The sequence below is a fragment of the Mustela lutreola genome, chromosome 4 (assembly GCF_030435805.1).
Source record: "Mustela lutreola isolate mMusLut2 chromosome 4, mMusLut2.pri, whole genome shotgun sequence".
NCBI lineage: Eukaryota > Metazoa > Chordata > Mammalia > Carnivora > Mustelidae > Mustela > Mustela lutreola.
In genome coordinates, this window is record NC_081293.1 from 85,236,293 (window position 1) to 85,297,240 (window position 60,948).

Here is a 60,948-nt window from a genome sequence, read left to right on the forward strand (position 1 = left end):
AGAGGGATGGGGAAAGGAAGACATTTAGCCAAGTCTGGAATAGCCTAGGTTTTGATATCAAGAATTCTGGGGTCCAATTCTGCCTCCACAATGTCACTAACTGTGTCATCTTGGACATGCTCTCTTTTAAGCTTCTGTTCCCATGTGTGGACTGGGCATAAGAATAGCACCAGTCTCATAGGAAGTCTGTGCACATTGAATGAGATGATCTTTGCTGAGCGCTTGTTGGCACTGTGTCCTCTACCTATTAGGCACTCAGCGTGTGCTCCTTGGTCCCTGGTATCAGAGCGCCACTGTATGCAGGTTCCGTGGAATGCTAGGACTAAGCAGGGCTGCCTGTACCCTTCTCTGCTTCTCTCCCCTGGCCACCTGACTCAAATAACAGCCACTGAAACACTAAACCTCGTTAACAGGTCAAGTCACCTCTGAGTTAACCAAGTTAACCTCACTTGGTCACCCACTGTTTTGATCTCTGGCTCACTTTCTGGTTAATCCAACAATTTGAACCAAAGTGTTCTCTTCCACCTCATCTCCCCCACCTCAAAAATTGGGGAGATGGGACCATCACAGCCCAAGAGATAAATCCTGCCCAAAAAGCCCTATGGGGGAGCCCACAAAAGAAAGAGGCACTTTTGCCAAAGAAGACTTTTTACATTTTTATTTATTTACTTTTTTACTTACAGGCTCAGAATTCAAACAGAGGACGCTGAATGGCCAGAACCTTGGCCCACCCCCGAGTACCCAGGGCATGTGGCCAGCACCAGGAGTTCAAGTTTCTGCCCAGTAGGCTTGTAATCTGAACTTTCTATTTCTAAAATCCCAGTTCTTAGTAGCCAGCACACATTCTGAGCCACAGAGTTCTGAGAATTATTGCACTTGTCAGCTGCTAAGTCACATGTCCCTCAACCTGGTCCCTTCTACTGGCATAATAGTACTTGTGCTAGAGCCATGAACTTCACTCTCACATGAAAATTGGCATCCCTTATAATGCCACCCAAGGCTTGCCATAATCACTCAGAAATACATTCTCAGTTCTGTCACAATTAATCAATTTTCAGAATCCCTCAGGGTCTCCAAATACAATGACTGGTAGCAAATTAATGGATACTTTAGATCGTCCCATTTAACTTCATCAAAGCACTGACCCCATGGTGAAAATTGAGCTTAATTAGGATAATATCTCATATTTAAAGAGTGCCTCAAAGCATAGAAGCCCCCAGATTCTTTCTCTTAATTTTCAAAGCTGCAGCACATGTCACTTAGAGCCAAATTTCAATGAACAGCTATGTTTGTCCCCATTTTATGGATGAGAAGAGCTTCCTGCCCACTGACCAGTAAAAGAGAACTTTACAGAGCCAGGAGCTGGAGAGGTGAGCCCAGAAATCAGGTTTCCCCCTTTGGGGTTGACTTTATTTGTTTTAATTTATGTTTATGAACTATCAGCAGCACAAAAATATGTACGGAAAGATTTTTTTTTTTTTTTTTTTTTTTTTTTTTTTTTGTGAGTACCTATTTCATGAATAGGGTATCCTGTGTACTCCGCAAGGCTGTAAATAGATGTCAGTAGTGGAAGGCTGGAGTGGACAAATATAGAATGTAGCTTGTGCTCAGAAATGCCACACACCCCCACAGAGCCCCATGCTGGTATGGTAACTGGTCTGTTTGGAAGCTTTTTTTCTTTCTTCTTCTTCTTCTTCCTCTTCTTCTTTTTAAAGGTTTAGTTGCATGATAGTACAAAGAGTCTTGTGTTATGGTCTCAACACTACTATTTATACCCTGTGACCCATTAAGCACTGATTCCTTGGTTGGGGTTCTCCCAACATCTCGAGAAAAAAAAAAAAAAAAAAAAAAAAAAAGAAGGGAAAAAAAATAGCCTGACTGGGAAAGGGAAAAAAAAAAAAAAAAAAAAAGCGGTTCTCATTTACAATACTTGAGTCAAGAATTTGGAAACATGACCCCAGCCAAAGCCTTCAGAGGCCTCCTATCAAATGTTGTTATTTTTGGGTGGCTTGAAAATAAGGCCAGTTGAAGTGTGGGCACCCGAGTGGCTGTCTCAGGAAAGGAGGAGCCGGGGCGGGCTGGGGGCTCTCTCCAGCCCGGTCCCCGTGCGGGGCCAGGGACAGCCAGCTGCCGGGGGGAGAGGGGACTCGCCCCAGGCCTCACGAGAGGAACTGGTAGCTTGGCCAGAGGAGAACTTCACCTTCGCTGGGTCGACCTCCTTCCCCTGCAGAGCGGTGTCAGACATCAACCTTCCCCCTAGTCTCCCCAAAGGCAACCGGACATCTTTTCCTTCCAAAACACGCTAGGAAACGAACCCAGTTAAGTCCGACATTCTCTCCTGCCCGTCCTACAGGGGACTTCACTTTATTGAAATACGCACTATTTCTCCTAAAAGTTAATCCCCCTGACCTCGTTTGGGAAAAACGTCCGCTGGAGATATTTTTATGCTCTGACTGCAGTGGGTGAAAGGGAATCCTGGCCTTAGCCATTCCCGGGGAATGCACCCCACTGTGGTGTGTCACCCTCAGAAATGAGGCACAGTCCCTGTCTGGGAACACAGCTCACTGGGCCTGCCTCGCAGCATGTCCCTTCCAGCTCAGTCTGACCAGCGCACGTGCACGCATGCGCATCCATGCGCATGCGCAGGCATATGCGCACACGTGCACCCACGCGAGGGCGAACACCTCGGGCTTAGAGGCTGTGGATGTTTAGTGCGTGTCCGAAAATGACCCCTTAGGAGCCCGGTGGAGATGAGTGTGCGCGCGCCGGCCCTGCCTCCGGCACTCCTGCTTGTCCTGTCATCCGGCTGCAATCCCGCCGTCTCGGTACAACCTTCCACGGGCCCCACCGTAGAGACAGGCGCCTGCGCGAGGCAGGGGCCGCGCCCCACGCGAGAGCGCGTGAGGCTGTGGAAAGAAAACAAGAGGAGGTGGCGAGGACTGGGGCGGAGAAGCAACACACCTGAATTCCAGATGTTCTCCTCAGCCGCGCCTGAGGGGGTTTTGCTGGAACGGAGGGACAGCGAGAAGCTGCGATTTTAAGGAGACGGGTGAGTCGGTGCTGCTTATGTCCTAAGGACGTAACTGGTGATGCCCCCCCCCCCCCCGGTCGTGTTTGTGCGTAGACGCGTGCTGAGGGGAACCGTCGTGCAGCCCCCGCCCGAGAACCTCGGCGGCGGTGCTACTTCCTGGTCCCTCTTCGGCATTCGGATGATGCTGTGGTCTGCGCCCCCCACCCGCAGTTCGTATATTGACTCCCTGGCCCCCAGCATGACGGAGTTTGGAGCGGGAGGCCTTGCAGGGGATTAGGTGTAGATAATGTCCCGAGGGTAAGGCCCCCGGGGCGAGGTGGGCTTAGCGTCCTCACGAGAAGCGCGAGGGAGACCAGAGCTCGCTCGCGCTCACGCTCTCACCCTCTGTCGCTCTTCATGCCGCGTGAAGATGCCCTGAGAAGGCGGCCCTCTGCAAGCCAGGGAGCAGATCTTGCCGGGAGCCGAGTCTGCGGCACCTTGACCTTCCACTTCTGGCCTCCAGAACAGTGAGGAATAAGTTCGTCTTCTTCAAGCCGCACTGTAGAATTTTGTTAGAGCAGCTCGAGCCATCCCCAGTGTGTTCATGTAAATGAAAGTTATGTTTCGGTCAAGAACTCAGTTCCTCCTCAAAGCAGGCGTAGTATGCGCGGACACAGACCCGAAGACACGAGGGTTGCTGAGTCTCTTGAAGAGGATCGCGCTCGTGTCTCTAATGGATCGATCAGGCTCTCGGTCCGCCTCCCGAAACTCTCCGCAGAGGCGTGGGCCTGCAGTCTCCGGGGCAGAACGGTCAAACGTTCTTCAGTACATCCGAGAGAAGATATCATGGGGTTTAAAATGAATGAATGTGAATCAAATCCACAACCATTTTCAGCTAGTAATACGCTTTTCTGCCTTTGTGATACCAAGTATGGGTTTTGTCGGGTTTTGACTTAGCGTTGCTGGGGCTCGCGAGCTCAGTGTAGGTTGACTAATAGCCACATTCCTCCAGAGAACAGTGTCGTTTGTCTTCGTAGCGGTGCTGGGTGTACTGCAGTTATACGTCAGCACAGTTTTCCAGGGATTTTCTTTCTCAGGCCCAGATATTTTCTCTTCCATACCAGGTTGGTCAGTTTTCTAAGGAATTTTTTCTTGGACTTGGCACTTTACACTGATTCTTGATGGTGATGTTTTGTTTGGACTGTATAGCTCTGGTATATAAGAGATTGGCATTTTATAAATTGTTTCCTCAAAGACTATGGGAAGAAGAAACTCACTGTTTTTATTTCCATCTAGAACAGATGTACTTGAGTTCTTCCTGCACATGCCAAAAACATGTAGAGTATGTTCTATGAAATGTTCTATGAAATATATTGTCTGTATATATCATTTCCTATGGAAGGAAGACCTAAATCTTCATCTTTGCCTCTCACGCCTAATAATCTCCAATGCCAAGAGTTGGTTTCCACCCAAGGCAATAGAAAGTCAGAGGGCCAAGAGGAAGGGAAGATCACAGACATTCTTTATAACACCTGTGTGATGAGACATGCCCAGGACAGCGTCTGGGCATTCTGGAGACACAGGTGAGTCTCCTAACTTGGATACTTCTGCCACTTCTTGTCCCCAGCAAGAGCTGGAGGCACGCAAGAACTATGTAGGCTTGGTCAAAACTCCAACATCCTTTTTATTCCTGAAGCGTCCTTTCTGAAACATGTGTATTGTCTCAAGTTTAATTTATGTAGGTAGAGGGAAGGCTGACCTGAGCACAAATAAAACTTCTCTCTCTAAAAACAAAACAAACAACAATAACAAAACAACCTTACACAAAAAATGTAAGTCTCTGCCACCCCCAAGGACCCTTCTCTCAGCAGCACTAGAGGGGGGAGGTGGAGGTCCCTGGATTTCCTGCCCCTCATGCCTGGCAGGGTCCAGGGCCCTTGAAGGCCTTCCTCTGTTGAGAGGCCATCAGCAGGCTCAGGAGGCAAAGCATGGGAAGTGATTTGGTTTTCTCAGCCCAAAAGGGAATTCACATCCTGCTCAAATGAGGCCACCAGGAAGGCATCCCTTACAACTTGTTTGCTCAGGGCCAGGACCTCCACAGCTGTGTACATGTGCTTGGCCCCCACTCGGAGCCCCTGGCCACTCCTCCATGGCTCATGCCCACCTCCTCCTCTCTCCTCCATCTCCCTGTCTGTCTGTCCCCGCCACAAAGCCTCCCCAGAGAGACTTTGCTCTCACAGGTAATGGCTGTCCTCGTGACTGAGGACAGTGACACACCCTGCAACACTCACATGTGATTCTGGATGATGTGTGCAAAACCAGCTAAAATAGCGCACGGATGCTAAATAACACGGTGCACTCTTTTTTTTCCTAAAGATTTTATTTATTTATTTGACAGACAGAGATCACAAGTAGACAGAGAGGCAGGCAGAGAGAGAGCAGGAAGCAGGCTCCCTGCTGAGCAGAGAGCCCGACATGGGACTTGATCCCAGGACCCTGGGATCATGACCTGAGCCGAAGGCAGAGGCTTTGACCCACTGAGCCACCCAGGCGCCCCAACACGGTGCACTCTTAACCTTACTCAGAAAGACACTGGGCTTGCCTTCCCACAGCTCTGTTGGCCAGAGCTTCTCTACCTCCGTGTGCCTATCTGTCACCTGGGGAACCTTTTAAAAATCCAGACTCTGAATCAGTAAGTAGGTCTATGGTGGAGCTTGGGGTCAGGGGGTGGGGGTGGGGATGGGGAATCTGCATTTCCCACAAGCTTCCAGGCCATCTGAGGATCACACTCTCAGTGGGAAGGGGTGGACCTCAAGCTCCTCCAGGCCACCGCCATGTCAAATGTGACTCTGCATCCTCAGTGTTGAAGATGGTAGCTGGCACATGGAGGGTTTTCCGATGGAAGAAAGGAAAGAAAGGGGAATGAATGGGAAGAGACAGCACAGATTTTGAGTTTTCCATTGACTAAGTCTTTCCTGTTCTTGACACTCACCGTCAAGTGAGGGTTCTTGATCTTAAAGCTGGAGACAGGCCCAGGTGAATCGGATGGGTAACACAGGCTCGTGGCAGGGTTTTTTAAAGAGAGTTTCATCCCAGCTTCTTAGCAGTTCTTCCTAGCTACTCACAGATGCTTTTATGGCCCTCAAGACTAGCTTACAATCTGGCACATCCCTGTGAGGGGCCCAGAATTCCCTCAATGGCCTGGGAGATATGACGTGCCCAGAGGCACTGGTCACTACAGAGAGGAGGCGTTCTGATCACAAGTTGCTTTTATCTGGAGCTTGCTGACCAAGTGGGGCGGTTCCATGTCCCGGGGGAGCATTTGATGGACAGCATTGCCTTTAGAAAATGATAGAACTTTTCTGTTGTCGGAGTTTGTATTAAAACCTCAACACCCTTGGTTCTTTTCATCTCGGCTCCTTCTAATTTATAAGACAAAGCCTAAAGTGCTTGATCTGTAAAATGCATCTTGCCAACATCAGGCAGACTTATGGAGAGTCTCCTTGGCCAGGGTAGCTTTCATCCTAAAGAATGCACAGAGCCAGGGAGATAGGCATGTCATGCAAATGTTTAGGTGGTAGCACAGATCATACGAAATTGGGCCAAAATCTGTCATTATTATTTGCAGGGAAAAAAATGCACCCTAAACAAATAATATGTTTTCGGTATAAAACTAACCTAATCCCAAACCATTTTAAAAATAGGATAAAAGAAAAAAGAAAAAAAATCCCTCTGGTACATTAAAAACCTCTGTTAAATACCATCACTATTAGCATTTAATTGTAAGTTTCTGTCTTTTTTCTTTTCCTGTGTGTCTGTTTTTATCTGTATACTAGTTTTTACCTAATTCTGACATATGGTATGTGTAATTTTATATGCTTCTTTTTTTATATGGTACGTGTAATTTTATATGCTTACCATTGTATCTGTTATGTTTCCCTTGTTTTGGTAGCTTTCATCACCAATATTCTGACCTCCTGTATGATATTCTGTTGAATGGTTACACCAACATTTATTAATTCAGTTCTTCATGTAGTGAAACGTACTGAGTATTTAAGCGCTTTCAAAAAGTTTTACAAATACAAGTGTGGCAAAAGTGTAATTTATCAAGTGTCTGCACGTGGCATATGGCGTGTTGAGATTATTTAATGAGCCTGAAATCCCTAACAGATGTATCGATGCAGGTAGTTTTAAAGGGGTTTTAAACAGGTGTCACAATTCAAAGCTTTTATCAGAGGATCTCTAGGAAGTAAACAAGAAACAGACATAGGCTGTTAGCCTCCTCCATGGAGAGGGGGTGGGAGAGAGGGGAGGCAGGAAGTGATGGGGATGGTTGCAGAGAGATTTGGAGTCCCAGAGGCCTGGGTGAGGGACCGCTCATGTGGTCATCACACTGTGACCATGACCGAATAACTTCCCTCCCTGCATCCCAGCCTCCCCATCTCAGTAAGAACAGTGCCCACCTCAAAGGCCTGTGGCTGGGATGAAGGAAGTACATGAAGGCACTTAGTAGGGTACCCATCCAGGTATGACTGCTCAATAAAGTTAGAAAACACCCTTGGGTCAGCAGCCTTGAAAGTCGGAGAGCTGCCTACTCCTGTCCTTCCCAAGCCTAGTGGTCTTGTACCTTATGTCTCGTTATTTAAAAGTTATAAGTCAAGCCAATAAACCATTTAAGAAATGTTCTGTCCACCCCCTTGATGTTCCTTCACAACACAAAATAGAAAATGTTTGTAGAGCTATGTTTTTTTTATGACTAAAAATTAACAAAATAGCAGAGGTTGGAGGAAACCGATTTGTAAGCCTGTCTAGGATGTTGTTTGGCAAGCAATGTTTGGATGAGTAATAAGAATAAAGACATGAATTTACAAATTATTATATATTTATTTTTAAAAATTCATTTTCTTGCCTTCATTTCGGCAAAATCATTAATTATACTCTTATAATCAAGTTTTTCACAATCTGTGTTCCTTTGATAGCAATAATCTAACAGATTAAAAATAAATGTAATTATATTAAAATGTACAAAATTTGAATATATTTTAATCAATATGTAGATGAACATTAATGGGAGAAGCTAAAATTTAATTATTTTTGGTATGTTTTAAAAAAAAACCTTATTTTTCTTCCCAAATAGTCAAAATTATCCATAAACCAAAATGCAAAATACAAAGTGCTTAGTGAATATCAAAAGTTAAATAAAATTATTTAAATAGATCTGATGGTTTTCAAAAGGTATTTATTAGAGATTTAATTTTGTCTGTGTATTTTTATAAAAATAAAACTATTTGCAATTCTAGCAGAGTTCATTTAGCTGCTACTGTCAAGAAGTGCTTTTGCACATCAGATATGTTCTATCTAGAACAATATTTGTGTACAGAATTAAAAAAATATAGTTATGTGATATTGCAAAATGTTATCCAGCATGTGTACACAACTGTTGGACATACGTATAATATTTTCTTATACCCCCAGAACCCTGAATTGGAACGTGAAGAGAAGAAAGTGGACTTTTGGCACTATTGGGAAATAATTCTTCGTTATGCAAGACTATTACATCCTTGCTATAGGAGGGGAAGAATTAACAAGGTAAAGAATTTGTCTTTTTTCTTATCCTGGCATTTCTGCTGCTATAATCCTCTGCACACTCCAAAGTCGTAGTCATTTTCAGTCAGCAGTGCTGCAAACACACCTTCTCAGGACTTGGTACTCAGATGCAGTGCCTTTTACATCAAGGACAGAGATGGAAGAGGTGGCCTTGGGGCCTGAGCTGTGTTGATCACAAGAGTGAATGTTTGGGGTCGCAGGTTGTTGTGCCTACAGTGACCACTGGGCCTCCAGTGATGTGTGTGTGTGTGGCTGGGATCAGAGACTCTCTTGTAAAGACAACTCTGCAGTGAAGAAAGAAGGGATATTATGGACAAATATGTATTGGGATAAATTTTCCACAGTGTGCAAATCCTTCTTACAAATAGCATTGTCCACATTTGTTCCCTCATTGACTTTGAATCTGTTCTGGAACATTTCTCAATACGTTAACCATCCTGGATAGCTTGATGTTTAAACATCAGGCCTGTGTCAGTTTTAACAATTTGGTAGGAAAGACAGGGGAGAGAAGCTCCCCCCTTTCTAACCACCGGGGCCGATTCCAGAATTTGACAGCCAGTGGGAACAGAGCTGCCATTGGAGGGAAATGCTCACGACCTAGAGCAGAGGAGCCAAAGCTCAGAGGAGGAAGGATAGGTCAGCAGGTCCAAATGCAACTCAGAGTCACCACTGTGTTCATTAAGAAACTCTTTGTATCTCCCCCTTTTATCATTATCTCTGAAGCTCAATTAAGCTTCACTTCCTACCAGAAGCTTCCAGATATTTGTCATGGAAACAGGACTTCATGGGAAAAGGGGAAGTGTGTTTGAATGGGAGGCAGTTATGTTTGTAGCCTGGGCTGTGATAGAATGATATCACTATACGGGAGCTGGGACTCGGGAGCCGGGACAGGATAGGACAGCAACCTGAACTGGTGGGGAGATGTGGTCAGGGACCCCACAGCCAGACCCTGAGCCCAACCCCACAAGCCAGGGGGAGTGGCCCAATGTCCAGCTGTCTAGGAAAGGACAAAAGACGGTACACTAGGCTTCGAATTTCTTCAGAAAAATATTCACCTTTTTTTCCCTAGAAATTGTTAATACATTTACCACCCACTTATCTTTGATTTCTAGCCTACACTGTATTTTACAGGACCCTCCCTACCATTGGTTTAGTCCACTGTTTGAATATCATCATTTCAAAATTGTGAATTTTCTCCCATTAAGTTAAAGCAGTGACCTCCTTTCCCTTTGCGCTACCTTAGCGTTCAAATCATCCTTCTCCCAAGGCGTGTTTCAGGGCAACACCTCAATGCTGTGTGTTGCTTTATGTTGAATATCACTAATAATTACATCCTATAACGTTGATATAGATGGGATTCAGGAATATAAAGAGTGGCGGAAAGCAGGGAGAAGGGAAGGAGAATAAATGTTTCCCCTGGGAGACGATAAGTCACTTCAGCGAGTCTCTCTTGAGAGCCCACTGTGTGTCTGATACTGTTCTGGTGCTGAGACTGGCAGTATATCTTCTCCTGAGCCACTCATAACCTTGGAGGGAAGAGAAGCCAAGTGTACAAACGACTGTAAATTAAGGGAAACTGAGCCGAAGTTATTAGAGAAGTACAGTCCAGACCGTTGATTGCTCTCTGTATGGATCAGGTGGTTTCCTGAGGAGCATTTGAACAAAAGATAATGAGCAACACCACAAAGGGAATTGCTGGCTGCCGCAGGATCTCGCCACGTCGGATAGGGTTTGGGATGCTAGGATGACGTGCGTGGCTTCCTTCTGTAGGGAGTAGAGAGCACAAAGGTGGTTAAGCATGGAGGGGTATGGTGAGAGCTTCCTTCAGGAAGATAAAGCTGGCAGCAGAGTGCACAATGGAGTCAAGTGAAAGAAGTAGGAGATAAAGAGGCTTCTCAGAATGTACCATGGCATCTTGACATGGAAAAAAGGAGGGTCCAGGCTAAGAGAGAAGATGGGGCACTGGCCAAAGACTTCTGGGTTCACCTGTAGGAATACACTCCCATCTTCAAGACCCAACAATACTCCTACACCTGCCCATATCTATTTTATCTTTAATGCACATAAATTGCAGGCATGTCCCATCCCCACAGGTGCAGGTTGTGTTGACAGCATGGTCATCATGACTTGGGTCCCAGGTTGGGACAGTCCAGGAATTGTCAGGGATAGGAGAAATGCTCTAGGGAATGTTGTAGGAAGAGCACGGCCCTGTTGTTGGCTGCAGGTGTAGGTGAATCCCATAGACACAGTAACGAACACCAGAAAATTCTAATGAACTGAAAGAATATAAGAAAAAGAGCCAATGTGCACACAGCAGTGCCAAAGACCTGGTGGGCAGGAAAACTGGAACAGTGGGAGAGGTTTGAGACCTCTCTACCATCAGGAGATGGAAGTGTTGCGCAGAAACATTGGATTAACTTCTGCGTTTGGAGGGATTTCTGGGAATCTGGGTCTGAGGCTGCAATGTGCGTGCAGGACATTTATTAGGTAGTGCTTTTGGGACTAAAGCACTAAAGTGCTTGCTGGGGAGTGGAGAAGGTGATCTGGTGACAGGGAGAACTGGGACTCTAAAGTAGTTGCAATCGTTCTGGAGTCAGAATGGCCCTTTGGAGTTGGCCCCAGCTGAGGCTGGAAGGCTGGGCTTGCATGCTGCATCCACCAATCACTGGCTTCCTGCCCCCAGAAAGGAAGGTGCAGGGGGCAGGGGATCTTGGGGATTCCCATCAGGCAGGAGCGGTTCCTGGAAAGACTTGGTTGTGAGCCCTCCACAGCCAACCCTTCTAGCAGCTGGAGGACTGAGAGCCTCCGTTCTGCTTTCTGTGGGTAGGCCTCATCTGTTTTGGGACTCTTGGGGTGCAGGCTGCTAGAGGAAATGCAACCACCTAGAGCTCTGAGCTCATCAAAGTTGAAAGGGGGTGAAAGCCTGCAGTTGAAGGACATGGAGCATCCAAGCAAGGGGGTACAGCCTAAGGAGAGGTAGTTGAGGGTAGTGAGCATCCAAGAGGGACAAGCAAGGGGGTACAGCCTAAGGAGAGGTAGTTGAGGGTAGTGATAAGCGCGAGAGCTCTGGAATCAGGCAGCTTGGTCTTCAGTCTGCCATATGCTGGTAGCGTGATCTTGGGCACATGATTTCATCTCTTTGTCCCTTGATTTCTTCAGTTGTCTGATAGGGACAATAGTAGTGCTTACCTCATCAGTGACCATGAAGTATGTTGTGCCGGCCCATCATAAGCATGGCTTTGTGGATGGTGGCAGGTGGAGCCCTCATGGCTGCTAATCATTTTGCAAATTTGGAGAAATGAATGAGACAAATATTGGGAGCTGGAGTCCTCATCCATGAGGTCTAAGCATTAGGCAGTTCAGATCAAACACAGAAGTGAGAGGTGTGTTCGTGCAAGGTTAGACCTAGTCTGTAAACTGTGAAGGTGTTCTGCTGATTGCTTTTTTTTTGTGGGGGCGGGGGAGGATATAATGTTCATAACCAATAGAGCTGGGAGAAGACAGGCACAGTTAATGAACATGAAAGAGTAAAGAGTCCCTGGTCAAACTGAGCTAAGCAGTAACTTTCTTCTCTGAGTGAGGATGATGCTCTTTTGTCCCTCCATGTATGAAGAGACTTTCTTGTGCCAGACCCTGTCCAGGGCTCTTAAGATCCAGAATGAAGGATGTGCTCCATTCCCTCAAGGTGTTCCTGACACCCATTGGGTCATGTGTATAAATTCTTCTTCCATTTGGGGGAATGGCATTTCCCCAACTCCATCTCCAAGTCCCTAAATCATATAGCTAAAGTCCTGATGGGAACAGTAAGATCCTTCCAGGCCTGTGACATCCTAAATTATTGCCATCCTGAGTTGGTGACAACCTTTGGCTGAGCACCTCTTGTCAGGGGTGGTGATGCCCAAATGGGACCCATACCAACACATGTTTAATTTAATTAAATTGGAGTTGGAGAGTGGGAGCTACTGATGAACAGAAATTTCAAAGCTTAATGAATTTTAATTTATCAATCATTCTTTTATGACTCATGCCTTTTTTTTCCCCCGGTTGGTCTAGTTTAAAAAAAATTTTTCCTTGTTCCATGTTCAGAAAGTTTAAAAGGTATTTTTTGGTGGTTTTTTGTTTGTTTGGACATTTGGATCTGAAATGTGACTTGAATGAACTTCTATGATTAGGTGAAGTAGGATCTAATGTCTTTCTTCTCTGTAAGTATATATATTTTTTTTAAGTAGGGGACAATTCCAAGATAGTAGGAAATGTGAATGTGTTTCAAGAAAGAAAAAAAAAAAAATGCAGTAGGCATCCAGCTCTTGGTTTCTGCTCAGGTCATGATCTCAAGGTCGTGAGATCAAGCCCCACGTTGGGCTCTTTGCTCAGTAGGGAGTTTGCTTGAGATTCTCTCTTTCCCTTTACCTCTGCTCCTCCCCCTGTTTACAAGTTCTCTCTATTTCTCTCTAAAAGAAATAAACAAATCTTAAAAAAAAAAAAAAACCTTCAGGTTTTTTCCACAAAAAGATTCACATGTGTGTTTATTCACAATATGTTTATGACCACATTATGTATGTAATTGAGATTCACAGAAGCTCAAGGACTCACCCAAGTTAACACAGCTAGTGAGCACAGGACCAGATGTAAAATCTGGAATGTTTTCTTAGTCTGGTGTTTTTTCAACTACACCATCTCTTAGCTCAATCTCTATTTTTCCAATGATTTTTATCATACAATTAAATCTTCTGCTAACTCTGTTTCCATCTCTCCATCTGTTAGCCTCTATTTATCCATCTACCAATTAATCTGTCCATTTATCAACCCATGTCTATACCTTCATCTGTAACCCACTCATCTCTTATCCACCTGTCTAACTGGGAAGGTAGGGCAGGTGCCAAGAAGAGTCCTGAGTAAGTGGGAAGCCACCTGAATTCATCCAGATCCCGAGCTCACTGCCAGTTTGTTGCCTAACATCTTACATGTTACCTCATCCATTTGCAAATTAGTTTCCACATCTGTAAAATGAGGGATTTGCACAAAGTGCTTTTTCAAGTGTGTTCTGGTTCTAACATGATTTCCTTTTAACTCGACTTTTCAAAGTATCGTCTCTAATACTATTTTATTCACTAGTAAGTAATTTACTTCACCTCTGTGCACCTTTTGTCTACGGCTCCCACTCCTGTCCCTTCCCTGCTTCTTTGATTACAAGCAAAAAATGCAGAGCTCACAGTCACACAGACATGGGGCTATTGGTTTACACAGTTGAAGGACAGGGTTGATCACCAAGCTGAAGCAGTAACGAAGAGAACCAGGAACTAGAGATTCTGAGTAGCCCCCCATATTTTATTTCCAATTATCTGTTTCTGTTTATCTGTTGATCTTATTCTTTTCCAGCAAAGGAAGGCCCTGTCCAGACCATGGGAAATATGGCCCCTGACCACCCCAGATAAGCAACTTCAGTAGAAAAATTCTTTCTCATGTTGTGTATACAATAATTGAAGGGGAAGAGTGTTAGCCTCCCCCAGGCTCTATGGTTGGGGGACAGGATGATTATAGCCAAAGGTTCTTCAATCTATAGCTCTAATGGAACTTTATTGAATAGAAGGGCAGCTCTTCCTTCCCAAAATATGCTGAATAGGCCCCCAAAATATTCTTGACACCTACTGCTCAAATGATAAGGTCCTGGTGGGGGAAAAAAAAAAAAAAACTTGAAAAAGTTAAGGCAGAATAATGGATAGGATCATGGGCTCTGGAAACAGTTTTCCTGGATGAATTCCAGGAAACTCACATTTACAAGCTGTGGGACTTTGACCAAACTATATACACTCTTTAAGCCTCATTGTAAAATTAGGAGAATAATATTACCTATGTCAACAAGTTGTTGTGAGGATTAAGTTGGTATAAAATGCCAAGCATAAAGTAAGGTTGTCTGTTACTACTACTGCTACAAAGAGCATTCAACAGATACATGATAATAGATGCTGAATTAGAATGATGCCTTCTGAGGCTCTTCCCAGCATCCCATGGAGGAAGGGCAGCTAAATGTTGGGGGGTGGCAGAGGAAGCAGCTGGGAGGTGGCAGAAGTGACATTGGAATTTCTGGATCCTTGTCACAGGCGAGTGGCCAATATCCCCTCCTTTTTTAATCTATTCTTTAAAAAAGATTTATTTGTTTGAGAGAGCAGCAGAGGGAAAAGGAGAGAGAGAATCCTAAGCAGGCTCCCCTCTGGGCGCAGCTCGGGGCTCAATCAAGAGTTGGACGCTGGGGCACCTGGGTGGCTCAGTGGGTTAAGCCGCTGCCTTCGGCTCAGGTCATGATCTCAGGGTCCTGGGGTCGAGTCCCGCATCGGGCTCTCTGCTCAGCAGGGAGCCTGCTTCCCCTCTCTCTCTCTGTCTGCCTCTCCATCTACTTGTGATTTCTCTCTATCAAATAAATAATAAATAAAATCTTAAAAAAAAAAAAAAAAGAGTTGGACGCTTTTCAGACTGTGCCACCCAGGAGCCGCCCCCTACCCCACTTTTATTTATTTATTTATTTATTTATTTACCTATTCTTGCCCTGATTTTACAGAAGAGGAAACTGAAACACAGAGCCAGGCTCAGTCACAGAGCCAGCAGGCAGTGGAGGTGCTCTAGGGGCATTGCTGGCCTACTGACAGAATCATAAGCAGGTTTTCTCAGGTCTCTGGCTAGACAGGACAAGCTCTGGTATCTTCTCTCTTCATGGTGCTTGCCTAGTGTACTATGGGGCTCCCTTGCTGCTGGCCCTCCGTCTTTTCAGGGTGGATGTCATCAATGACAGCTGATGGAGAAGAAAGTGGAGAAAAAGTAGAATTCAGGCACCAGCACGTGTGGGGGAATTTGCAGCTATATGGCTCCACTTGCCCAGATAAGTCTCCGGCGCGGCTGCCACTCCCGTTAATGAAATGCCCGACTTTCATGCGACTGTGGGATTGATTTCTGTTGGGAAGGAAGAGTGAACGTAGATCTGCTTGAAACTTTGTCATTCTCCGTTTTTACAACACAGGAATTTCCAGATAATCAGGGTGTGTTAGGTCATCCACAGACCTGTCTCTCTTTGTTATTCAAGCCCACAGTCTGGCAGTCGGCTCGGAATTTCTGTAGGGTGCCTCATTCCGTACCTGCAGCAGAGCCATGACTCAGTCTCTGGAATCATGCCCTTTTCCCCAGATGACATGTCAACTTTACTTCATGGCTGTGGCATGTTTCTTGCCCTGTGGCTGATAAACAAGGCAACCCAGTCAGGAAACCAAAGCAGATTCCCTACTTCTGATTCAAAGTGGGAGGTCTGCCAACGCAGACCCGGAAGACAGGCTCCTTCAGCTTGCTGGGTCCTCTGAGCTAGCTGGCTTCCCCTTCCCCAGCCTTCCTCCCTTCCCTCATTCCTAGCCCCCGGGAGAGGAAGACAAAACCTTGGAGTTCTTTTTGCCAGGAAAAAAAAATCCAGGAGCAAGACCATTGATGCTACATGTATCAAAAAGGAGAATGCTTATCTCATTGACTTATTTCAAGTGAAGCATGTGTTTCTGTGAGGTTTGAAGTGCCTGGTGTTTGTAGGACCAGGCTTCCAGGCTAGGAGTCTCTGACTCTATCACTGCTGGATGCCACGTGGAAGTCTGTGATCGTGGAGACAGCATGGTGTCATGGGTGCAAAATGCAAGGGCTTGAGGTTACGGAGCCTCCCTATCCTTACCTAAAAGTGGGAGATTAAAAAATAATTCTTTGAGGGCTTGTTGTAAGAATTAAATGACAGTCCACACCACTCACACAGTAAGCACACATGAAAATATATTCCGGATTGACGTGATGGTGACTCTTCTCAAGGATACACTGGGTCACGGTTACCATGATACTGATTATATTACCACTAAGCCATGTTTTCAAAAGCTTCAACTAGTGAAAGTATAAATTAGTAGAACCTTTCTGGAAGCAGTTTAGTATTTTCTATAGAGTAAATATATAGATCCTTTAATACAATTTTACTCTGTAGGAATTCATTATGAGAAAGTAGGCAGATGTTATTCATAAGTATGTTAACCATGACATTGTTTACAATATAAAAAGTCACAAACAACCTATAAATTCCACAAAGGAGATTGGTTAGGTAAATTATTACACATCCCTACAGAGGAATAGGGTCTAGTTAGCCATTAAAAATCAGGTAAAAGAACATTTATTCTTAAAGGAAATATTTATTTCTATATCACTAGATGAAAAATGCAGAAGGTAAATGGGGGTACACTGTTTGCTATTTTTAATAAATAAGAAAAGCACGTATACACAAGGAAAAAAGTACAAAAGGTGCTTACCAAAACGTTAATCATAGTTTTCTTTGGTTGGAATCCACGTGATCTTTGTTGTCTTCCTTTGTGCCTTTCTGTATTTTACACATTTCTTTTCCTGAGTATACTTTGTTTCTTTAATTAGGAAAAAATGATTTTAAAATACGGTCACTTAAATCATCTGGTTTTCAAATGAGCATTATTTTTTTATCCACAATCTCTACCTTCAAAATGCTTCAGAGCAGGGGCACCTGTGTGGTTCAGTCGGTTAAACTCCAGTTCTGGATTTCAGCTCAGGTCACGATCTCAGGCTGTTGTGAGATCAAGCCCTGTGTCAGCTCTGTGCCAGGCATGGAACCTGCTTAAGATTCTCTCTCTCTCTGCTCCTCCCAACCTCCCCATTCTCTCTCTCTTAAAAAAATAAAATAAAATAAAAATAAAAACTTCAGAGTGACTTTGAAAGAATTTATAAATATGTGCATAGAAACAAGGCTGAGAGGGAACACCTCAAAATGTGCCCAGTGTTATCTCTGTGTGGTAGTTTATGGGTACTTTTATTATTTATATTTTCAAAATTTCTATAGTCTATGTATATACTTTTATGAACAGGAAAAATGCTATTAGAGTATCTGAGAAATTGAATAATTATTATTTACTAAGAGTAATATTTCCTCAATACTTTCTGTGATTTCTGCTTGATTTGGGCTATTTTTTTTTTCACTGAATTTAGTTTGTCTTGCAAGTAAATGAGCCAGCTCAGAAGCAGCCCCTGTTTGTCAGTTTCAAGAGGTCTAATTGGAACAGAATCTAATTTCTTTTCTTTTGAAAACCTTCATTCATATTTCAGACTGATTTTAATTTGTAATATCAAGTTATTCAAAGCCCAAGGTCTAAGATGCCGGAGGGAAGACCGTTCACAAGCACAGCCAGCTGAATCCGAGGAAAAGCCTGAAAATCTCCGGGTGAGTCTGGCCTCCCAGGATTGTCAGGCTGATTCTAGATCAAAGGAGCTCAGATAAATGCATTAACTTTAGTCTACTTCTGTCCAAGCCTCAGATCCACTGGATGCTTGCCCATCTGGGCTGAGACCTGTAGGCGGCTGTTTTTGGAGCAAGGGTGTCTTGAGGTCAGAGCTAAAGCACAGATTTCCATGTCTGGTAAAACAACCAGCATGTGTTTACCAACACAAATGATATTTTCAAGGTTAGTACTGGGTTTCTAGCAAAAGGAAAAAAATAATTGGTATTCAGGGCAGAAAAAAAACAAAGAACATTGCAGGCCTATTGTTCAAGCTCTCTGTTCAGCACGCAGTTTAGGGATGACCCTTGTGGGCCACTCTGCAAGGCCCACCCAGAAACTGGATCTCACCCTGGACATCGGTGAATGAATTTGGGACCAGAGTACATTTTTCCCCATCTTTTTTCCTCTGCCTAAAGAGTGAAAGTTATTTTTATATTGCAACACAACTCTTTTTAACAAATATGAGCAATGCTAATATGTGCTATTCCAGATAAGGAAATGAAAAACAAAAAAACTTGCAACATGTATCTTTCAATGTGACACCACAGGCAACTCGGTCGCTCAGGCCAGAGAGATCCTGGAGTCCTCCTTGACTTCTGTCCCTCCTCAGCCCATGTCCTCAGACACTCACCATGGGTTTCTCTCCACCATCTCTTCTGGCCACCCCCCATGTCCACGCGCAGACCCACCTCACCCAGCTTCCGGAGCGTCCTTGTGGAATGCAAACCCAACCACTCTTCCTTTCCTTCAGAAAACCTGTGTATCTGTAGGACAAAACCTGAGGTCCTCAGTGTGGCTCTTAGGGATCTTAACCCCTGCTTATCTCTTTATCCATCTCTACTTCACTCCCACTTCATATCAGAACTTCTGGTCATGCCCGGACCCCACACGGCTGAGTCCATAAATAACAGGAAGTAGAGCACAACCAAATGGCAGTCCCCTTATTCAAAGTAAAAATTCAAGAATAAAATGAAGAATCCCAAAATGGCAACCACAGCACATGAAGCTCCAAGCCCAGGGCCTGTGTGACTGACAACTTGGGTCACGTGCCCATAGGAAGCCACTTGACCTGCAGCATGTTTTCACAGCCAGTTCCTTGCTCCATTGGTGCTTGGCCTGGAATGTTCTGTCTATTTTCATCTTCTGTCATTCTCTCTCTTCCTTGTTCTTTAAGATTCACTTGGCTTGGGTGCCTGCACCAAACTTCCAGGCTATAACCCCATGTCCCCAAGCTGGGGTGGGCATTCCTCCTCCAAGCGCCTTTTAGACCAGTGAGTGTGCCACCAACCGCCTGCTGTATAAACACCTGGGGTGGTTTGTGAAAGTGAATCAGTGTCTCAGGGTGTGGAGCCTAGGCATCGGCCAGGGTAGATGTACACGTATGCTGAAGTTTGAGAACTAGTACCCCCTGCCTGGTGTCCTTGTCAAGCCTGTGTTTGGCTCCTCTGTTTCCTTAACAGCCGGCATGGCACCTGGCACTCCACACATGTTGATGATGCTCATTCGGTGGGTTGAGCTAACTCTTCTGGCTTCAGCTCCTCCTTCTTGCCACTTGTGTCTCTCACCAACTCCTGGGTCCTCACGGCCTCCTCCCCTCTTTTTTTAGAGTGAAAGCATCTCCACTTGACCACCTTGGCTGGCCCTGGACCCCAGAGTGGGGTTGGCCCTTTCTACATGGAGCTGTCAGCTGGTGTGTTACAGTCAGTCTTTGGCTTCCATTATTCTGAACCCCAAAGGCAGACCCCCAAGCATGTGCCATCACTTCTCAAGGAGCTCCAGAAGGAGAGATGATGCTCTCTCCACGAATGTGTGTGTGGGAGAGAATCTCATTTTCTCTGTGGTTGAGAGCCTTCATGTGAGACGGCAAGGCAGGCTGCAGGCCCAGGAAATTGCAAATGGCGCCATAAGGCCCCACACTGCCAACACTGCACATGGTAGCAAGGAGGTTGGCTGTGGATGTGTTTCCCCCAGTCCCGGCCCAGGTGTTGGGAGTGTTGATTCCAAAAGTCCAGGGAGCTGTGCCCAAGTCCTGACAGAGCTCCCATCCCTGTCCCTCAAGCCTGAGCTTGCAGAGCAGCACCCAGATACTAGGAAGATGTGGATGACAGACCACTCCAGCCCTGAGGCCCAAGGCAAGGTGCTGGGTGTTTCCTTGAAGGGAGGGGAAGAGGTGCCAGGGGGGAAGGGGGTGTGTACAAAGCAAACAACAACAGTCTGAAATTTTCCACTGCCTTTCACTCCCGGCTCCCCTGCTGGACAGAGGAAACAGTAGGTACAGTTCAGGAGCTGCCTGTGTGCCCCCGGTGCTGGGCTCACCTCAGCTCGTTCCAGAGGTCTCAGCCAGCTCCACTCTCAAGACCACCCAGGGCCTCCTAGATCCATGAGACCCACAACAAGCAAGCCACCTCCAGCCCTTGGGTGTCCCCATTGCCCTCCCTCCATGCATCTGGGACGCCCTCACACCAGCCTCTCCTGGGCCTGTTTTGAGGCCTGTCTACCAGAAGCTGGAAGACCGCCTCACAAAAACTTGGCCCTCTCCCTCCTGTTTTGATTAGTGCTTTTGCTTTGTTTAACAAATATTTTATGGCTGTTGTTTCAAAAATTAGTTCTTTCTAATTAGGGGCACCATCACGTCTGGATCCCGTGCCAGCCAAACCAGGCAAAGATGTCTAGGCCTCAAGGAAGCTTTTACAGGGAGCGGAGCCCTGTGGTTTCCACAGCGTGAAGGAGGACAGGTCACCCCATGGACCATTAAGCAATTGTCTGAGAGCCAGTCATCTGGTGGTCTGGGAATGGTTGCCCGAGTTGGCAGATGTCTCGAGGATCACGAAGTAATCAGGGCCATCAGTGACCCTAGTGCTTCAGCCACACACAGTTTCTGCCTCTCTCCCTGAAATTTTCCTTCATCATCATCATCATCGTGGCTCATTGCGAATGGCTTCAGTGTACTGAGTGCTGAATATGTGCAGGCCATGGTCTTAGGGCTCTCCTAAAAGAGCCTCATTACATCCCCTAATAACCCTGAAGTGTTGCAGTTATTAACCCCGCTTAGGGAGGGAGTGATTGAGCCTTGGAGGTGCGAGTCACCTGTCCTAGGTCAGACAGATGTTAGGATTCAAAGTGCACACCCTGCTGTCACCATGGTGAACCTCTGCATGTAGGATTCCCTCTGGGTGCAACCTGGTTCGTGGACCACTTCCATGTCCCAGCTTCCCAGTGGCGCTTGGGGGCTCGCAGTTAGTTCTCTGTAGCACTCCCACGTGTGTTTATATTTCCATCTCCCAGCAGGTAAAAAAACATGTATCTTTGGTCTTTGTCCCTGGTTCCTGGCACAGAGTTCTTAAAACCCTTAGGATTTCCTGAGTGACAGGAATGGTATTTATACAGGCCCCTTTTATGAGAGCTCCTAGGTAGCTCAGTAGGTTAAGCATCTGCCTTCAGCTCAGGTCATGATCTCAGGGTCCTGGGATCGAGCCCCACAATGCATCAGGCTCCCTGCTCAGCAAGGAGTTTAAATGCTGATGTTTAGCTGAGTTTATATGCTAATGAGGTGACTCATGAGAGCTCCTGAGGAACCAGACATGTGATTAGAGGGGGACCTTTCAGCCCCACCCCACCTCATCCTCAGCCTCCAGAAGGGGGAGAGGGACTGGGGATTGAGTTCAGTCACCAACGGCCAAGGAGTTAATCAATCATGCCCACTCAATGAAACGCCCATAAGAAACCCTAAAGGATGGGGGTTGAGGGGTGTCTGAGTTGGCAAATACCATTCATGTGCGGGGAGGGTGGTGCACCCCCAGCTCCATGAAGAAAGAGGCTCCTGTCCCAGGGACCTTTCCAGACCTCACCCTGTGTACCTCTGCATCTGGCTGTTCATTTCTATCCTCTGTAATAAAGTGTAATCTAAGTATAGTGCTTCTCTGCCACTGTGAGTCCTTCCAACGGATTCTTGAGCCTGAAGGCAGGTGGTGGGAAGTACTGAACTTCCAGTCAGCTGGGTAGAAGGACTGTGGACCCCGTTTATAGATTGTGTCCAATGTGGGAGCAGCTCTGTGGGGTCTGTGCTAACCTCGGGCAGTTGGTGTCAAAATTGGGTTGAATTGTAGGTCACCCCAGGTGGTGGGGTGAAAAAACACCCTGCCACCCCACTGACCAGCGAGTTTCGTGGGTCTGGGGAGGGACTAGAGTTGCCGGTTGGAGGACATGGGGGGGCCAGTCCAGTGCCTGGAGTGCTGCACGGGCTCGGCACTTTTCACCCTCCAAACTGCAAACTGCAGACTCTAAACCTCGAGGTGTGACTTCTGGAACCTTCCTCACCTTCAGCGGATGAGACAGATATTCACTAGGTTGGTTACAGTGAGCATGACCTTCAAGTGATGGGAGGTGGTCAGTTTCAGCACACAATGCCTTAGGATCACACTGGTCTTTGGGGCAGAGCAAAGACCAGACTTCCCAGTCTTGTAACTGGGACACTGTCCCTCTACCTCACTGTCTTTTTAGCTTTCCAAAGTATCCGTCCTTGTTTGATGCCACAGTTCTATGGGACCAATGCAAAATGGAGTCACCGTGAAGGTGTGTGACTCACTGCAGGACACACCATGACCATCATTTCCAGCTCTTTGTCACCTCCACTCCACACTCCAAATTGGACAGTTTTCCATCAGATAGTGTAATTGGCCCTAGGGTGTTCACTTTCCTCACACACCAGATGTTGTGACTCATAATAAGCCTATCAGCTTCAAGGCCTCTGTCCTCTGAAGATGCAGGAGCTGAGGACAGGTGGGGAAGGGGGAGATTCAAGAAGGGCCCCCCTACTGTCAGTGGCTTCCATGGCATAGAGGATTCACCGGGCCAGCTGGGTTTCTGTCATCAGCTTCCCCCGTACCGGAAGCAGCTTCTTAAGGGTCTGCATGAGCTGCTGTGGGGAGGCCGGTTCAGAGTCTCTGGAGTTGTTGGAAGGTGGAAGGAGGAGGAGGGGAGAGGTGTGGTGGAGGCCTGGAGCCCTGCCACCAGAGTGAGGCTGGTGACAGGAAGAATCCATCAATCTTGTGTGCAGAGCCAAATATGGTGCTGGGGCTCAATAGGTAATAAACAATGGTCACATTGCAGACTTGACAAGGAGAGACATTACAGATGAGAGCCAGGGCCAGCCTGACGTCACCACGTGCGGCCCCAAGCAGGCCGCTTGCCCCCACATGCAGGAATTCCATATTTGTCCTTGTTGAGCCCACATGTGCTTTCTTCCTCATGTGCTCAAAGCAGGAAGGGGATACTGAGGCCCATGTGTCACTCTGGAGATGGGTCTGCTGGGGCGTGGTATGGGCTGAGCCCATCAGGTCTCGCTTTTGGCAGCATTGGCTGTACACTGCTGGGATCTTAGTGGCAACAACAGTCAATGTCAGGTCTGGAAAGAGCCAGAAATGGTACATTTTCTAGCAGAAGGGGTTGAATCACATTAAAATGTGAGTTTTTTGATCTCCTAGGATAGCTGTTTGTAGGGGCCCTGGGGAACACACAGATCCTGAAGGCTGGCCTCTCCTTACAGCGCCGGGCAACAGGCTGGCTGGAGATGAGTCTTCATACACAGAGATCTGAGAGCAGAGCCGAACCCTTGGCCTGGGTGAGAGCTGGCAAGGCCAGGACGCATCCAGCATCATCCTCCTGAGAATCAGGTTCACACACTGGCCTCTGAATGAGGTGGGACCCGTCCCTTTCCCCATGCCTGTCTGTATTCAGGCTTTCTTAACAATGAGATTTCTCGGCAGCGTGTGTCCTCTATATATAACTACAGAGAAGAAGAGCTGACAAGGGAGGTAGCGGCACGTCATGGTGAAAAGAGCACAGGATTTTGAGCCAGAAAGACCTGGCTTTGTGTCTTAGAATCCCAGCTGTGCCCATCACCTGCTGTGAGACCTTTGGGTGTTCAACTCGCTCCCCACAAAACGAGGCAATCTCTCCATCTCTGCGGGTTTTTCAGGAGAATCAGAAATAGCCCTCCAGAAGGGCCCAGCATGGTAGGTTCCCAGAAAATTGAGTGGTTTGGGTTCTCCTAAACTGGAATGATAAACCACCTGTAGGTTGATAATTGGCTAGAGCCCCTCCCCCCTCCCGCTTACAGCTTTACGGTTCCGAGCTCCCAAGAATGGGCTGTGGCTTTAAAAACGCAGATGCCTTCTGCAGAAGAGAGGCTTTGTGAGGAAAGCCAAAGGGCACCGTGTTCCGACTGGCACAACTCTGTCTGCACTCTGATGCCTGCACTGCTGGGCCCAGAATGCTGAGCAGGGAGCCGGAGCAGGGCTGCTCTGCGGGGATGGGGGAGGCCCAGCCATGAGGCTGGGCTCCATCACTGTTCTTTCCCTGCAGGTCATCCGGGATGTGGGAGCCCCAGGTAGGGGGTGGGGAAGCCAGCAGTTCCTTGCACCATGTGGCCACCATGCTTGGTGCAGAGAGGGATGGTCACCATATGCCTTTTGCGCCATAGTTGAATAGACCTGATCCTGTTTGCTCTCTGCAGTCACCGCCTGAATGGAAAATTAGGAGAGCCATAGGCATTGGCTTCATACTGTCCAGGGTGGAAAACCCTGATCCTTTGGGCCAGAAGGAAAATACCTGGGAGGCCATTGGTCTAAGCCTTAAATGTCATGGAGAGAGAATGTGCCAGAGCAGAGTCCATGCTGATGGACCCAAATGGGGTGAGAAAAACGGGGTGAAAATGGGAAACAAATCAGGATGTTGAAAAAGATAGACATGTCATCTGCGATCACACAAGAGTAGAATTAAACCTAAAACAGGACTTAGGAGTTTTATTTGTAAGTTTGCGACTCATATTTCTCCCACAGCAAAGCTACATTAAGAATAGTAGATTAAATAAATAAATAAAGAGTAATGGCAGACTGTGACGATTGTCATTTGTCACCCCCAGAGCTCCATGTTTCCACATGGTGGCAACAAAACCAGTGATCTAAATATTAACAAGTGGAACACATTATAAACACTTAGTTATATATTATGATCACTGTAAAGTCATTACAACAGAAATAAAAACGGTGTTTTATCTTAACTATTAATATTCATCAAATGTTAATGAAAATACCTAACAAATAATTATGAAAAACACATTGCTTAAGTAATAAAGATGAAAGAGATGATAATCACTGTGAATATTTAATCTGCAAAATAAAGAACATACCATTAATAAGACTTAATTATGTCATTAAATATTTAATTTTACTTTCCCTCCTAAATTTTGTTTGCATTTTGCATATTTTAAATGTAAAAAGCTTTTTAATAAGATTTGTGATTTCAGCGATATCAAATGCCAGAGCATTTAAGTTTGACTTACTGTCTTCATCAAATTGGTCAAATATCATTTTATTTATCATTAAGTGAAATGAACAATACTTCATGTAGTTTACTACAAGTTATGCTTTATGCAAAAGGGGAGCTTTAATAATTGATTCTAGGTTATACCCACAAAAACAATGTTTTCTACTGAAGAATAATAATTGCTTTCCTTTTCCTCTTTTCGAGTATCATACGACATCCCACATTTCCTACCATTTGCAGAGGAGAACACAGGTCTGTTTCTCCCTTAGCTTTGCTAAAGAGTAGGACCTCCCCCAACCACAATTAGACCCACTCTTTGTCTCAGAATCGGCCCCATCGCTTATAACCCCTGTTTCTGGGTGCATGCTTACAATTACAGAGAGTAAAAGAGGCTCCTGCGGCTGCTGGGTGGCACTCAAAACTCCTGACCTGCCCCAGTGTGCGGTGGCCACCTCCTCTTGGGTGCCCGTGGCAGGGGCTTGGCAGTGTGGCTCAGTGAGCACAGCCAGGTGCACACACAGCGTAAGGACGCAGCTTGCACTGCATGCAAGAGATCCTAGACAATGGCGTGCATCTCTTCCTGTTCTGCGTTCGGTGGCATCACAGTGGTGGCTGGAAATCAGCTGTGGAACATTTACACCAAAGAAACCGGAAAATGCTACAAGTCAGGGCTCCCCCTTGCCCCCCAACCCAGTTGGTAAACATTCAGCGGCACGTCACATGCAGGGATCAGGACATGGCGCTCAGCCCTCCCCTTTTAAGCCCCTGCACTATTGGGGCCACGATGACCCAGAGCTCTGTGGGAGGGGCACAAATGCCCTGTGGTCTCCAGCAGGCCAGGCTACCCTGGCCTCAGGCACCCTGGCCTCAGGCAGCTCTGTGCTGTGTGGCAGGTGACGCTTACTCCCCTTGCATCTATGACTCCTGGCTACCTTCCATTCCCAGTCAGGCAGCTGAGGCCTGAGGTGAATGGCCATAGCAGGCTTTCCCTTTGCCAACTGTAACAGAAAGAGCTCTTTGTTGGAAGATAGAGTTGCTGCTCAGACCATGTCTCACCTGGGCTCTGAGGGCCAAGCAGGAAGCTGGACAGGAGGCAAGGGACCAGCTGTCCCAGTTGGCCCAGGACTGAGGGCCACTGGGACTAAAACCCAAGGGTGGTCCCAGACAAGCCTAGATCAAATAGGTCCCCTCAGGCCATCTCCGATCATTTCTCCTGGGAGGCTAGACATTGGATGACATCAGGAGGGGCAGATCATCCTCGGGACACAGCTGGAAAGAACAAAACAAAGCATGAAAAAACCAGAAGTCCCAAGGAGAAATGCAGTGTTTCTGTCCTTGCACATAATTGAGGGGTCTGGACCTTGAGCTGTCACCCATTGAGGATCCTAGTGACCTCATCTCCAGGGCTTTAGGAAGACGTGAGCCCTAGGCACAGGTGGCTGGTGGGGCCTCTTGCCTCCTGGCTGTTAGACCTGAGCAGGCTCATCGATATTCCAGGCTGTTAGTCCTCTCAAAGTTTCCCAGTCCCCACAAACATGCTCTTCTGGGTGTTCCTTTCCAACTTGACTGTTGGGGGCCTGACTGGCATACCGATCCAGCCCTTGGGGGCAGCAGGCTGGCACGTCAGCCTGTCACTACGAGACAAACAGGCCCATCCTGACCCCCCGAGGCAGCCTTCACAAGGACATGCTGGCCCTTTTTAGAGGAGATGTTGAGGTAGATGCTAAACTTCCAGCTTTGAAAGAAGGAACAGTGACCAGAATAATAATGGGGCGAGTCTCCCGGACTCATCATGCTTAAACTTGTCTTAGAATCGAGCCAGGTTTGATCATCTCCCCGTTCTCCCATCTCAGTGGTGGGCCAGAGAGTTGGGCGGGCCCCAGGGCTCCTGGTCTGGTGGTGGGTGGTGGGTGGTGTTCCCCACTCCTGGGGGGCCCTGCCTACATGGCAGGGAGAGTGCTCTTGCACAGGCTGGAGCCTGAATTATCACCAGCAAGAGTGGTTCACTGTCCCTGGAGGTTCAGAGCCTGAGATGTGTGACTTGAGTTGCCACTTAAGGCCTTCCTCCACCGGCCTGTCAGTTCCCATCATTCTTTTTTTTTTAAGATTTTATTTATTTATTTGACAGAGATCACAAGTAGGCAGAGAGGTAGAGGAGGGAGGGGGAAGCAGGCTCCCCGCTGAGCAGAGAGCCTGATATGGGGCTCCATCCCAGGATCCTGAGATCATGACCTGAGCTAAAGGCAGAAGCTTAACCCACTGAGCCCCCCAGGCACCCCAAGTCCTCATCAGTCTGAGAAGGCCCAGTGACCACCCCTCTGCCATGTCCTCCTCAGTCTCCACACCTGAGTCAGGTCCTCTAGGCTCACCCAGCACTCCATGGGTCACTCTTTCGTGGCCCTTAATCCCATCAGCACAGTCTGTTTTTCTTATCTTCTAGGACTTCTAGTATATGTGCTGCCGAAGCGAGCACTCATCTTCTAGGACTTCTAGATCAGAGGGATCTGTCTTACCATCTCTGTATCCATAGCAGTGCCTCATACTCTGTAAACGCTCAATGAATGCCTGTTGAGTGCTTTGAATGCTTCGAGGACTCCCTACTTTCCTCTCAGTCACAGTTCAAGGGATTACCTCTCCCAGGAAGCTTTTCTGGGTTAACCAGGGGGACCTCTACCTTTCCGTAGGATCCCAACCCTCTCTTATTTCTGGAAATCATGACTGTGGCATCATTAATATTGATATCAAATATCGACAAAGCACTCACAACACGCCAGGCTCTGAGGTAAGCCCTTCACAGATGTTCCCTTCCTTCACTCTCACAAAACCCACTGAATTAAGTTCTGTTGATATCATCCCACTTTCCAGATGATAAAACCGAGGCATGAGAGAGAAACTTACTTAAGTTGACTGATCTCAGAAGTGGTGAAGTCAGGACCAGACCCATCCTGCATAACTTTAGACTGGCTTACTCAGTATGCCCTGCTCTTTCTTATATATTGGCTGCATACCGAATGAATGGTAAACGCTCCAAGTGGCACCGGGTGATGATGGAATGTTCTGGGCCCGCACTTGTCCTGTCAGCAGCCTGCTTTCCTCGGGTGGCTTCCGAGCACCTGAAATGTGGTTAGGGTGCCTGAGAAAATAAATTTTTTAATTTTAACTAATGTAAATGTAAATAGCCACATGGGGCTAATAGCTATTGTATTGGACAGCAGGATCCAGAAGATAAAAGACATGTTTTAATGCTCTTTTCTGGGATACCTGGGTGGCTCCGTTGGTTAAGCACCTGCCTTTGGCTCAGGTCATGATCTCAGGGTCCTGGGATCAAGTCCTGTATCTGGATCACTGCTCAGCAGGGTGTCTGCTTCTCCCTTTCCCTCTACTGCTCACCCTGAATGAGTGTGCTCGCTCATTCTCTCTGTCAAATAGATAAATAAAATCTTTTTAAAAATGGTCTTTTCTAAGTATCTCACCACACAGTTCCTGGTCATCGAAAGGAGGACTCAGGATGGCTAGTCTTAGTATCTTTCTGTGCTGTGAAAACACCCAGATCTTCCTGGCACTGAATTAGTGAAATAAGCCAATCCTAGTCCTTAAAGTGTTTTTTCTACATTAGTGGTTTCCTACATGTGAAGACACATGCAATTCTGGTTTCTACATTCACAGAGGCCTGGAGAGAATGAGCCAGTCTCAGGCAGACTGGTAAACCAGAGCTGAAGGAAGGGACAGGAAGTGAGCTACTCTAATAGTGCCTATGACCTAGGCCTAGTGTGGGGCATTTTCTTATATGCTCCCTAAAAGCAATTATGTGGCCTACCTCCCATTTTACAACTGAGGAAAATTCTGAAAGTAACACTCAGAAAGTGACAGAGATGTGACTCGAACTGTGTCTGTATGATTTCATGGGCCCATAAACTGAGAGTGTAAAATGGAAATCCATCTTAATCACAGGATGGTCATTGTTCAAGGGCAAGGAAGTATTGGAGATTGACCACCTACTCAAAGTATGCGTGTGTGTGTGTGTAATTATTGCTCCAATAGTGGTACAAGGCAAGAGGTTAGAATTAGTGTCTGAGCAAAAATGGCCTATTTTGTATTCTTACTTCTTTGTATTCCTCTTAGCTAGAAAATTCTAGAGTGGCAATAGCCAATATAGTAGCCATTAGCCACGTGTGGCTATTGAGCCCCTAAAACATGGCTCACTGAGATGTATTGCAAGTATAAAAGATTTAGTATAAAAGAAAGAATTTAGGGGTGCCTGGGTGGCTCAGTGGGTTAATCCTCTGCCTTTGGCTCAGGTCATGATCTCGGGGTCCTGGGATCGAGCCCCACACTGGGCTCTCTGCTCGGCAGGGGGCCTGCTTCCTCCTCTCTGCCTCCTCTCTGCCTGTGTCTCTGCCTACTTGTGATCTCTGTCTGTCAAATAAATAAAAATCTTTAAAAAAAAAAAAAAAAAGAAAGAATTTAAAGTACCTCATTCATTATTCTTAAATTAATTATATTGAAGTTACTGTATTTTAGATATGTTGGAGTTGTATTAAAACTTACATTATTTGTTTCTTTTTGTTTTTTTTAATATGGCTACTAGGAAAATTTAAGTTACCTACGTGGTTCACTTTATATTTATACTGGAGAGCAGCTGTGTCTAAAGGGTAGTGTTTGTGAATTCTTGATGAAAGGTGAGCGACTTGTTAAAACTCTCAGCCTCAGAGAGTGCTTTCATCCCATTGATACGTGCCCTGAAATGGGGTTGGTTAGCCATAAACGGCATTTGGACTGTGCACGGTCCTGGCCCCTGGAGGCTGTGCTCAGGGCTCTGGCTCTCCCTAGCCGCACCCAGAGCCTGTGACACTCTGCAAGGCTTCTGCCTTAAACTGCGCTCTCACTTCTTTCTTGAGCAAAGTGCTTCGTCATTCCTCTCTGGGAGGCAGGCAGGTGATGTGACTGTGACACAGAAAAATGACCTGATCTCTCCAAGGTCGTTCTGGAAGGCCATGGCTGAACCCAGCGGAGCATGCAGTCTACTGCAGAGCTTTCTGCCCCAAGCAGCCTGGAAATGTTTTTCCAGTGGATGATCTTAACTGCAGGAAAGCAGGTTCAATGCCCGGCTTGTGGTGGGTGAAAGGGATTACAGTGTCTGAGAGTCCCTGACCCCACCCGTGCTTGTACTATTCACCGCGCTCTCTGTGCTCAATCACTGCCATTCTCCTCACGGAGATGGAAAGGGCCTTAGTGTTCCTCTTTGATGATTTAAAAGTGTTATGTGCCTTTTCCTCTTTCCTCTTTATATACAGCCCTCTCCCTTCCTGCGCTGCTTTTCACGTTTCCATAGTAACCACCTCTATTGTATGCCTGACTGTGAAGAGAAATCTCGCAGATGTTAGTACAGATCCAACACCTTCCAGGAGCTATTTTGATTCACAGTCTCCTTCCTTATCTCCCTGCACTCATTTTCTCATCCTTTCTTCTTCCTACCGCTACCCTCTTCTCCTCCCTTCCCGCCCCTGCCCCCACAGGTGCCTGTGAGCCCTTCAGCATGGCTGCCTCTGTCCTCAGCCCCCAGTGAGTGGGGAGGAGGCCAGTGTCCCCAGGTCTCATTCTAAACTGGAATTCTTTAGGTGCCCCCAACACAGCACTTTCCACGAGGAAGCTCTAGGGGGTGGAATCAAAGCCGCCAAGGCCCGTGAGCAGTGGGGTGGGCTTTCCAGTCGCCATTAGAGACCCAAGGAACACAGGGACGGCCTGCCTTGGCCCTCTTGACCCGCACCCCACACTCTTTCCCAAGAGTGCCTTTGCCTCTGCCCCAGTCTCACGGGGGGCTCATGACTGGGTCCTTCTGTGCCTTTCCCTCAGAGAGGTCCACCAGCTTCCACTGGTTGGGGGGGCAGGGTAGGTATAGAAACACACACGCGTGTGCGCGTGCACACACACACACACACACACTTCTCAGGGCCTGGAAGACCTGCAGCGCCTGACTCGCCCGCCACCCACCCCGCGTGGCGCCAGGCTCCGCTGGCCGTGTGGAAAGGCAATGAGAACGGGGCTTTATCTGTCACCTCCCGAAATCGCTGGAGGAGTCCTTTGCCCACAGTCCCTCCTTGGAACCAGGCATCATTCTCTTGATTACACAAGCCTGACAGCCTGATCATAATAAACATGTAACTGAGGAGAACCTGTTCCTTTCCAGCGGCATTATTTATTCACCTAAAGCAAAGGCTGAGCTATATTTAGCATATGATGTCAGTGGGTTGTTTGGATTCTTGGAAATTGGCAGGAAGCCACCTCTCACATGATATATGAAATCACTGATAAATGCTTCTTTTCACCAAAAGAAAAACAGCTTAATAAATGCGGTCCTTTTCTGCTTTCATCTTCTCTCCCCTCCCTCCCTCCCTTCCTCCCTCCCTCCCTCTCCTCCACCATCCTTCCTCCCCGCCGGTCCCTCCCCCTCCACCTCCTCCCGCCCCTTCCACGTCTGGGATTTGTCTTTCTGTGGCACAGCTCAGCAGAGCCTGTGAAGTGGAAATGAGTTGCTCGATATCACAGATCAAAATGAGGCTGTTGGGATGTTCAGGATGGTTTTTTCCCTCTCCTAGAGCCTGGAAGGCTGCCAGAGCGCTAGCGAATCAGACACACACGCACAAAAAGGCAAATCTCTGCAGCAGTGGCTTTATGGGGCCCGGTATTTATGGCGCAGCACTAGCTCTGGGTTGCTGTTTTGCAGGCGAAGATGGGAAATAGACAGTGATTCAGGATTGCCATTAAGTGTGCAAACAGCCCCTGTACAGATTGTGTGTAATAAACCAAGTAGGGAGAGAAGCTGTAAGGAAGCCCGGATTTGCCACACTGGATCAGCCTTGAGGCCCATCAAGTTCAAGCTCCTGATTTGTGTGCGGGTTAATACCTGGTGCTTGGAACAAATCTTCCTGCTTTCCTTCTGTCTTCCCCCATCCCGTGCTGGGTGCATTATGTGAGGCTCTCAGAGAACTTGGGCGGGGTCATGTGTTGGGAATGACATGAATTCTTGCCATCCCGTGGAGATCAGTTTATATGGCCCGAAGCACCGGACTTAATTGCCCTTCTCTTAGCTCCTGTGAAGAGCAGCGTCATCACTGGTCTCATGCATTTGCCCGGCCCCTTTCATCATCAGCTGTAGCATTTAACTGGGTGACCCACGGCGGGGGCCTGGGTCCTGGCCGTGGGCGACAGGGAAGCCCCAGCAGCTTCCAACAGTGGTTCATTTACATCTTTTTTTGTCCTCAGTGCCATCCATGGAGTCCCTGTCCTGGCATCAGAAGATATGGTAAAGACAAGTGATGCACTTGTTTTCAGCCCCTCATTATTCAGGAAATATTCGTTCGTTAAGTTCCCTTCTAACTCTGCCAAGAAGTCCTGCCTGGGTGACACCAACCAGTGGCAAATGAGGGAGAGGTTCAAAACTGCCACAGTGACACTGGCTGGAACTGGCCCTTCCCCCACGGCCACCCTGGTGCTGTAGCACCCATCTTCACCGTGGGCGGGACAGGAGAACAGACAGGGAAAGGGAGCGAGTGAGAGCAAGCCAAAACTGAGTTCTTCGTGTGGTAGAGAGCAGCACGGCCTGATAAGCTGTGACTCATGAAGGGACGGACCCTCCGTCCATCACCCATCGGTGAGAGAGCTCCTGGAATGAGCCGCAGGTTGCAGGGAAAAGCTGGTCCCTGAGCCCATCTTCAGATTAACATTCATCTGGGACTCCATAGCGAGAACTGTGGGGAAGTGCACATTTTTCTTTCGGTTGGCGTGCTTTCTTCCTTCTCAAAATGAGGGAAGTTGGACCCAGCTGACCTGGGAGCTCCCTCCCAGGTTCTGAACTTCTCGGGTTCTTGAATTGTACGGGTCTGTGACTTTATGAGTCACCCAGGGTGATTGAGCAATTTCTTGGGAGGTCATGGCCCTCCTTGCCCCCTAGCTGAGGTGGGTGAGCTCTCAGACACAGATGACTCACAAACCTGGGTTCCCCACCTGGGCATTGAGGGTGCTGTGGGGCCTGAAAGGGCCAAGAAAGAGCTTCTGGATGCACATTTGTGCTCACTGAGACCGCGGCTCACGTGGGCTCTCTGTAGGCTGGTAGTGATGATGATGATGATTTCTGTTTGAGGCAAAGAACAATTCTTTTGGCCCAAGCCACTCGAGAAGCTGCCTGCCTTTCCATCACCCCTAGATCTCACGCACAGAATAGTCCTATGGCATCTAGCAGAGTTCTGCCTGGCGGGATCTATATCCTGTTCCTGGAGGCTGGTGCAGGGCATCCTTGGGCTGGGCTGCAGTCACCGTCCATTTTATCGTATTGCCTTGCGTGAGGATGGGGAGACCAGAAGTATGGTAGGACCACATGGGTGAGCACCGACCGGTGTCAGTCAGGAGGGCAGAGGTGGGGAGGACCTGTGGGCAAGAACCTTTACTGGGGCTTCCACTGGAAGGAGCAGGCAAGGCAAGGGCAATCAGGCTCAGGATTGGCGAGGTAGGTTTGAAACGGGCTCTCCGGTGAAATTCACATTCACCGGGACTGTTAGAGGTTATAGTTAGCTTAATATCTGAAGATATTTGCCCTTCAAATTTTTATGGGCATATTAGGGTTCTCCAAAGAAACAGAACCAACAGAACGTGTGTGTGTGTGTGTGTGTGTGTGTGAGAGAGAGAGAGAGAGAGAGGTTTATTTTAAAGAATTAGCTCATGTGATTATAGTGATTATGGAGACTGTCAAGTCCAAAATCCGCCGAGCCTGCAGGCTGGAGACCCAGGGAAGAGCCAGTGCTGCAGTTCAAGTCCAGAGACCGTCTGCTGGCAGAATTTCCTCTTGCTCAAGAGAGGTCAGTCTTTGGTTCAATCCCAGTCTTCAGCTGATTACACGAGGCCCACCCACACTCTGGAGGACAATGTGCTTTACTCAAAGCTCTATGACTAAAATGTTCATTTCATCCTCCTACACCCTCACAGAAACAGCCAAAATAATGTTTGACCATATATCTGGGTACCGTGGCTCAGGCAAGTTGACACATAGGTTTGACCTTCTCACGTTGGGGAGAGTCACAATTTGCTTAGGGTTGCTAATAGCTCCCTTAAAACAGGTACTCCACAGAAATTACCAGTTTGGTTGACACACAGTCATCGTCCTCTTTAAGGGGTAGCTCTCACGTGACAGGATCTCCATGGTTCCTCACCTCTCAATGCCTTTGCTCAGGTAGCTCCACAACTGCCTCAGGAAAACACCTCCAGGCTTATAAAACACAGGTGCTCCCCGTATCTCCTTGCTTCTCACAGCACCAACGAGGCCAGCAGTTCCATCCTCATCTCAGAAACCAGAGACTGTTAGCAGAGAGGTAAGGCACATGGACCCACTCAGGTCAGACAACCCGCAAGGGGAGTCAGCCAGACTCAGTTTCACCTTCTGGTTTCAAGTGGCAGGAACTGGCTTTTAATGAGCAATTAGTAAGTGCAGCGCATTTCCTGCGGCACTTTTCCTGCGGCGCTTTCCTGCAGTAGTTTGCCTGACTCTGTGAGGACTTGACGGGAGGCTCTCCGCCTCTTATAAGTTCCACCCGTCCAGGGGCAGGGAATCTGAGGCCCTCCCACCACCTCACATGGCGGGGCGGATGTGGGGGCTGCGTCTGCAGCCCTCTCCCTCCGGTTCTCCACCCCAGTGCACTGCTGCTGCCCGCCCACATGCGACGGTCCATCCCTGGAGACTATGACCAATTGCCTTGTCCAGCAGTGTCACCAGAGGCCGTAAGAAAAAGGTGACAGAACGTTTTGGAAATCATGCAAAGTGGAACAGATTTTCAAGATGAGGCCAGGGCTCCAGAGAGCGAGCATCCCTTCCCCAAACATCCTATCTAGGGTTGGCCCCAGGTGGCCCAACTTATCAGGAGGGGCCCCAGGGCCTCGGTTTCCTCCAAAGCATTCATCTTGTCTCCCCACATAACATCCTAGGCCCTGACATTATTGCCTCTCCCCACATGATGTGCCAAATGTGGGAAACATTCAATAACCCCTTATTGAGTGCCAAGCACTGTGATGGGAGCCAAGAGCTGGGAGACGAAGAAGGTGGATCCTGCCTCCAGGCCACAGCCTGAGGGAGGAGACAGACCTGTCAACCAGACAGCAACCAGCCCACCGGCCATGTGGCCAGTCTGGCTTCCAGAAAGCACAGAGAGGTGCTTTCTGGCTTCCAGAAAGGTGGATCCACAGAGCGAGGCATCACCAGCTCTGCCCACAGGATGCAGGGGAGGGTCGGCCTGGGGCGGACAGAGAGGGCTAGATGTTCCTGATTAAGGTTCCTGACCTCAAGGAACTTCTAGCTCGAGTGCTCGAGTGAGGGGCACGATTAAGGACAGGAAGCATCAGAAACCATCCCAGGATAAAAAAAAGACATGTCAGGCAGTGTGACCTCGAAGTAAGTGGGGAGAGACGGTGAAGGATGGCACGAGTTATGTGTCAGCTGAAGTCGCCACTCCCTGCTGCTGAACTGGGCGCCACCATATCCCCTGACCTTTCCATGAGCCTCCATCCTTGTCCTTAGCCAATGCCCTATGCGCAGGCTCACTGGCTCTTAGGAGCATGGAGGCCACGTTCCCCTTCTCTCCCGGAACTCCCGCTTCTCCAAGCTGAATTACCAGCCTCCTCTGGATCTCACCTCATCCTCCGTGCATTCAGGTCCACCCAGGATTCCAGACCCTTCTACTTGGGAGGTTTGCCTAACCACCACCCCCCACCCCCAATCACCTGAACTTCCTGCAGCCTGGGGGAAGAAAGCTATTCAAATCCGTGCTTGAGGATGGGGATGGCCAACAGGAGGCTAGGCCCACAGCGTGCCCTCTGTCGGCTAGGACTAGCCGCTGATTACTGAGTCCTTTGAATGCTCGGGTTGTACCTGGTGGGGAGTTCCTTGGTGTGCAGGTCAGCGTGTCTCTGCACTGTGGCTTTAGACAGGCAGAGCCATCGCCTTTGTGTGCGTCTCTTTCAAACACACGAATCACACATGCGGTCCATCTTCTCCCCTACAGCCTGGAGCGAGGGTGATTGAAACGCAACATTTTAAACCCAAAAGCAAATTAGAGCCAGGCATTGGTGTGAAATTACTCTCCTTGGCTCAGAGTGCCTTTTTAAAAGTCAGGCAGCAGTGCCTGGGATGAAAGTTGGCCTGTCAGACAAGCCCATTCAAGCTTGCAATTCCTCTGTCATTTGCCCGACAGGCTTGTGATAAAGAGCAAGGATTTAAAAAAAAAAAAAAAACCTGCCAAAAATAGTGCCACTGAGAACCCTACGCTGGGGCAGACCCAGGAGCCAGCGCCATCGCGGCCCTGCCCTCTCCGATAGGACGGGGCGGTGTGGACTTGTTCCGACGGAGATGGTGCGTGACCTCAGAGCTCAGCCCCGGAGACGCGGGAGAGGAAACGCCGCGAGCCGCGGCATCTGTGAATCCCTGCAGAAAGGGAAGGGAGAACAAAGTTTACATTGAAAACCTTGACTTTCCAAACAGCATGTTGAGACAGCCCCACGGCAGACAGGTTTGCTGCAGGCCTGGGACTCGCCCTGGGCTGCGGCAGGCCGGGAGATTCATCTAGAAAGAACATAATGAGCCTCCTTCTCCCTGGTGCCCTGGTTACTCCCCTTTGCACTCTTTCTGGGCCTTCAGTTCCCCCGACGTGGTACCCTAGGGGCCCAGACGAGGGAGGCCCCTCTGAAGCCCAGAGCGAGAGAGGCCCAGGAGAAAATGAGGACAAATCTGTTGTCCAGTGAGCTACAGGCGAGGCTGCCCCAGCTTGGCAGCAAGTGTTCTGGATCATAGGGGACAGGCAGGTCCTGTTCCTGCTCTGTTGCCAGCTCTTGGGGGGAGATGGGCAGGCTGACTTCCAGGGCTCTGGGCCTGCTCCCAGGCCAAGGCAGAGGCCTCCAGATGCCCCACCCACTGGGTGACCGTGAAGGTTGTTGCCCTCGAAGGTAAGAGGTCATGCTTGTCTTCATTCTTTTGACCTCCCCTGACTCCCCAGAGATAGGCATCATTCACTCCAGTGTGCAGGGGAGACCATGGAATCTCAGAAGGATGACCTAGTGCCCCCCAGGTCCCACGGCTAGGAAGTGATAGATCCAGGGGTTTGGGATAGGAGTCCATCGGCTTCCATAGAAGGAGTTCTCCCAGCCTGCTTCAGAGGAAGCGACACCCCGGCACATGGGGAGTTCTGTGAGGTCCCTTACTTCCGGTGCGTAGCTTGTCCAGGTGGGGATTTCTGTCCCTGTCCTTCTCGTCTTTATGTCCCACCACCTGCTTGTCATGAGGAATAATCGCATCATGAACCAGATGTTAAAGATTCTGTGACAACATAAAGCCCTACGTGGGTTTTGTTTATCCAGGCCCCAAACAAAAGTGCTGGAGGCCCTGCAAGGACTCCACCGTGAAAACCGTCTCATGGTCAAGTCCTTCAGAGCTGTCTGCGGCTCAGTGGTCCCCACCACCAGCACTAATCGGTGGTACGGCTGCCGTGGTCATTGCGACCAGCAGCACTGACAAGTGTTCGGGGCTTCCGATCACTGGAGAATCAGTCAGTTCACCCAGGCCGGCTGTCCTCACTCCTGCCGGCTGTCGCTCACAGCCTCCCGCAGGCAGAGCCTTCCCCAGGGAGGTTTCCCGGGGGACCCTTTTCTTTGGCATCCTTAAAGAGCTGTCACGCTGTCCCAGTTGTTTTTCAAAAAGGAGGTCCCCAGGGTTTCATGGAAGCAGACTTGAACTTGACCTCACCACGTTGATATTCACTTCCACCACCCCTCGGGAAAGGGGTGCCAAGCCCCGGGTGCCCGCGGCTGGATGCTGGCGGCCTCCCAGCCTTGGCAGCTCATCCATCACCTGTTGTCTCCTACCCGGAACATGAGTTTGGACACGCAGGGATTGCGGCGGTTCCTGCAAACTTGACCTCCTCTCCCGGAACCCGGGACTTCTGGGCAGACCGGCTTCACGCCCCACAGGGCAGTCTGTCAGCGGAGCCGTTAGGGCTGGGCACGTAGGTAATGCAGTACGTAGGGTCGCTGAGGGAGGCCATCACTCAGCACGTGATTCTGAATTTGGCATCTGCCAAAAGCTTTTCAGTCATTTCCGTTAGCTATTACTCCTCAGCGTCCTCAGGAGGTGGGCGGGAGCTGCTGTCCTCTTTTTGAGAATAAGGAAACAGGGAGAGATATATCTCTAGGGACACATCCACAGAGTGAGAAGGGGTCAGAGCCCTTGGTAGTGAAGCATGACCTTCGTCACCATCCTCTCTCAGCCCTGGGCCCACACACATCCAGCAAGTTCACTGGGGAGGCTGATTCTGGAGCGTGGCTTTCATCCAGGAATGGTCTAAAACATGAACTTGCTAGGGGCCAAGTCGAGGCCTGGGTCACTGTCATGTGGCTCGGAAGGGGCACGCGTAGAGGGGTGAGTGATCCACAGTCAATCAGAGAGACAAGCACCTGCTCAGTGCAGGAAAGACAGCTTACTCCCCAGCCATGCCCCAGGCCACCTCGGAAGCAAGATGTATTTTTAAACACAAGCCTCCTAGAGAAAATGTTCCCTCGCTTGTCCCCATAGCCTACTAATGGGGCAGCTGCTGGCAACCAGTACCATCAGCCCGTGTAAGGGCTGTGCTCTCAATTTTTAGTTCTATTCTTGTCCCCTGGCATACGATAGGGGTTGCTGTCCCAGGAGACTGCAGGCTGCTGATGAAAAAAAAGGTTTCAGTAGGTTCTCGCCTGCTCTCAATTTCAAGACTCTCTGATTTCGTTCAGACGTAGGGCCTGTAGGCCTGTGCTCATTTACTGGGTTGGAAACTTTTATATATATATATATATATTTATTTATTTTCTTCTTCACACTGACGCCATGGAAAATGCCCGACGCTTCCCAGAAGTCTGGGGTCCCCCTGCTTCACCCTGGGCTGAGAAGGGCTGAAGTCTGAGAAGGTCGGCTACCTCCCTGATGCCCGGGAAGGCGGTGCTGTACTCCTGCCTGGTTTCCCAGCTGCCCAGCTGACAGGTGCCTCACACCTCCCCCATCCCTTGCAAATGCAAAGAACCATTCGGAGTCAGTCTTGCTTCTTCTTGCTCTGATCAGGATCTGTTTCTCAGCTAGAGTGAAGAAAGATGCCTTACCAGTCCTAATTAGAATGACTCCTGTCTAATTTATTCAGGGTATCCTCCTACGTTGTACTGTTGCTGTGTCCCTGTGTGTTAGTCGTGTTGCTGAGGTCCGTGTCATTGTTTTAAAGGAGCCTCTTCTGACCAGGGCTGGAGGAGACGCCCTTTGTCTGCCTCTCAGCCCTGTGGTCCTGGCCCTCGCCAAGGGAGCCGTTCTCGCACTGCTGTGTTTATTTGAGTTATGTAATATAAACAGCTCCAAGGAGATGGGCTCCTCCACTTTTGTGTTTAGACTCAGCCTTCACTTGCCCTCTGCAGAACTCGTCACTTGGGTGGTTTCCTCTCGCCTGCTCTGTTTTGCTGCTGGAGAACAAAACAGCCTGCCCTTGACCCCTCTCCAAGACCAGCCCTTTCCTCCCATGACCCAGCAAGGAGAACGAGACGCTGCTCATGCGTGTCCTCAAAGGCTCAGTACGGGCCAAGGGCACAGGGTGCCGTCCAAGCCCAGCAGAGACGAATCAGACTTTCTCTGTGACTTGTTCCCTAGGACGGGGTTGCTCCATGCCAGGAGTACCCCCTAGAACATTTCAAACATATTTCCACTTTGCCCATAGACTAACCCATAGATTCACACCCGACTTTTCAGGAACACTGCTGATGTATAAAACACATGCGGGTGCAGCTAAGGGGAAAGTTCAGAAGGTGTGATAGACGTCAGCTCTGCCTTATCTTATTAGTCACATCCCCTGAAATCAAGTATTTTCAAAGCATTTCATTGCTAATTAGACAAAGTTCATGGTTTATTCCACCACCACCCCCCCGCCATGCGCCACACAACAGGAAAACACCATGTATCTTCTCGCTGAGTTTGGCTTGGCACCATGGTGTTCAAGGCACAGTTGGATTAGAAGGCATTTTTAGTAACAGGTTTTTTAAAACAACTCTCCAAAGGCTGAGTCACTTATTTCTTTATTTATACAGTTGTCTTAAGGCAGATCACAAATATTTTCAGAATAGTTATTGACTCTCCAATTTCTTAGGGCAAGATCCCATCTTTCTCCCTAATCATCCCTGATACTCAATGCCTGCCATCTACTGGGGTCACCAGCCTCGGGGCGAGAAGGAGGTTTGTTCTTGTCATCTTGGGCTTGGGAAGGCAGGACCAGAAAAATGGAAGGCCCAGAGGTCTGGAGAATTGAGCCCCTAGGGTATCCGGTCTGGAGGAGGGAGATATTGGGAGACATTGGGAGGGAGATATTGGAGATATTCAAGGTCATGCCTTGAATACAGCAAGAGTGGACTGTGCCAGCCACACCTCTCTTCCCACAGGATTCCCAGCAAACTAGGAGAGAAAGAAAGAGAGGGAGGGAAGAAGGAAGGAAGACGCAAGGAAGAAAGGAAGGAGGCAGGGAGAAAGAAAGGGAATTTATAGCAATGAGAGGGAGCGAAAATGCAATTGGAGCTTTTGGTGTTAAGAAATATTTTAAGGTCTACCAACTGAAGCCCAGCCAGGGCCTCTGACAAAGCCACACAGCACCCCCGTGTGCCTTCCAGAACCTTCCTGCATTTTTCCAGCCACAGCAGCTTCTAGCCCGTGTATCCCCTCTGATTTGCGAGGTCCCAGTCTTAGCTTCCCGTCTCCCTCTGCGTTTCTCTCCTTCAAGGTCAAATCCCAACGTTCCTCAAGGTTTCAGTGCTTTCCGGGGTGGTGAGAGCCCCAGCCTGCAGAACCCGTCTCCAGGGGGGCTGAGGAAGGGGCTGCAAGCAGCAGAGGGGCTGGAGGAAATCTGCTGGGGCCTTGACTTTCTCACACATGTTTCAGATGTGCGGAGTGCGATTGTAAACAGCGTCCTCATCGCTGCCAGAGCTGGCCTCCCCGCCCGAGTCCTGTTCCCAACACCCTAGGGGTTCCAGTAATAGGGCGTCAAGCAAACAAAGAAAAACAGTAATCTGGTGTTCCAATTGCATTTTTTTGTTTTTAGAAAATGTTAATGATAGGTTATTTGATTACCCTAGGTTTGGCTCTGCTCGCTCTTTATTAAGCACATCTGGTATTTAGTGACAATATAAGTAGCAGGAGTTTTTCTGGCACTTGAAAATAAGCTCATCCAATGTTGCCGTTGCAGTTTGGAAACTCGTCAGAGAGGCCAGCCAAGCTTGCGGAGATACAAGACTTTTTCTGTAGGCCGGGCAGCTGTCCAGGACGTCTAAAAAATGTGAATTGGCTAAGAATTGCTGCCACGCAAACACTTCTGGAAATTTCTGTGCTTGGGCCTGCCAAATCCATTATGCACAACATGAATTACAAGAGTTTCTATCTCTCCCAGCAGTTGCGTTGAGTGTAATTCTCCTGTGTGCTTTATGAAACACACACACACACAACCAAAATGAGAAAAACACCCCAAAAATCCACTACCGTGGGTATTTTTTTTTTTTTTTTTTTTGTCTCTTTCCATTTGGGTTGCCAAGTACACAACTTTTCCTGAATTAGGAGAACTAGCCTCAAACTTTGGTTTCAATTACATTAAGTCTAACACGTGGGAGGGAACTGTGCTTCCTGGAAATTCTAGAAAGGAAGGATGTCTCACATCATGGAGACAGCCTAACATCTAAGTAGGAAAAACAATAAAATGCAACAGAAGAACTTGGAAAAGGAGAAAAACATATACACCCTCCACTCCGCACGGCCTGGTGTTGGGGTTGGGGCCTTACTCAAGGACTTTAGTCAGAATGGGAAGCCAACCTGTGGGCAGAAAATGCTTCTCCTCTGCCCAGACTGGCTCCCCTCACCAAGGTCCATTCTACAGACCCGGCAGGCACAATTTCTGAAGCGGAGGATGGGCCCGGGGAGACCCGCCACAGCTGGTCAAAGGGAAAGTGAGCAGGAGAAAAGCGGGATCTTCTAGGTGGATCCTGGTTCCGCCCAGGCTTTCCTCCCTTTCCAGAGCTTAGAAATGTTTGCATCATTTTCTGATTCCAAATAGAGACTTGCCTCTCTCCTGTGATTCACATATGCGAGATTTCTCAGACTCTGCCCGGGATCATAAAAGGGCCCGGAGCTCTATTTCTATTCTGGAATGACATTCTTCATAGGACCCATATAATAGCTCACATGAGATAATCACACAAGCATGTTGTGAGACAGAAGGCCGTACATCTGAATGCTTCGAGCTCCTACCAAGTGCGATGCTTTCTTGCTCTACGGCCTTTCTCGTGAGAACTCAGATAATTATGTCAATACTGGTGAACTGGAGCTCTAAGTTCTTCTAAGAGCCAGCGGTCCCAGCTGCATCATCAGTCAAGCCACTGTGCTGGTCTGTGCCTCAGTTTCCCTCTCTGTGTTTGCTTGTCACTGTTCTCCCAGGATATGGGAAAGTTCATGAGATGAGCATCAGCTTCTGGCGGGGACACTCTTAACTCTGTGACCTCTTTCAGGGGCACATGTCTGCATAGTGTCCTCACTTATGAAACGGGGACAATGACACCTTCCTCATGGCACGGTTGTGAAGAACCAAGGGTACGAATAACTATACAACTGCTTTGTGGACCATAAAGCAGGATACAGATGTGGATTGTTATCAGTACCTTTCAAGTCCTAATTATAGAACTTTGCTCACTTAAATTCCTGTGAATGGGACGTAGAGTGTGAGTCAAAGCGGTCCACGCACATGCATAATGTAATTTGGGAAATTATTGGGACTGGTAATGAGAAGAGACCGTTGCTTTCCACGGCTGATGAAGGACGACCTCTCTCAGTATAACTCTTAATTAAAGTATGTCACCTGCTTCCCCTTTCCCCCTCTCTCTCCCTCTCCCCCTCCCTTCCCCTTTCTTTTCCTTCTTCCACAAATCTGTTGGCAGCAATCACCGTGAATGTGCCATTTGACTATGTCAACCTAAGATTGGAGGGGAGGTTGCCGGAGCTAATTAAATTTCCTTTCCCATAGTGAACTGTATCCCAGAACTATAGTTCACATTAAGCAGTTAAACAGGTTTGGGCATTTGGAAAAAAAAAAAAAAAAAATACTGGGGCCCCAAGAAAGCACTCTTGGCCTCATTTCCATTTGGCTCACATTGTCCTGTTCTTGGCTTGAATTTGGATCCCAGGACACATTTTCTCAGTTTCCTTTTCTCATGTTCCTGGATCTTTGTTGTAGAATTGTAGGAAACACAGAGTCAGGGGAGTCAGCCAAAAAGGATTTCTCCCCTTCCCAGGAAGGTCTCGGGTCCTGCCTCAGACACCAGAGTGTTGGCTGTCTCCTCTCTGCGTTTTTGTTTTCCTCACGATGGGCCCAGCCTGGGGGGCTCTGCATTCACATTGGTCGAAGGGCCTTTTCCTTTCTCGGTTTTGAGGAGCTTCCCTCTTACTCCCCAGTAAGCACGCCGCCCATCAGTGAGCCAGCCTGGTCCCGCTCTGACCTCTGGGCTCCGGGGCTTCTGAGGACAGATCAAGAGCTTGTGAACTAGGGGGAGTCCAGCCCAGCGGAAGCGCAAACAAAAAGGAGCACAGAAGGCCACTGTTGGGCCCTGCAGAGGGACAGAATGGGGCCTGGGGGCGGAGTGACAAGGGCACAGGAGGGTATGACTGGAAAGAAGGCCCTGCTGCCACCACTGCCATCCCGGGAAGGACAGGAACAATGGGCCAACAGCTCAGACACAGCACAAGGGCTCGCTCCGCCTGCCCAGCGCTCTGGCGTCTGCGTACTCTCCCTGCTGAAACCAGTTGGCACTGCTGTGAGTGGGGTCACAGGATGAACGTGGAATTTTCTGGAATAAGAGTCAGATGGTGAAGCATTCCCGAGACATTGTAATACCCAACGAGCTGCTCCTGCCATTTGCCTTTTAGGTTTTACCACTGTGAATAATAACCATAAACATTTATGTAGCACCCTCCCTCTCCCGGCTCGTCACTGGGAATTATGTTTTTCTCATAGTAGCTCAGCACAGTTCGCTGTGACGTAGGCACTAAAATTATCCCTGTTGTTCAATGGGGAGAACCAGAGCTTGGGTGGGTCAGAACCTGACCAAGTTCACACAGCTCGGAGGAAGTGCTGGGTTTCTCTTAGGTGCCTTCTTCGTCACCACACGGCCACTGCCTGAGGCTTTGGATCACTGACCTCTCAGCCCCCACCTTGTGTTATCAATATTATTTTTGCATTTTTTGTCACAATGGGCTTTTCGTGCGAGGGGGTCGCTCACCAAAACACATACCCTCTGTGCCTCCCACTTGTGAGCTCCATGGGCACTTTCTGGTTCCACTTGGTTCGGCTTCTAGGTGGTCGTGCCTCCCCAGCCAGGCCTCCTGTCACAGCCCTCACTGCATTCTGCTCCCTAGCCCTCAGGACAGCCAGAAAATCCCACACTTTTCCTAATAAAGTTAATATTCGAAAGGATCGCTAAGCTTCCTGATCAAATCTGCTGATGAGAGCTTAACAGACAAACCATTTTACCTGAAGTGTTCTAAGTGGAGATGCCTTTCCACTTCGGTGTCTTCAGTGTTTCCTGAGCACCTGCTATGTGCTTACTGCTGTCCTCCTAGCCACGTCCTGCTTGAGGCGCCGTCTGGGAGAGTCTGCGTGCTTAGGATGGACGGACTCTTGAAATCCTAGCGTTCCAAAGATTTCCTGGAATGTTTGCATTGAACCCACTCTTCCTCTCCAAGGTGACCTCTCTAGATGGGAGACAAATTAAAAGTGCCTGCCTGGAACTGGTATCGGATGCTTCTCAGTGGGATTGCTAATGCTACCAACCAGACCTTCTCGATAGCCGCTGGTTGAGCAGCTGTGTGTGTGAGACCAGGAGAGAATGAGGGAGCAAATACAGCTGTCACTATTGTTTCCAAATGACAAGACTGGTTTTATCACCATGGATATAATTATCAGTGCTACCTATCACCTTTACATCTTGTTTATATAATAGTCCAAGAAGCTAAAAAAAAAAAAAATTTTTTTTTTTTGGTGAATCTTAGATTTCACAGACACCCGCTAAATTGGGTTAAATCCTAGCTTCTTCTTAGATCGTAAGTGTCTTAGTTTTTTAAGGTAGTGTAAGAAATTACCACAAACTCAGTGGCTTCAAGTAACACACTTTTTTTCTTTCTTTCTTTTTTTTTTTAATCTCGCAGCTTCCACGAGTTAACTAGGTTCTCTGCGGGGAGAGTCACAGACTGCAGTCAGTGTGTCAGCTGGAGCTGGGGTCTCCTCTGGGCTCAGGGTCCTTCTTCTCCCAGGCTCACTCACAGGGCAGAATTCTCCTCAGAGCTGTGCATCTCCCGGCTGTTTGCTTCTTGGAAGCCAGGAAGGGAGAGACAGAACCTGCTGCTTCAGCTGCTTTGTCTCTGACCTCCAGATTCTCTTGTAAAGGGCTCATCTGATTAGGTCAGACCCACCCAGGACAATCTCTCTTTTGATTAACTGAAAGACAACTGATTAGGGATCTTAATTATATCTGCAAAATCCCTTCACCTTTGCCACTAAGGTAATGAAAACAGGAATGATATCCTATTACCTTTGCGGTGTTCTTTTGGTTAAAAACAAATTAAGGGTCTTCTCACACCCAAGGGGAGGAGGTTACACAAGGGTGGGGGACGTTGGAGGTCATCTTGGAATCTGCAGGCTGGACGGTGATCTGCAGCTTTTCGATCAATTTCTGGTTAGCAGAGCAACAGGCACACAATGGAAAAATAATGAATGCATATGGAGAATTTAGTGATTGGGAATGAATGAACGTTTTTGAAGACACACAGTTTCTTCCAGAGCACACCCTGGAAAAGGTCATTTTTCCCCCCAGTAGGTCTGAAATGGGCTGGGGTGGAGGGAAGCATGGGCAGGTGACAATTCAGAAAGTATGAGAGCTAAAAGAAACGTGAGCTGGGAAAGCCAGGGCCCATTCCTGTCCTCTGGAATCCATGTGAGCTTCCCCTGTCTGGGAGCATGGGAAAACCGTACCTGCCTTCCCCTGCACGGCTGTTGAGCAGGAAAAAGAGACCAAAGAGCTGCGGGGACAAAGGTCTGATTGTCCTGACCCAGGACCGTTGAGGTGCTGGCGGTTAAACAATATGCTGAAATCTCAAAAGGTGGGCGGGTGATCACATCACCAGGAGCTGGACTTGTTTTTTTCAGTGATAACAAGTGAGGCATTCTTGAGACACAGCCAAGTCTCTCCCATAAACTGGGGAATGCATTTTCTGAGCCCACATTAGGGAGGAAGAGCCCCTTCCAAGCTTCCTCCGGAGTTCTACCCCCAAGTCGAGTTCTAGGTCCAAAACCCTGCCATGCAGCCTCTCCAGCCGGCCTCCACCGTCCCCCCGCCCATCTGTGGGTGTCCACAACGCACACAAAGGAAGTGAGATAGTGGGGAGTCTGGGGCCGTTCTTGGTCACGTGGGGATTGATGCTCAGCTAGCCAGAGCGGTGCAGCTGCACAGAACGAGCACAGATCCAGTCCAGGCTGGGGACCGTGCTCTGCACGCTGCCCGCCCACGGAGCAAGCTTCCCTCCTGCAAGGAAGCAGTCGGCTGATAATGTGTTAAGATCAGATTAATGTCGGAAATAAACATGTAATAAATAATAATAGTGTAATAATAGTGGTTGTCACTGCGAAGTTTCTTTCTGTTGGAAATATGAGATCCAGAGTGTGGCTTTCTTAGGCTAATTTTGCCTTTATTTAAAAGAAACTGACAGATGTACTTTATAATGTAGAAGATAATTTAAAAAGGAAAGAATGAAAGAACACCAACTCGTTTTTCTTGTTTAGCCGTTGCCTTGTTCTTTTTGGCTCAGAAAGGACAAGAAAGTTTTTGTTTTCTGAAAGAATTGATATTTAGAGTCTACCCTCCACTTCTCCCAGCCTGGCCTCAGTTTCCCCACGCCACTATGCCTGGGTTCTAAAGTCTCCAGGAGGCTACGTGACTTTGCCCTCAATCCACGGCTGTGGTCATTTGCGTGGAAAGAAAACAAGCATTTTTAGTGCCCTGGAAGCCAGCCGAGTTTATGATTCGCACACCTTGGAGCTTTCGGTTAGTGGAAACACCCCAAGGGCGCTATCTCAATGCGTTGTTCCTGACTCATCAGAAGGAACGGTCCCGCGATGAAGGAAGCCAGATTGTGATTTCTTTTTATTCCCGCACCGGCTTAAGCATGCATTCTAGAAGACGAAGCAATTGGAATACACCACCTTGATTTTGAGTCACACACCTAAGATATTTTTGTATCAGACATGCTTCAAGCACAACTTAGACGGACAACATAAAGACTGAGCCGGACGAGGGCGAAATAAGAAACAGGAAGCGAAATGTCTTATAATAACCGCCTGGTCTGGACTACGGACTGGGTTGGAATTTTCAGATGAGGGGATCTTGTTTTTGAAAGCCATGTTGACAAACTGATACTGTATTTTTAGCATGCCTCAAATGGAAAGCATGCAAGATATGTGAACAATATATTTCCAAATATGACACATATTTATAAAACACAGTAAACGCATGACAGATTGAGTAGGATATGTGGAAAAATAACAGCTGTGCTACACCCTATTTCTTAGCAAATTCATACACAACAAATGACATTCATGTCCCATGTTTTGCAAAATCTATTTTTTAAGCGTTGTAGAAAAGGATGTAGGGAATGAAAACAAGTTTGCAAACAAACAAAAAAAAAAGATGGATGTGAATTTAAGTGACATGTCATGTAATTAGCATGTAGAACATTAGTTCTGGCGAGGTTACCCCATTTCCCCCTGCATGCGGCCTTTTGATGGAAATGATAGTAAATGAAGCATTAGAAGCGATTTGCATTTTAGGGTGAGCTAAAATGTCACATATAAGGGAAAACATATAGAAAATTTCAGGCTCTAAGACAACCAGTATGTGTGCCAATGACGTGAAGATTCACTTAGACGGACTGGAATTGGTGGCAATCGTAGTTTGTGGCATCGAAGACAAGGCTGGGTTCTGAACCGAGAAACATCTGACCAGAGACTCTTGGATTTGAATAAAAGGCCATAGAGATCCATGCTATATTCTAAAGCAGGGACTGAGAAGCAGTGTTTTTAAGGAAAGAGTATTAGCACCTGTGAGTATGGCGGTAGCAAAGCAATGTGTAAGGACAGTGATACGAGTCCCTTATATTTGTGACACAGACATCTACGATTTATAAATGAGTCTTCTCATTTTCAAGTCCATAATCCTATTTGAGCTATGGAACAGCCCTGTGAGTGAGGCCTGTAAGAAAGGTTTCATCATTCACACTGTCCTCACAAAGAAACCAAGAGTTTGTGACTTGACTTGAGGGTCACACTTAGAGAGAGGAAATGTCGAAGCAAGCAACAGGGCTCTTTGTTCATTTAAGATGCTACCTGGGAGAGAGGGGGTTACAGGCATTTTTTTTTTTTACTCTTCTTTTGATTTTTGCTTTTTTCCAAATGTTCTGCAATAAGAATTATTATTTTATAACTATAAAATTATATTAAATATTATTGCTGTAAATAAGGAACAAAATCCCTGTCCTTTTAGACCACTCCCTTGACTCCACTCCCTGCTTAAAGCTGGACCCGAACTTGCTGGGCCATTCAGTGCGGGCCTCTGCCCCGAGGCAGAGAATGCAGAGCCCTCTTCGCAGACTGAGCTGGTGTTAGTCCATGCAGAACAGACCAGACTGTGAGTCTAGAAGACTGAATTTGCATCCTATTTTCTACAATGCTGGGAAGTTCCCTCATATCTTTGTGCCCTGGTTTCCTGTTCTGTATCCTTTGGGCTAGATATGGAGTGTTTCAAGATTCCGAAGTAAACATTGCCTTATCAAAGAAAGGTGATGCTTAGATTACATTCTTATGGGAGACTTTGCTAAAATGTTGAAATACTGCAGTTGAGTTCTGCTTGGCCTTGGCCTCATTGAAAGGAGACTTTGGGTAGGAGGAGTATGGGGATGGCAGTGTGGGTGGGGTGGAAGTCGGCGGAGAGGGAGATGTATCAGTTGAGTTGAATGGGAAGTCATGGGCAGGCATCCTGAGTTCCTCTGGTCCTTGCCTCGTGGGCATGGTTCTAACCAGACCATCCTCACTTATGGACACGCCACAGAAACTCATGCCAGGAGGCCATCTGATCTAGCGTCATAGATAAGAAGAGACCAGACTGCTTCCTTGACCTTGGGTGAAGCAACTTAGCCTCTCCATTTCCCACTTTCTCTATCTGTAAATAGATGATCTCACTGGGCACTGAGGGATAATGGAGATCAAATTCCTGAAGGATTTTTAGCTCCTTAGAATGCTTCAGTTTTAACCTTTAGGGAGGAGGCAGGCTCTTGGAACCTTCTGAGAATCCAGTGAGAGCTGGGAGCCTTCCTCCCAGAACTACATAGGCATAACCATCGACTTGCATATAAACTCATATGGTTCGTAGACTCCCTGAAGCTTAAATTTCTTTAAAGTTAGAAACAAACACCTGCCTTAAAAGAGAAGCATTGCAAACATGTAAAAGATGAATCGTGGGTCATTTTCATCATGTCACTGCCATCCCACAGACTTTGTTCATGAATCTCATGTGCTATGTTATAACCACTATCCTCATTTCATTATTATTAAAAATACTCTACCATATCTTTTGGTGTCCATCCTCCCCCCTGACCCCTAGCACCTGGTTTTTAAATTATTATTATTTACACTCTAAGAGCCTTGGAACCAAGAATGCTTTGCTGCTGGCCCTGTGTGTAAGAGAACATAGGTCTCTTCCATCCAAGTATAATCGAGTAAATAAATAAGAATATGTTTAACTAAAGTGAATTGTTAAAATGGGCTCTTCTTTATCATTCTTGGACAGCTGAAATTACAATGAGAGAAAATGAAAAGTGGCCTCTCGACGTGTTATAGAGGACACTTGACACACACATTCAGTCCAAGACTGATGAAAATTTGCATACTATTATAATTATTATACTTATTTATTCTAAAATAATCGAAAAGCAGTGGTTTTGAAGAAAGAGTAAAAAAGAAAGATAATATTTTATGCATTGGTTCCAAAGGAGCCAGCCCATTTATTCAATAATGAAAAAAAGCATTATTTTCGCATTGCCACCTAATGTCTTCTGTTTTCCTCTGTCATTATTTAGCTCAGCTGGAAATTAGGGATATTCCTTAGTTACACTGAAAAAAAAAAATCACTGGTATTATGAAAGAGCACTTATCTTTTGTAGACAACTGGGCTTCCTTCAGAAAAAGACACTTGTGTGCCGTTAAGGTGCCTCTTGGATTTCTACTGGACCCTCCTGCCTTTTCTTTTCCTATTTTGGCACCATGGGTAGGTTTTTAGCACACCAGAATCCACAGTCCTCTCTCTCTCTCTCTCTGAGATGTATATGTGTGTATATATATATTTTTTCTTTTTACTATCTCCTATAAAAGGAGCCCGCTATTGATTGCAGCTGACTGGGTGGTTTTAGTTGATATCCAAGCAACACTAACCCAGATAGGGATTAGCATTACATCAGCTGTCAGGCGAGGAAGCCTGGCAGCGTGCCAGCCTGTAAAAACGGAACGCGTTTGCGTCACTGTTCCCTTGGTAATGCTTCTTGGAGCCTTGTCAGCTGTCCCCTGAGGTTGTTTCCTTAATATGTCAACAGACATTCCTGAATCTTTAATGCTGGATGGCTCTTTTCCTCTTCCAAAAACACTTAGGTGACCAAGCAGCTGGTGTATCCTGTTGCTATGATCTTTTGAAATGTATTTCTTTCATGAAATAGGTGTTTGTTCTATTCAAAACAGGCAAGGGGATTTAAGAAGGTTTAGATTTCTGCTTCTCCGTGTTAGAGGACCTATTTTTGAAGAAATAGGGAAGCCAGCTTAGTGCAGAGAGCTGCTTCTCTGCTTTTATCTTCCGTAGGAAAACCCCTTATTCCCTCACCAGCTTAGCCGAACCCTCCAATTATCCTGTTACAGTGTGACATTGCATAGAACAAAACAGCTGGTTGAAAGACCCGGCTGGAATTTGTCCCCGTTTATGATATGCTCTCTGACCTTGCTCTAAGAACATCCGTGAGACAGAAAAAGGTGTGGGCAGCGACCTTGAGCGTCCTCCCCTGCCTATCGAGAACCACAAATAAGAAAGATTTGTCAACCACGGCCCACGTGAAATCTATTTCCTCATTTTCCCGATGCCTTTTCTTCTTGCTGTCCTGGCAACTCGATCTCCACTTGCATCTTGGAAAATTTTATGCTGAAAAGGACCATATCGGGGTGGGGGGCAGGGAGCCTTGAGCTCACATCCCTTCTTTCTCCCTCTCTCTCTGCAAGTAAACATAGCTCATTGGCACTGGGTTATTTCCCCCTGCTCAAGTAACCCTCCAGATCGTTACGCAGGTGCTGTAACAGTTAATTAAAGTCAATAGTTTGAGCAACTTCAATTTGGAAAGAAGTCATTTGGTTTTTGGAGGGTTAGTGTGGCGGTGTTATTAAATCCACTTAATCATAAGGGACCATGATGGAGTACATAATCGGGGGAAAAGCCGCTTCCCCCACTGTCGGAGGGGTGCCTCTCACCACCAGCCACCCAGCGGGTGCACGCCTTGTCCTTCTGGAAACACGTTAAGGGCCCCAAGAGCTCTGTGGTCGTGGAATCTGCCTCTGGGCTACGTCTCCCGAGAGGGCTGCTTCCTCATTCTGCAAGCTGATGTAGCAATCCAGTTTCTGTTCTGCAAATCCTATGCCCTCAGTGCCCAGCTTCCTGGGAGCCCCTCGATCATCCCCACTGAAGAGGGTCCCAGTGGTTCACCAGAGGAGAATAGAAACAGAGCTGCCCAGAGGGGGAGAGATTTAGGATCACTCGATTTTGGCATCGGAAGGGATTTTGAGAGATTTAGTGAAACTCAAAACTCAACGTTCATTTTAAGAATGAGAAATCCGAAGTTTGCTGGTGTGGCCCAGTTGGTGTCAGTTCTGGGAGGAGGACCTGTCTGCCCTGGCCTTCGTCCTTCCTAGCATGGCAGCTCTTGGCCAGGGGCAGGGCTGGCTTGGGGCAGATGGGGGTACTCTTCTTCCCAGTTTGGTGCCCTGTCTAGAGGATTTGGAGGCTTAAGGACCATTGCAGGGGCCACGGGCAGTGTGGAAATGAACAAGAAGAATGAGGTTCAACTCATTCCAGCGGGGTGTCACCGGAACAGTTTCTCTTTTTCTTCACTTAGCTGGAGACGCACAAGAGAGCTTTCCTATATGTACCTCCCCTAACACCAGCCAAGGCACCCCATCCTTGGCTGCACAGGTCCCTTGGCAGGACTGGGGAGGCAGCAGGAGTGAGCTGAGTGGTGGTTGCGAGGCCAGAGGCTCAGAACCTAGATGGTGCCAAGGACAGCATTTAATGAGACTCTTGTTCCCTTTCCTTTAGGATCCCAGAAGGAAAAAAAAAAAATCACATAGACACATAGAGAAAGTGGAAGGAGGACTTTTACCCTTCACATAAGGCTTGCATATCCAGAAGAAGATTTCCTCGCCCTTCACTTCTCTTTCTCCAAAGTCCACACCCCCCCATGGGCTGGGATGGTGCACTGGGCTTGGTGACTGTGATTCAGAGGGAGGACTTTGGGGTCCAACCTCCTGAGTTTCAGTCCACACTCGGCTGCTTGATAGCGGTGCAATCTTAGGCAAGATTTCATACTCCGTTTCCTCACCTGGGAAACGGAGAGAACACTATTTAGTTTAATGGATATCAGCACTAAAGCGTCACTTTAGGAATTCTTGGAGAGAATTCTCAAGGCAATTTATAAACACACATCTTCTGCGTTGTTGGGTGGGAATGCACTGGTAATCAATGTATCGGCCTGGTGAACAGGAGGGGCAACTATGGACAAGGAGATGGGTTGGTGGGAACAATGCAAATTACTTAGACCTTGACCTTGACCAAGCTGTGTATCAACACACCTCCCACCTAAAGGGCTAGAGCCAGTTTGCGCTTGCTGGGGATCCCCACATTCTAGCCTTCCTGGCTTATGGGCTCCTGGTTCCTTCATGTGGTCTAGCTACTGGACACGACTGCAAGGGAGAGAGAGAAAGTGCGAAAGGACTAAGGGTTAGCTTCAGCATGCACGGCGCGGAGAGGGTTTTACTCTCTGTAGACAACAGAGGGTTTCATACTATTATCCTATATACAAATTAAAAAAAAATCTTAGGTGCGCCTGGGTGGCTCAGTCTGTTGAAAGTCTGCCTTCAGCTCAGGTCATGATCCCAGGATCCTGGGATCGAGCCCCCACCGGGCTCCCTGCTCAAGGGGTGTCTGCTTTTCCTTCTCTGTCTGCCTTTCCTCGCTCTGCTCATGCTCTCTCTCTCTCTCTAAAGTGAGTAAATAAAATCTTTAAAAAACCCGCATTCTGGGGCACCTGGGTGGCTCAGTGGGTTAAGCCGCTGCCTTCGGCTCAGGTCATGATCTCAGGGTCCTGGGATCGAGTCCCGCGTCGGGCTCTCTGCTCAGTGGGGGGCCTGCTTCCCTCTCTCTCTCTCTGCCTGCCTCTCAGTCTACTTGTGATTTCTCTCTGTCAAATAAATAAATAAAATCTTAAAAAAAATAAAACCCGCATTCTTAGACCATAGGACTTGTCTCAGATTGAAGAGCACATAACTGTGGCCGTGAGGCCTCGACGCTCCTTCCTTGGAATGTCACTCCCTACCCCACGCATTCACATGCCTGCACACATGGGCAGACACTCACACATGTGCACACGTGCACACACATGGGCAGGCACACACACGCACACACCCAGATGGGCATAATATAGGCCAGGAAGACGTTCCCCAGGAGCCTCCAGTGTGTGGAGAGGTAGCTACAGAGATGGGGCTCTGGGCTCACATAAACCCAGGAACCAGGAACCTGTGACAAGCTTCGTGTCCCCCAAGGGACGGGAGCAGACAGACTGGGCATAGGAAAAACTGGAATGTCCCCCTTTGTGTTTCCCGAGGTGCTCTGGCCATCGTGACCAGCGCGAGTGGACCGCCTTGCGAATCAGTCTTTCTCTCTCAAGCTCTGGAATGAGTCACTTGGCAAATAGCTTCATGGGGAAATTACAAACCTTCCATGTCACCTATGGAAACCATGGTGGGGTTTTTGTTTGTTTTTGGTTTCTCTTGCCCTTGTCCTCACTTCTGCTGTGGGAGAGGATACGGGGAACCACACAATACACACGTGTTGCACACATGCACCCCAACTCCAGATGTGTGCTGGGAGCTCAGGCTGGAGGGCCCTGGGATTTCCTCTTTCCAGTCCCCATCCCATTCCTCTGCCATCGGTGGTGGCTTTGCTTCTCTTGCCTCTGCCGTGGGAAAAGTGGACTCCAGGAGCGAGCGGGGCTCATGCCCTGGGAGGCGCCCCTGCATTTCCCATGGTGCCAAGGAAAAGGCTTTCTCTGGGAGCTCTTGGGACATGTTTTGGGGAGGGGTTTCTTGCTTCGTGTTCTCCAGAGGTCTTAGGGGTGACTTTCACCCTCATTATCATGAAACCATAAATCTTTTTACGCCTCTGATATGTATGCTCTTTTCACGGTTGGTTCACTGAAAATGTCTTTCCTGCAAACAAGAGAGTAGCTCCTAATTTTTTAATAGCAGTCTTCTGTCCCAGCGGCTGTCACACATACACACTCAGTCACTCGGGGGTAGCTTCAGAGCACCTTCTGTGGTTCAGGCGCTGTTCAACGAGCCAAGGCTATCTCAGTGAACAACACCAACACACTTCTTGTCCCGAGGAAGTTGTACTAAATGACTCAAAACACTTCGTAGATAGCCCACAAACCAAACTTAGAATTAAAGTCAATGCACTGAAGTTTCACTTCATCTGGAGAGCCTGGGTGGCTCAGTAGGTCGTGTCCAGCTCTTGATTCCGTCTCAGGTTGTGATATCAGGGTCGTGAGATCGAGCCCCGCGGCAGTGTCCGTGCTCCGGGTGCTTGATTCTCTCTCCCTCTCCCTCTGTCCCTCCCACTTGGGCTGTCTCTTTCTTTCTCTCAAATAAATAAATACATCTTTTTAAAAAATGTTCTAAGTGGTTCATTTTTCTTTAGGGACATAGAAAACAACTATGACCCTTCACTGTGGAGAACAAACTGATGGTCACCAGCGGGGAGTTGGGGGGCAGAGGGGCAAAACAGATGATGGGGATGGAGGAGGGCACCTGTCGTGACGCTCACCGGGCACCGTGTTGAATCATAATACCGTGGACCTGCAGCTAACATAACATTGACCGTTAACTACACTGAACTTTAAAACAAAATGAAACAAACAAACAAAAAAGGCACATATCTTAACAAAAGGAAGCTGTTAGTTGAAAGATTTTTTTTTTCTTTAAAGGAAACAACTGTTCATATAAATGCTTATTTTTGTAAATCTGGCCCTTGCTGGTTTTAATGGGTGGCTCACTCATTCATTGATTTATTGAACGCCGCGGTGGGTCAGGCACTGTGCTCTGTGATAGAAACACAGAGTTTCATGAGACACGGTCCCTGCCTTCAGGGAGCTCAAAATCCTGTAAGAAGAGCAGTGGGAGAGATGGGTGGTAGCTGTGCCACGGGCTGTCCTTGAGGGGTGGGCTCCACCCAACACAGGGCAAGTCTTCAGAGAGAAGAAACTCAAATGGTCACTTTTACATGAGCTTAAAAATAAGTACCTTATAAGCGCCAGTGCCTCGTCTCCATCCTCTCCTATCTAACGTGCGTCTACGGAGACTGTAAAGGATTTGGCCACATTATCCAGCTACCAGTAAACAGCCACACCAGCTCTTGGGTGGGGGAAGCTGCTTAGTATTCCATTTTGTGTATTGCAGAGATTAAATTCCAAATTCACTGGCACTGAAGATGAAACAGCTAATTACATACAGTAATTGCATTTAAAACCCATGCCTTTGAGTGACTGATGAAATCTTCTTTTTAAATGCTCCTGAAACTCAATGTACCCAGCCGTGAACTGTGGTTAAGGGGCAGCGTATTTTTAGTCTCGTCGTGTGGGCACAGCTCTGTCCTCTTTCACCCATGGCCCTTCCTTGAATTCAGTCTCTGAATTGAGAAGAAGACTTTTGTCAAAAAGGAAGAAGTTGAATTGTCCCTATTTGCAGGTGTCATGATATTACATTTAGAAAACCCTAGAGACTCTGCCCCTCCCTATCCCCCACCCAAAAAAACCCAAGTAGAACTTATAAACAGATTCAGTGAAGTTGCAGGATACAAAATTGATGTATAAGAATCAGTTGCATTTCTACACACTAGGCACAATCTGTCAGAAAGAGAAATTAAGAAAATCCCATTTTCAGTAACATCAATAAAGATAAAACACTTGGGGATAAATTTAACCAGCGAGATAAAAGAGCTGGGCACTGAAAACTATCAAACACTGATAAAAGAAATAGGAGAAGACACAAAAAAATGGAAAGATATCCTGTGTGTTGATTGGAACCATTAGTATTGTTAAAATGTCCATACCACCTACAGCAATCTAGAGATTTAGGGTTTTTCTTATCAAAATTCTGATGACATTTTTCACAGAAATGGGAAAAGCAATCCTAAAATTGGCATGGAACCACAAAAGACCTTGAATAGCCAAAGCAATCCTGAGAGAGAAGAATGAAGCTGTAGGCACTGCATTTCCTGATTTCAAACAAAGCTACAGTAATCAAAACAGTACAGTATTGGCTTAAAAACAGAGAGATCAATGGAACAGAATAGACAGCTCAGAAATAAACCGACACTTATATGATCAATTATTATTCAATGAAGAGACCAAGGATGTACAAGGGGAAAAAACAGTAGGGGAAATACTAAATATCCACGTGCAAAAGAATGAACCCCGGCCTTTATCTCCACCAAACACAAAAATCAACTCAAAATGTATTAAAGACATGAATATAAGACCCGAAAACATAAAATTCTTTGAAGAAAAATCTCCTTAATACTGGTCTTGGCAATGATTTTTTTTTCTTTATTTGTTTCTGAAAGCAAATGCAACAAAAGCAAAAATAAACAAGTGGGCTCCATCAAGATAAAAAGCTTCTGCATGATGAAGGAACCATCAAGAAAATGAAAAGGGAGAAAATATTCGCTAAACTTTATGCCTGGTAGGGGGTTGATATCCAAAATATACAAAGAACCCATAAAACATAATAACAAAATATAATAATAATAACAACAACCCAACTTTAAAAATGGGCAAAGGACTTGAACAGACATTTTTCCAAAGAAGGCATAGAAATGGAAAGGTGCTCAACATCACTCATCCTCAGGAAAACGCAAACCAAAACCACAATGAGAGATCACCTGACACCTGTCAGAATGGCTAAAACACAAGAAACAACAAGTGTTGGCAAGGATGTCCAGAAAAAGGAACTCTCGCCCACTGTTGGTGAGAATGCAAATTAGCGTAGCCACATGGAAAACAGTAGGGCAGTTCCTCAAAAAACTAAAAATAGAATTACCATATGATCCACTAATTCTACTACTGGGTAATTACCGAAAGAATACAAAAACACTAATTCGAAAAGGTACACACACCCTATGTTTATTGCAGCATTATTTACAAAAGCCAAAATATGGAAGCAGCCAGTGTCCGTCAGGTAAGGAATGGATAAAAAAGATGTGGTGGGTATATATCTATAATGGAATATTACTCAGCCATGAAAAGGATGAAATCTTGCCATTTGCAACAGCAAGGATAGACCTGGAGGATATAATGCTAAGTGAGGTAAGTTAGTCAGAGACAGAAAAATACTATACGATTTCACTCATATGTGGAATTTAAGAAACAAAACAAAGAAAACGAGAGACAAAAAAAATTAGACTCCTAAATATAGAGAACAAAGTGGAAGTTATTGGGGGTGGGGCTGGTGAAATAGGTGATTAAGAATACGTGTTTCACATTGAGCCTCAAAAAGGGTATGGAATTGTCCAGCCATGATGCTGGACACCCAAAACTAATATAACACTATATATTAATTATATTGGAATTAAAAAACTAAAATTAAAAAAAAAAGAGGAGAGCTCCTGAAATTTAGGAGACCTGAAAAAAAAAGAAAGACAAGAGATAACAAATGTTGGCAAAGCTGTGGAGAAAAGGGCCCCCTGTGCACTGTTGTTGGGAATGCAGACGGGTGCAGCCACTGTGGAAAACAGTATGGAACTTCCTCAAAAAATTAAAAATAGAACTACCTTATGATCCAGCAATACCACTTCGCGATATATAGCCAAAGGAAACAAAGTCACTGTCCCAAAAGAATATCTTTCCCCCTGTGCATGGCAACATTGTTCACAATAGCCAAGGTATGGAAACAACCTATGTGTCCTTTGACAGATGAATGTGAATAAAGAAAATGTGATGTCTATATAAAGACATAGAGATATCACAATGGAATACTATTCAGTCTTAAAAGAATCCTGTCATTTGCGGCATGCGCGTTCACCCGTGGAGGGTATTAGGCTGCGCAAAACAAGTCAGACAGAGACACACAAAAATGCGTGGGATCACTTATATTTGGAATCTTAGACACACACACACACACACACACACACAAACTAGACACAGAGAGTGGACTGTCCATTTCCAAGGGCTAGGGTGGAAGGGGGGCATAGGGAGGAGTTGGTAAAAGGGTACAGCCTTTCAGCAGGGAGATGAACAAGATATGAGGACCTTATGTAAAAAAGTGACTCTAGCTGATAATACTGTATTGTATAATTGCAGTTGCTAAGAGAGTAGAATTTATGTATTCTCGCTAAAAACCAAGTTACTATCTGTGATGCTGGCCATGTTCATTAACTGAATTGTGGGATTCCTTTTACAATGTTCATGTTCAATGCCATCATCGCGCTTACAGCACAGTATTTTTTTTTCAATTTTTAGCAGTTTCCTCTATAATATTTGAAAGCTTATAATTTCAATACTTCCAATTTGTAGCACTTTAAATATATATTTAAGACTCAGTGGCGTTCTCACTCCTAATTTTAGTCATTAGTTATGAAAATGTATTCAGGCATTTATTAGAATTTATTCATAGAATCCATTATTCATCATAAACATCTGGGGAAGGGAAGGTACACAGACCTTGTCTGGTGTGTTGGTGTGTGAGCTCCCGCCAGGGCTGCGGCTGGGGATCTCAGCTCAGGACACGGCTGTGTGCTTGGAGGACATTCGGTTTCGTTTTCTCTCCCCTCCATGCCTAGCTGAGGCTTCTGGACCTCTTTCAGTTGGACGGAAAAGGAAGGAAGTTATGTCAGATGAATCATTTCACTGTGTGTTGCTTTACAGAATCACTTCCCTGGATAATTAATAAAAGATTGACAGGAAGAATGTCCCTGGAATAATTAGCAGGCAGCTTCAGAATAGAAATGTCTATTTTTCTCATTGCTCAGTCACACTGGGCACCTTGTTTTGGCCACTGGAGGATTTCTGACAGAGGTGGAGGCAAGCCTTCGAGCAGGCTGCGCGGCTGACCCTCATTCAGACACAGAGACCCCGTCCTCTCAACCATGGAGACACCACAGAAAGCTTCCACGACCAGGAAAGAGCCCCTGCTCAAGCCCCAAGCCCACCTTTCCAGAATGTTCTGTTCTGCACGCCGTTTTTGGCATTTTCTAGCTCTGACTCACGTCTTTATCATGAGGTGAAGTTTCCAGTTTGTAGGCAAATAAGTCAAGTGCAAATTCAAGTGACATAAAGGTTGTTGTTGTTGTTGGGTTTTGTTTGTTTGTTGGGGTGGGTTTTTTTTTTTTTTCTGTTTTTTTTACAGAAGATGGTGCAAAAAAGTTGTCGGGGACTGGGAATCCTAAATCCTGTCTGGCAAGAAACCGTATATTGCTTCCACGACAGTGAATTGCCTTAAACCTTGTTGACTAATGTGGGGACCATCAACAGATTTGCTTTTGGGGTCTAGATGCTGAACTGACTGCAGCCCCCCTTTTTCCTTACTGTGGTTTTCATATTTTTGCTTTAAACAAATTGTGTTCCTTTTTTGTGATTATCCTTTCCCGCCTCTTTGACTTGAGCGGAATAACGTCTTCTGATTCCATGGCCACGCTGATACGCATCGCAGCTTTATTAATATCTTGACAGTCTTCCTCATATTTAGAAGTGAACTCTGGCTCTAATGTGGCCTTTGACCTCTCGCAAGTCACTTGAAGGCTTTGAACTTCAGGTCCCCCAACTGTAAGGAGGCGATGGGACTAGAACGTTTCTAGTTCCTTCCAATGACCAAAAAAAAAAAAAAAAAAAAAAAAAAAAAAAAAAAAAAAAAAATCCATGGTCCTGAGGTGTGCCTGGGTTGGCTTGGGGCCGAACTTCACAGCTTGATTATGGAGTATGTGAAGGCGCCTCAGGACGCCTCTGGGGGCTCTGCCTTATCCCCGCAGAGCCTCCCCCCCCCACCTCTCCCCATCTCTCCTCCAGCTATCTCCCTCACTCACCTCCCAGCCTTTCGGTGCTCTGCTGCCCCAGGCCAAGAGCTCAGACCCACAGGCAGACTTCAGGGAAGAGAAGGCACAGGGAGTTGAGCCCACCCGCCTGGTGAGGCAATGCGGGGGTGATTTGGGGCACACAGATTTTCTCGTTTT

The 60,948-nt window shown here is 47.2% G+C and overlaps 1 long non-coding RNA gene across 1 annotated transcript; it reads right to left on the reverse strand.

The window, feature by feature from the left end:
• Positions 1-52,809: 52,809 nt before the first annotated feature.
• Positions 52,810-60,566, reverse strand: LOC131829069 (uncharacterized). The gene is made up of 2 exons (XR_009352710.1): positions 59,444-60,566; positions 52,810-53,050 (listed from the first exon to the last, which is right to left on the reverse strand). It is a non-coding gene; the product is annotated as an uncharacterized LOC131829069 (long non-coding RNA).
• Between the last annotated feature and the right edge of the window lie 382 nt (positions 60,567-60,948).